The sequence below is a fragment of the Cebus imitator genome, unplaced genomic scaffold (genome assembly GCF_001604975.1).
Source record: "Cebus imitator isolate Cc_AM_T3 unplaced genomic scaffold, Cebus_imitator-1.0 Scaffold99, whole genome shotgun sequence".
NCBI classification, from domain to species: Eukaryota; Metazoa; Chordata; class Mammalia; order Primates; family Cebidae; genus Cebus; species Cebus imitator.
In genome coordinates, this window is record NW_016107414.1 from 1,337,791 (window position 1) to 1,407,848 (window position 70,058).

At 52.8% G+C, this 70,058-nt stretch overlaps 2 protein-coding genes across 4 annotated transcripts in view; both read right to left on the reverse strand.

Moving 5' to 3' along the window:
* Positions 1–13,543: 13,543 nt before the first annotated feature.
* Positions 13,544–30,112, reverse strand: RBM38 (RNA binding motif protein 38). 3 transcript variants are annotated; one of them, XM_017536570.2, is made up of 4 exons: positions 29,679–30,112; positions 28,727–28,850; positions 28,177–28,231; positions 13,544–15,297 (listed from the first exon to the last, which is right to left on the reverse strand). In XM_017536570.2, the coding sequence occupies exons 1-4, from the start codon at positions 29,913–29,915 to the stop codon at positions 14,994–14,996; spliced, it is 720 nt and encodes a 239-aa protein (XP_017392059.1). In that variant the 5' UTR covers positions 29,916–30,112; the 3' UTR covers positions 13,544–14,993. The 3 variants fall into 3 exon arrangements, with proteins under 3 accessions (XP_017392059.1, XP_017392058.1, XP_017392060.1); XM_017536569.2 differs by having other exon boundaries at positions 28,727–28,880; positions 29,679–30,093; XM_017536571.1 differs by lacking the exon at positions 28,177–28,231 and having other exon boundaries at positions 29,679–30,101.
* Positions 30,113–48,983: 18,871 nt separating this feature from the next.
* The window catches only part of RAE1 (ribonucleic acid export 1), a 22,297-nt gene continuing 1,222 nt past the window's right edge, over positions 48,984–70,058 (reverse strand). Inside the window, exons 2-12 of the mRNA XM_017536572.2 lie at positions 67,916–68,012; positions 67,253–67,357; positions 65,352–65,444; positions 61,393–61,479; positions 59,933–60,019; positions 59,748–59,819; positions 58,386–58,493; positions 53,595–53,701; positions 53,433–53,508; positions 52,664–52,858; positions 48,984–49,433 (exon numbers count right to left, since the gene is read on the reverse strand). Coding sequence (XP_017392061.1) covers positions 49,347–49,433; positions 52,664–52,858; positions 53,433–53,508; positions 53,595–53,701; positions 58,386–58,493; positions 59,748–59,819; positions 59,933–60,019; positions 61,393–61,479; positions 65,352–65,444; positions 67,253–67,357; positions 67,916–68,012 — 1,114 coding nt within the window. The 3' untranslated portion in view covers positions 48,984–49,346. The remainder of the gene's footprint in view (positions 49,434–52,663; positions 52,859–53,432; positions 53,509–53,594; positions 53,702–58,385; positions 58,494–59,747; positions 59,820–59,932; positions 60,020–61,392; positions 61,480–65,351; positions 65,445–67,252; positions 67,358–67,915; positions 68,013–70,058) is intronic.

Below are 70,058 nucleotides of genomic sequence, written 5' to 3' on the forward strand. Positions count from 1 at the left end.
GAGAAACGCCCTTGCCTCCTGAGTTCACATTCGGGGAGGAGGCAGATGTTAAAATGAACAAACAAATAAATGCACACTGAGCCACACAAACCCTGAGAAGCCCGGGAGGAGGCGGGTGGTGTCGGAGGGTGGGTGGAGGAGGGGGCGCCACGTCCATGCCCGCAGGGAGGCGCTCCGGGTGGTGGAAACAGCCTGTGCAGAGGCCCCGCGGTGGGAAGGTTTCAGCAGGGCACATGTGCACCCAGGACTCCGCAGGCAGCATTCCTTCCACAGACATTTATTGAGTGCCGAGTGCACGCCAGGCAGGATGCCGGGCACTGGGGCGAGTGGTGAGCAGAGCCCGGCCCGGCCCCGTGCCCCTGGAGCTCGCAGTCTAGCAGGGCAGACAGACCCCAATCACATGCCCTGGAACCTCTTCCATTTCTGGTGAGCACTGGCTGGAAAAGCGCTGGACACAGCCTCTGGCAGTTTCCCTGGCCTCTCCATGGCTCCTCTCTCTCCAAGGAGCTGGCCCCACCTGGAAGGCCAAGCTTCAAGGTGAGGTTAGGGGCTGCATGCATCCCGGGCCACCTCCCACAGGGTGCAACCTGGCTGGGTCAGCAGTCTGCAGGGAGCCGGGCCCCTGTTTCCACCCCTCCGGAGCCTGGCACAGGGTGGGTCCCAGCCAGGGATCACCCTCCCTTCTCCTCCACCTGCACTCATTTCATAGGTGGTCTCTGCCTGCTGAGGGTGGTGGCAGCCTCTGTCTGCTGATGCCGGGGTGGTCTCTGGGGGCCCTGTCTACCCTTGGCACACAGGAAGACTGTGCCTCCTGCCCATCGGAGGTGAGGTGTGGCTGTATGACTGGCTCTGGAAAGACGTGGGCCAAGTGACATGAGCACTTTGCTCCTGGGCAGATGCATGAAGGGCACTGCGTGCTTTCCCTCCATCACGTGACCACATTGGTCCCTTCAGCCCCAGCTCTGCCTGTCCAGGGTCCTGCTCCACGGGCCACAGTGACACGGAATGGCCTCCAGCATCCACAGACATGTCCCAGAGGAGAACGAGCTTGTGTGCTTTCAGCCACTGGGCCCCACGGGTTGGCTCATGGCAGCATTACCCATCCATCCCACCCAATGCAGCGCCCAAGGCCCCTGAAGCCTGCACCCTCCCGGAGCCCGGCTCATGTGCCAGGCACCTCCCGCTGCCCACCGGCCCATGTCATCATGGCACAACGGGACTCCCGGTTTCCCGCCCCCAACATCCTGCTCCTCTCCCGAGTCACACGAGCAGCACACGCATCCTTCCCACTGCTTAGGCCAGAAAACAGAGCCTCCATGTCTCTCTCTCTGCCCCCAGCCCCACATCCATTCCGCCAGCCAAGCCTGTCAGCTTTCCCTGCAAAATAAACCCCAGATTCAACCGCCTCTCACCCCCTGGCCTTTCCACCAAGGAGGGGGAGCGTGCCCCTGGCCTGGACTTGGTGGGGGCCTCAGCCTGTCTGGTGTGATCCACACAGCAGACACCAGGTGCTTTCCATACCCAGCACACTTGCCCTCGCTCCTCTGCTCAAAATCCCCGTGGCTCCTCCTTTTGTGCAAGAATGAAAACCTATGCAGCTTCCCCTGACCACAAGGCCTTGTGTGATCTGCCCCAGCTTCCCCTCTGGCCTCTCTGACCACTCTCGCCTCTAGCCACAGTGGCCTCCTTCGTGTTCCTCCAATAGGCGGAGCAGGCCCCTGCCCAAGGGCCTTTGCACATGCCACGCCCGCCGACCACAGGCTTTCACCCGAACACCTCCATCGTGCACTGCTTCACCCGCTTCTGACCTTCACCCCAGTGTCTCCACCCCAGGGAGGCGATCTCTGCCCCACCCACTCTGCCTTCCTTCCCAGCTCTTAATCACCATCTGACATACAATCTTGAGTTTTTAGTCCAAGAGTAGAGTATGTTCCCTGAGGGCAGGAACGGTGTCTGTTTTGTCCTGGTTTCTTTCACCCCTAGCCCCTAACTGGTATTGGCACATTGGGTGCACTCAGTTGACATCAGTTGTTTCTTTTTCTATTTTTGTTCATGACCCTTTTTTAGAATGGTGGCTCCTCTGGCACACCTCTGGGTGACTGCTGGGTGGAAGTCCCGGAGCTGACCAGGACATCATTGACACTCATCATGGTCAGTGGTTAAAAAAGGAGCCACTGCTACACTGGCCTTGTCCTCTGCTCTCACGCCCACTGTCCCCTGGGCGAACTCTGGAGGTGTGAGGTGAAAGTGACACTACCATCCCAAGGATAACCCTGCAAACTGCATCTGCAGAATGGAGACCCAAACCGCCTGTTCCTTTGAGACCCCAACCAAAGTGGGCGACTCGTCCAAAAATTGCTCTCTGTTCACCAACTGCATGCTGAGTATGTCAGGGGCTGGAGGTTCCCAAGGGAGCCCAACACTCAGGCAGCAGCAGATGGCAAAAGGTCACAGAGATGGAGTCCCAGGGGATAGAGAAATTAATTCTGAAAACAAAACTTAGAAAACGCTTTCTGGAAATGGTGCATTTGAGCAGGGTCCTAAATGAATTTTTAAGACATTTTATGACCTTTGTGTATTGTTCGCTCAATCTAGAAGCTTCTTTCCTATCTCTCTCTGCCATCAGTTTCAGTTATCTATTGCTGTATAGCAGACAACTTGATGGCTTAAAACAACCAGCATTTTATTATTGTGCATGAGTCTATGGGTTGACTGGGCTCAGCAGGGCGGTTCTTCTCCTCATGTTGTTGGCAGTTGTCTGGGGGCTCACCTGGGCTGGAGCATCTGAAATGATGCATTTCCAGGACTGGTGCCTTGGCAAGGATAAAGGAAAAGGTGAGTCCTTCCCTTGTGCCAGGTAGTCTCAGGGACTATTCCCTCTCCACATAGCTTCCTTCCCAGCCCCTGTCTAATCCTTTAATCATGTCTGTTTATTGTTACTTGTGCTTTTGTTCATTGTCTACTTCTCTTAGTAAACTGAAAGCCTGATTTTTTCACTGTCTGTTCCCTGATGTATTCTCAGAGCCTACCACAGAGCCTGTACACAGTAGGCACCAATACATATGAGTTCAGTGAAGGCAGAAGTGACCAGTGAGCGCTAGTTACAAGGGAAAGTGGAAAAGCAAGTTGAAAACAGTGAGGTCCTACTGAAAAATAGTTCTGAACATGTCACCCCAGGACTGGGGGAGGGGACATGAGAGGGAATGGCCCTTTGGACTTCACAAAGTTCTGTAACCTTCCAGCGTTTTACTGTGAGATTGCATTTCTTTTTAATCTTTATTATTTTTATATTTGCAGAAGCAGCACAGATTTGTGACACTATATTCAAACAAAGATGGGTATAAAATACACAGTTGCACCCCTGCCCGCCAGTCCTGAATTTCCATGGCCCCTTCATCAGAGCACCCCCAGGCTCCAGGATGAAGCCTGATGTTTGGGAGAAACGTTTGTCATCAGTCCAGTCACAGCCACGGAGCCAGAGGCAGGGGGTTGGGCAGAGTTGGGGTGGGTGGTGGTGGTGGAGAGCTTGCAGGAGGCTGAGTTATTCCCCAGTTTGGTGAAACTGGAAGTCAAGGCTTCTAGTGTAGCCTGGGGGCAGTACCTGGTGGCTTCCTCCCTGCTGCGGGATGTGCCTGCCCCTGGTCACCTCCAACCCAGGATGTGGAGACTTTGGGGACAAACAGGCAGAAGCATAAGGCACCCCACCCTGCAAACCATCCAAAATAAAAGAGATATTAAACTATACATATGCATAGGGAAGGTCCACAAAATTCTGATTTTTCCCATGGTGACATCAGTTGCTTTTTTGAAATATTCCATGGATTTGCCGATTCTGGACATTTCCTAAGAATGTCCATGCAGGAGGTGGGCTTTGGTGTTTAGCTTCTTTTATTTTGCATCAGATTTTCAAAGTTCATCCATGTTGTGGCGTGTGCTGGTCCTTCATTCCTTTTTGTGGCCAGATAATTTTCCATGGCATAGGTATACCAATTTGTGGATCCATTCTTCAACTGATGAACGTTTAGGTTGTTTTCACTTTTTGGATATTATAAACAGTGCCGTTAGGAACCTTTGTGTCCACGTTTCGGTGTGGAAGCATGCTTTTATTTCTCCTGGGTTTTTCTAGGAGTGGAATCTCTGGGTCACGTGGTAGCTCTCTCTGTTTAATCGTTTGAAGAACCTGCTAGATTGTTTTCTATTTTCCATTTCTATCAGCAGTGGCCGGGGGGGTGGGGGGGTGGGGGGGTCCAATTTCCCCACATCCTCGCCAGCACATGAGTTTCTCTGACTTTCTCATCCCAGCCCTCCTAGTGGGTGCGAGGCGGTAGCTCATCTTTTTCCTTTGATTTGTGTTTAGTGTTATTCTTTTAAACCAGTTTACCTTGTAATAAAAGCCAGCCCCACACTGTACTCTGCAGAGGATTTTGGCGGCCTGAAAAGGAAGAGGAAGGGGCTCCTAACCCCCTACTCTAACCAGCTGTATCCCAAGGGGATTAACAAAAAACGTATTTTACACTGAACCATCAAAATCCAGAAAGGAAAACAAATGTGAATTCTTCATCCAACTACAGATAGCGGAGTCTGCTTTCACTGCCAAAGAAACTAAAGAGGAAAGCAAAGGAAAAATAGAAACATTTAAAAAAGAAAGGAAACTAAACACAGAGGTTCTTTTATTCTAAGGCCAGGCTTCACCTTAGTATCAGTCAGAGGTGCTTCAAAAAAATACCCATGCCAGCCCCTTCTCCCGAAGACTGGGTTCTGGGCGGGGCCCAGGCAGCATTGCTCTCAGCAGCTCCTGGAGCTTGGTTCTCAGGGGCAGCCAGGTCTGGGAGCCCTGATAACAGGGATTGTTCTGGGGTGGGGCTGCCAGAACGCTTCTCACTCTCATGGTCACGAAGATGCGGCTGTGGCTTTGGTGGGGTCTGAGAGTCCAGGTGAGGTTGGAGCCTGTGAGCGAGGGGATGCCATTGGTATTGACACAAGTCCAGCGAGATCCCAAGATCCTCAGAGCTGGGGGTGGGGAGGCGGGGGACCTGTCGAGTATCCCCAGAAATTAACCGGCTCAACGTAAAGGGCCCGGAAGCAGGAGAGGGCACTTTCTCAAGGCAGGGGTGACAGGACCATAGCGGCAGCCTGATCCTAATAAAGCCTGGCCCACCTTCAGCTTCTCCCTCAAACCTGGCCCTCAGTGCTTTTTCTACTTCGAGTTCTAGGAGGCACTACAAGGTATTATTATTTCCTTTCTATTAATGAGGAAACAGGATCAGAGAAGGTGAGTGACTTACCCAAGGTCACACAGCTTGTCAGGAAAGAAACTCAGATTCACATTGAGGTCTGTCTGATTCCAAACACTTGAATTATTAACTCTTGCACTAAACCATCCCCCGAGGCAAAGCTAACTCTGCTGGAGTAGGGACCAAGGTTGAAGATATCTCTATCCTTCCATTCATCCCTCCATCCATCCCTTCCTTTACCCATCTTTCCTCCCTCCCTCCATTTCCCCATTCATCTTCCATCAATCCTCCCATTCACCCTCCCTCCCTCCATCCATTCCCCCATCCATTTCTCCATTCATCTGTCCATCAATCACCCCATTAACCTTCCTTCATCCATCCATTTCCCATCCATTTCTCCATTCACCTGTCCATCTATCTCCCATCCACCCTCCATCCATCCATCCATTTATGCATCTCCCTATCCATTCCTCCACCCATCCTTTTTCCCTTTCATCAGTCCCTCTTTCCCTCCCTCCCTCCCTCCCTCTGTCACCTAATTGCATAACTGTTCTCTAGAAAGATGTCGAGGGGGATAAAACACGTATTATCTGACACGGTTGCTGCTTCCTTCCCTACATGACTCTCCCATGACTCCTAACCAACAAATTAAAATGCCTGCCAGGCCTCAGTGAGAGGCACAGTAAGGATTGGTGAGGACTGTGGCAGGCTGGAGAGCACGGGTGTGACTGCCGCCGTGAGGACTCTGAGCCCAGCACTGTTAGAGAAGCTGCTATTCATGGTGCCTTTCTTCTTTCCACCATACTCCGTGACCATCCCTCCATGTTGGTAGATAGACTTCCACAGCATCATTCTTCGTGGCTCCATGGTCTTTCTCCTTGTGGCCACACCATAATCCAGGTCACTCTCTGCTCCCATGGAGACCATAGCTGCAGGTTAGAAGGGCAGCTTTGGCATCGGATCCCCTGGGGTTTGGACCCCAGCTCTGCCAGCTGCTTACTCTGTGACCCTGGGCAATCTCCCTCCCACTGGCCTGAGCCTCAGTGTCTGCATCTGTAAAGTGGATTATTGTGTGGATTCGACGAGCCCATGTGGGTGGATGGTGGGCTCAGGGCCAGGCACATGCCTGGTGTGGACAAGTGCAGGCCTTTCTGCCCTGCCCACTCTGAGGATGAGGACCACAGCTCCCCACACCCCTGACTACCTTGCAGGCCTTTGCTAAACCTCAGCTTGAGACGCAGGACTGTGGCCTTCACGGGCCACGCCCTCCACCTAGGCCTGCGGGAGCCAAGCAGCCTTTGGTGACATTCTGCTCTCCCGTGGCTCAGGAGGGCTGTGCTTGCCGGCTGAGCAGAGGCTGTCCACACTGCACAGGGCGAGCCATCCCAGGGCACACTGGCCACGGGGAGCAGGGTGCTGCCGCTGCGTGGGACAGCAGGAAGCCCGGGCTCAGCTCATCCTCCAGGAACGAGGCTGTCAGGCCCAGGGAGGAGGACGAGGCAGCCCAGGCTCCTGCCTAGGACGCTCTGAGGCCAGGCCCTTATCCAGAGACAGTTGCTTAGAAAGAAAAAAAAAATGAGAGAACAAGCATGGGATAGAGGTGACAGCTAACACAGGAGGCCCCGAAGGCGGCTTCAAGGGCCACGCTGAGTTATTTGAGTCGGGATAAAGGAACAAGGAGAGAGTGCCTCTCCCTCTCTCTCTCCCTCTCTCCCTCTCTACCCCCATCTCTCTCCCTCCCTCTCTGTCTCTCTCTCTCTCTCTCTCTCTGTCCCTCTGGATCAGACAGGTGGCAGGGCCAGTTCGCCCTGGCCATACAGGTTACAGCAAGGACGTGGGATTTAGTGGCGAGCCACAGAGAGCTGGCACTGTGTGACTGTGCACGTGCCGGGAAACTGTGTTCTGAGTCACACGGTTAAAGATGGAGTGGGTTCCCCCAGACAAGCGCCGGGACCCCAGCCCTCCCCTGCCGAAGGCTCAGGCCCCGCAGAGAAACCAGAAAGTCGGCAGAAGAGAGGAGCACAGACGCCGCTCACCAGGACCCACCTGGAGCGTGCACACACAGATCAACAACAAGAGACCAAACACCCAGCCCCGTTCGCTAGCTGTTCTTCCTCAGCTGCGAGAAACAGAGAGCCGTGTCAAGAAAAAATAAAAGCCTCCTGTCCTACGACCGTTCACACCTGGTCTCCTTCCTTCCGCTTCTGTTTATATGCCTATGTAGATTATCTTAATAAATTAAATAGTCACATTCCCCCCGCCCCCAATAGCGTTAATTTTATAATTTAGAAAAAAATATCTTTATTTTAATTTCTCTAAAACGCCCCCATCCCTGGGGCAGGGAACCAACCAGCAGGAGGCACCCGGGAACCCTCTGAGTTGTTTCTGCTGCACCAGGCTCAGCCGGGCTGCGGGTGGAGGGCGGGTCACTCCACCATGATCTCTAGGCCACCGTGCACCCCGATGTGTACACCAGGGCTTGAGGCGGGGGCAGGCAGGGCAACGGGGCTGATAAGCAGAGCCGGGCACTTATCGGCCCCTGCGGGAGGCCCAGGAGGTATCTGGAAAGCCAGGTGCCCACCCTAGGCTGTGCCCTGCGCAACACCCAGCCTCAGGGCATGCTGGGCAGCTGCCCCTGTTATTCGGCAGCATCTGAAGGCCTCCCATCCTCCTGCCCAGGGGACTCCTGGTTGGGTGTTTATGTCTCTGGGGAACAAACACAAGTGTGACTCAGCAGCCAGGGCAGGGATGGGGAGGACGCCCGGCTGGCTTTGGGTGAGGAAGGTGGAGGATGGGTGTGGTGGCCAGAACTCAGTCCTTGGGGTACAGTGGCGTGTAGCTCCAGGTTCGGGATGCACGGGTCCAACCCCGGGCTCTGCCACTGCTCAGCTCTCTGGCTGTGGACAGGCAGCTAAATCTTCTCAGCCTTGGCTTTCCCATCTGTGAGCTGGGCACAGTCAACTTCCCACAGGCTGCTGGGAGGGTTTAGGGAAATGACAGGTGTAAGCCATGGCAGGTCTCCTATAAATGCCAGTTTTTATGCGTCCCAGGCCTTGAGGACAGTTCCAGAAATGGGAGACTGAGCCAGGAGGGGTTGTCTCGTTGGACTGGTAGCACGTGTTCGTCATCCTCAGGCAGCATCCCGAAAACCAGCAGGCGGCCCCCCAGGAATCAGGGGTCTTCTTGCACCCACCCTCCACGCTCGGCTTCCCCTGCGGGCAGGGGGGCTGAGGGCTCCACACCGGGGCTGCAAGGGGCACCTTACCTAACTCATCCCCTGCAATCCTGGCCACAGCCCTGGGAGGCTGGACCTTGGTTATTAACCCATTTCTAAGTGACGTAACGGTGGCTCAGTCCATCCCCTGAGGTGGCCTGAGCATCCAGCCCCTCCCACCGCACCTTGTTGGCTCTGCCCGCAGCCGGCCCAGGCTGGGGGTCTACAGCCCAAAGGAGGCATGGGTGGGGCTTAGGGGACAGGACTGAGCCCAAGTCAGGGTGTTCCACTGAAGCTCCAGAGGCCACATAGCCAAAGCCAACAACACAGGCCTCGGAGGCAGACCGGCCCAGGCCCGAAGCGTGATGGGTCAGCTACTCCTCACCAGGCCACCTCCCCGCTCTGAGCCCGGGTCTTCCCCTCTGCAAAATGGAACCATGACTCCACTCCCTGTGGGAGGATGCTAAGGAGAAGGAACAGGGCCAGCATGCTGGAGCACATCAGAGGGCACCTCTTGGTGGCCCCAGCCCTAGCTCCCCGCTCAAGGACCACGGATGCGAAGGCACTGTGGGCCTCCGGTCCTGCAGGAACGTGAGCAGCCGTGTCTAATGAGAGCTGTACGCCAAACTCCCAACACTCACTGAGGCAGAAGCTCGAGCTGTCCTCCTGGAGCTGCCCCTAAGGAACAGGCAACCTCGGCCATGTTCAGTGCGCACTCTGAGCCTCAATTTCCCCCTGGGTGGAAAGAGCATAAGGATAGGCCTGGCTCACCCCACTGGTGTGAAGGTAAAGACAGGCGTGGTCAATTCCAGTCTCCCTAAAGTGCCTTGTGAATGGGACATTACTCTCATGGACTCAGAGCCTTACTACTGGAAGGACCTGAGGCAGAAACTGCACATTGTCTGCACAAAGACATTCCTGCGTCTTCCTCCTTAGCAGAAGGCTTTCTGTGTTCCAAGTAGCTATGTGACCAGCTAAACACCGACATTCCCCACCCACCCTTGTGGTTAAGTGTGGCCATGTGACTAAGCCTGGCCAATGAAATGGAAGAGGAATGTTGCATACAACTTCTGGGAAGGCTCCTGGAGAAGTCTCAACTTGAGATACTCCAGCCTTCCCCTTCCTTTCTTCTGCTGCCTGGACTTGAACATGATGGCTGGCACTCCAGCAGCCATCTTGGTCCCTAAGATGGTCTTAAGAAAGGAAGCCATGCTTTGAAATGTTTCACTAGGATGATGGAAGAGGCCTAAGCCCCTGATGACTGTGGAGCTGTGATCCAAGCCCTGGACTGCCTGCTTCAGACTTCCTTTACGTGAGAAAAATAAATAAATGACAGGTAGCTAAGAACCGCCCTAATTTTAGATTTTCTATTGCATGTCACTGAACCTAGTTCTAAGTAATGCCAGTCCTTTGAGGTTGTATATGCCAAGAGTCTTGGTTGCAAAGGAAAAAAAAATCAAATCAAATAGGCTTAAATAAAAGGGGGAATGTATTAGCTCTCAAATAAAAAAAGTCCAGGGTCTAGCTTCAGGCATAGCTGGATCAAGGGGCCCCAAAAATGTCCCCAAGACCCAATCTCTTCTCCTGTCTCCTTCCTTGGCTCTCCTTTCTCCTGGGCTGGCTTCCTTCTCAGGCAGTCTCTCCATAAGCACAAACTCCTCTCTGCTCCAGGCTTGTCTGCTCCCAGCTTGGCTTCCTCAACAGAGAGACAGCTTTCCTGCCCTAGGAGTTCCAGTGGACTCCCATGGACCCACACAGGGTCACACACCTATCCCTGAACCATTCACGGGGTCCAGGGGAGTAGAATATGCTGACTGAGCTGCGGAGTGAGGGGTGAGGGTGGCTCCTTTGAACTACCCAGCCTGAGGATGGTGCAGGGGCAGCTTCTCAAGGAAACCCAGGTGCTGTCCCAGGAAAGGAGTGGATGCTGGGCAGGCAGGACTGGTGGGGCTACCCAGGGGTCAGCTCAATGCATGCAGGAGAGGAAGTGAGGTTCAGAGAGGGTGGCACCCAGGCAAGCCCCCCATCGGGCAGAGTGGGCAGAGCAGAGCAAACCGGGGCTGACATGGAGGTGACCTCACCATGGTGTGGCTTCTTCCTGTGGGCCGCAGTGGCTGTGGCTCTCACAGCTTGTCCTAGTCCAGTCCCTCTGCGATTACACCCTCAGAAGGGAGTGACAGCCCAATGGTCTCGGAGAGGCCTTTTTTCCTCTCTGGGCCTCAGTTTGCTCAACTGGAAAGTGGGGTGAAAATGGGGCTCTGATCACTAAGGGAAGCACCTCTCACCCCCCACTGCCCCTCCCCAGCAAGAAGTCTGCAAACCAATGCCATGGGACGGGGTGGGGTCTCAGGACCCTCTGGATCCTGCCTGCCTCTCCCGGCCCCCAGCTGGCTCACAGCAGCCACGTGCCCCAGAAGTCTCGCTCTGCCACTGCCGCCCGGGCCTGGTCCTGCCCGCTTGGAAGGTAACAGCTTGGAGGTGGTCTGACCTGTGGGCAAAGCCGGCTGGTGAGGTGACCCCGGTCGCACTGCTGAGGCTCTCTGGGCCTTGTCATCTCCTTGAAGAGGGGAAAGCAGGAGCTTATCCAGGCCTCACAGGACTTGGGCACCCAACTCCTGGGGGCAGTGAGTGCCCGGCCCATGCTGCTGTCATTGGGCCGTCCCAGCTTGGTGTGCAAACCCCAAAGGCAGCAGCTTCAGGTGACCCCAGGAGGCACAGCAGGGGATGGAGGATGAGTGAAGAGAAGGGGAAGCCACGGACTCAGGGCACCCCAGAGTGACCGCCGAGGGTGGCGAGGGAGGGGCGTCTATCCCCTAACTCCCTGGCAGCCTGCTGAGGGCTGCCCGAGGGTGTCAGCTCCCTGGCCTTCCTGCTCGCCTGTGCACTGGCAGAGCCCAGGCCGATGTCCAGACAGAAAACCCTCTTGGGCTGGAGGGCTGGCAGTGAGAAGCCTTCCCTTGCGCTGAAGGACGCTGGCAGCCAGCATCTGCCACCCAGCCAGGTGAGTGGCCAGGCCTGGCACCTCCCTCACCTCCCATCCCTTCTCCCTCCGAGCCCTCGGGCCGGGACCTGCTCCACCTCCCTCTCCCGCAAGTCACTGAACCCTCAAAGCGATAGCTGCTGCCCCGAGCCAAACAATGGGGGTGGGTCCTGTACTGTCACTCAACATGCACGTGCGTGTGTCTGGGTGCACATGTATGTTATCTGTGTCGGTACATGGGGGTGTGCAGGTGTCTGTCTCCACATGTATGTGCGTGCACGTCTGTGTGTGCCTTGGAAGGGTAGCTATGTGTGCAAGCGTTTCCGTGTGCATATGTGCATGTGCTGTGTGAGCCAGGGTGCGTACATGTGTAAGTGTGATGGTGTGTCTGAGAATGTCCGAGTGTGTGTTTCTCTGTGTGCGTGTATCCCTCAATACCACGGGAGTCTGTGTATGGCACATACATGTTTGTGTTTGTGTATCTGTGGATGCGTGTCTGTGTGTAGATGTGTATGCAGTTATGCCTGTAACGGTGTGTGTCTATGAGTGTGTATGGGGGCAGAGATGTGTGTTAACATGTACATATACACAAACATACCTGTGCATGCGTGTGTGCATATCTGGCCCTCTGGGCACCAGAGGAACACAGCGGGTAGGACAGAAGGTCCCTGCCTTGGGAGGACATGCATGACCCTCTTGCACAATAAGGCTCAAGGCCGGGGCCGGTCTGGCTGGGCTGAGCCTGCCACCTCCATCAGGCACACCCCGCCACCTCCATCAGGCCCGCACCCTTCAGCTCCAGGCAGGCCTCTCTCACCACATTTCCTGGCCGCCCAGGAAAGTGGGCTCCAGCCCTAAGCATGTTGGTCCACCGGTGTGGGATACCTGGAGGGTAACTGACCATCCATGAAAGCACGTGGCACAGCATGTGGCGCAGAGTCAGTGGCCACAGGGGTAGCGCTGGGGTTAGTAAGACCCTCACGGCTGGGGCTGGTGGCCACGCCCTGCATTGCAGCTGCCCTTAGCCAGCCCGCTTCCCACTCAGCTCAGGCGACAGAATTTCTCTCTCCTGGCTTCATCACCATCCAGTCTTCAATCCTGGGATCCAGGAGATGTTTTCAAGGCCTTGAGGCCTTCCCGAAGGCCTGTCCCCAAAGCTGCCAGCAGCTGATAGCGACAGGAAGCAAGCAGGCCGCCAGTGGCCTTTGCGATAACTCTGGCAGTACCCGCAGCCCCCCTCGGCCCCCCAAGTTCTTATCAGCTGCAGCAAGTCTCCTCCTCTGGGCTGGAAGCCCCATGCTGACCTCCCTGAACCCTCATGAGTGTTTGCAAACTGAGACAGCCGGAGGGAGGGGCCTGGGAAGAAGCGTAGCCCCTACAGGATCTCCATCTCCCCTCCCCGGAAACCTGTCAGTCTCCACCCCGTGACACTGTGGTGTCTCCCCCAGCAGATGATAAACCCCAAAGGGCAGCCCTGTCTGCTCTATCCCCAGCGCTCTGCGTGTGACCCAGCACACATTTCCTGGGATGACTCGATGAGTGAGCAATTGAAGGAAGGAGTTAATATCCTCACTAGCCCCAACACCTCCTCGATGAAGGGGTGTGATTTCCCCAGGGCTGAGTTCTAGATGCTGGGCCTCTCCAGCCCCAGAGTGAGGCTTCCCTCCCTTCCTAACTCTGCCCTAAGGGCAGCCGTCCTCGACAGCTGCCATCGGCCCCTCAGGAGCCCACACTCAGGGTCCTCTGGTGGCAACTCCCCGTCTCTTGGGGAACTGTCCTATTCCACCGGGATCTATGTGGTGGGGCTGCCAATCAATCCCATATCCAGGCCCCTCCCCAGCCACAGCTCCAAGTAACCCAAGCGCAGTCCTCTCCAGGTCTGAGGCTGACGGTGGACGATGCGCGGTGGATGGGGTGCCAGGCCTCCCCTGCATTAGCGGGTGGGAAGAGGGGCTGCGTCTGTTCTGCTTCGGAGGCTCAGCGGCTGGTGCAGGCCAGGCACTCTGGCACGGCTGCCCATGAAATTCTGGGCTCCTGAGCCAGGAGGCGGAGCATGGGTGATACCCACAGGCACCAGGGGAGCTCTGTGTTTCGAGAGAAAAATTACAGACTGACTTTTTCTTTAAAGAAAACAAGTTTTATTTTTATCATCAGAACATTCTAATAAAAATATTATTATGAGATTAGCTACCTTTATTCTCTGGGCCTTGACTCTGTCCCAGGCCTGCCCTGGAGCGCCGGCACGCTCAGCTCCCTGAGGTAGGTCCGGAGGGAGACCCCCCCCGCGCTGCCCCCCGCCCTTGGCCAGGATACCTCTCACCTTGCACCCCTCCTTGGACCCCCACAGCCCTGGATGCCCCATAGCAGCCCTGCCATGGCTGGCAGAACAGCCTTCTCCCTTCACTAACCCAAAGACGGCAGGAACGGTCTTGGGCTGGCACACAGCAGGTGGTACAGGGGGAGAGGGAAGAGGTGCCTCCTCCTGCATTCAACCACCCAGCAGGCAGAGCTCAGGGCCCCAACAAAGCTGGCACCACCGTGGTCTAGACCCTGAGTGGACTGAACCTGTGGGTCACTCCCTTGCCCTTCCACAGTGGTTAGAGAGCTGGGGGGGAGGAGCATCAGTGTCACAGTGAGGGGGTCCTGAGACAACTCACTGTGCCCAAGCAGGTGGAATCAGACTGGCGCGGGCGGGCCCGCGGGGCCTGCTGTCTGCAGTGCCTGCCCCACTGAGAGGCTCCTGGCCCGCAAGCTGGCAGACACTTTATTACACAGAAACACTGTCGTCGTCCCCGTGGGCGGAACCAACAAAAGCAAGTCTCTCCAAGTCAAAAATAGGTTTTGGATTCTTGGTGGCGGCAGTATCCGCTGAAAAAATAGACTGAACTTCTGAAATTATCTAAGTAGCAAAACAATTACAAGAAAAAAGTTGCGACTTCAGTGCTTTGACTGAAAGGGGCCTTTGGCTGGCAGCCCGACACCAGCGGCCCCTGCACGCCTGGGAGCTCCTCCGGCTTGAGGAAGCCACCCACGCGCCCTGATGGAGAAAATGGGACTCCAGCAGGAGGCTGTGTCCCCACCTGGGACCGCACTCACAGTTTGCGAGGGTCAACTTACAATCAAGTCCATTCACTTCTTGCTCTCAGGTTCCCTGGAGTCAGGCATCTCTGCAGGGTCCAGGGCGGCCAGGGGCTGCAGAGGGTCCGTGACACCCCAGCCAGGTACCGCGGTGGACACAAGCCTGAGGGCACCTGGAGTGTGGAGAGGCAGGAGAAGGTGCAAGGAGAGGCTGCCGTGGTGTGCAAGGAACGTGGGGTTGCATCTTTAAATAGCTCTCAGTCATTCTTCAAGTCCTCCCTCAAGACACCATGGGACCTAGATTTAAAGAGAAGCTGTCTCTCCATGGTCCCAGGGCGCAGGCAGAGTGCCCGGGCGGTCTTCGGAGGCACGGGTGCTGGTGGCACCTCACTGAAGCTCAGCCAGGCTGCCGCCAGCCCACTGTGACCTGGCAGCTCTGTCTGCTGTGAAGGTGACAATGCCACAGTTCTCGGGGCAGGAATGCCCCTCACTGCATCCTGTCAGGCTGCAGCTGTGGCGCCTGGTACTGCACGAAGGTGGTGCCTGCGGGGGCTGCAGCCGAGAGGGCCTGGGGCACAGCGGCCGGGTAGCTGTAGCCCATGAAGCTGGCAGCCGTAGCTGGCGAGGCAGCATATGGGTACTGGTCGTAGGCAGCCGGTGGGTACTGGGCATAGGCCGGGCTGGCAGGCGTGTACTCAATGTAGGGCGAGGACAGCGACGGGACGGGGGCAGCCGGGATCACCACGCTGGGCTGCACGATGGCTGGCGGGTAGATGTAGTGCGGGGTCAGCCTGTAGGGCCAAGCATTGCAGGTCAGGGCCGGGAATGGGGTCGGGTGTACAGCTGGGCGGGTGGTGGGGTCCACGATGCGTGCCGCCCCTACCCTGAGCCTTGATTTTCATCATTTCTGGGCTGACGGCTGCAGGCTCAGGACCTTTGTGCTGGCTGTTCCCGCCACCCACCAGGCTCCCTCCTCCCCTCTACTGCTCCTCTTCAGCGAGGCCCTTCCTAGAGTGCACTCCCCACCCCAGCCCTACACCCCACACCCCCAGGGCTGATGCAGAAACAAAAACGTTGGATGGTTGTTTTCAAATGATCTGAGGATTTGAAGACATGACAGCGGAGCATGAGATCAAATGTGGGCCCTGTGCGAAGGCCCAGGGTACACGTCTGGGAGTCCAGCCCTGATCATCTCCCCGACACCCAACACCCACCAAGTGACACTGCATGCTCTACTCCTGTACACACCTTCACCCCCGCCAACACTCGCTCTCATGGGGCTTCCTTCTGTCTCTGCCAGCAGACTGTGGCCTGCCACAGAGCTCTGTGAGGATGTGAGACTGACTGCGTGAATGCTGGAGCAAAGGAGCGCAATGGCAGTGACCATGGAGATGATGGTGCCATTAGCAGCCCTCGGAAACGTCACACTCTGTACGGTGACTGAGCATATCACCCATCGGCTTGCTCTTCCCATCGTGAGGCCCATTTCACACACGGGGCCAGGTGACTTGGCCAAGGTCCCATAGCTGATGAGGTGGAGGGGCCAGGAGTCGGCCGGCCTCAGAGCTGTGCTTTTAACCCTACCCAGGCAGGCCACCGTGGAAACGCGTCGAGACCACCACTTCCTGCCTGCTGTAGGCTAGCCAGGCACACAGCATGTCCAGCCCTCAGCACGGGGAAAACAGAAGCTAAAGGAGGCAGCTCTCCTGGCCTGGGCCTGCTCTGCCAACCAGCTGCTAGGTGGCCCGGGGCAAGCAGCTGAGCCTCAGTTTCCCATCTGAAACAGAACACCCACCTCAGCGGCATAAGAAGCTGCTGCAGAGCCCAAGGCATGGAGGGGCCCTGCCAGGGCACGGCACTGCACGCCCGGCAGCAGTATCTCCCCTGCCTTGCACGCCTGAGTGATGTAGGCCAAGCCCGCAGGGAGCGACCTGGAACCTCAGCTTCCTTCTGCACCTGTAAGCGGGGGGCCCCCACTCAAGGGAAGAGGCTCCGGGGAAAGTACATCTGTCCCTGCATTTTCCTGCACTTGGCAGGGACGGAACTGGGCAGCTTTCTGGAGCGCATTTTGGCAACACGTAGGCCACTGCAAACACAGGCTCCCTCCCCAGAGCCAGGGTCCCCTCAGGGTCAGAGAGGAGCCCTGGCTTCTAGCACAAAGGCACGTGCGCTCAGTGGATCCTGTAGCCCCTACAGAACAGTGGGAACCAGGAAAACCCAGATGACAGGGGTGCGGGGGCCCTGCTCTTCCCACACAATGGGTGGCAAACACCTAAGGGACACCTGGCCTGTGCCTGAGGGCCCCCAGGGTCCCTTGCTGCCCCACCCCGTCTGGGAAGTGTCTGGGAAGTCCCTCCACGGCGCCACCCTCTCCACTGCTGTTCACTTTCCCAGGTGGGGCCACTGCAGTGGCTGCTGTAGCCACACCTGCAGCCCACACGGCCCGCCCTCCGCAGCACCTGTCCAGACGCCCTGGAGCGGCGCCTCCTCTCTTTTTCCCAGGTTTGAAGCCTCTGCCGTCCACCCTGCATCCTTCATGGGAACAAGAACCTTGCAAGGAGCTAGGCCTGGGTTCAAATCCTGACTCTCGAGCTGTGATGCCCTTCTTATCTGTCTGCCAGGATGCAGCAGGGATCTGACCACACAGCCCCTGCTCTCGAGGGGCTTAGCTTCTAGGATGGGGAGAGGCACCAAAACGCACCAACTCATAAACCAGAGTTGGGGGGACTCCAGGGAAGTCAAGGCAGCAGAGGGCTATGATGTGTGGACAGCAGATGAGGGAAGAGGCCAGGTGGCTTCCTGAAGGAGTGCATGCCTGCAGAGACCTAATGATGAGACAGAGCTGGCCGCGGGGGAATGGCACTGTGGCTCGACAGTGGAGGCAAGGGCCAGTCCGAGCGTCTGAGGAGTGGACGAGGGAGCCGGCACCCTCTCTGCACAACCCTCCAGCGGCAGCCCCACCACAGGGCGGCTGGCCCGCTGACCCCTGGCTTCCACCGCACACTCAGCTCCACACTGGCGCCAGCCCACACCCCGCAGCACCTCAATCCCTCGAATCCTCCTCACCTGGGCGCCCGGGATCTGCCAACGCCTCTGCCTGGAGCCCTTGTCCTGGTGAGGCTCCTGGACCCCACATGGAGGCCAGCCTGCGACCTCCCTGTGCTGCCCGACCCCCCACTGGACAGCGTGCTCTGTCAGAGGGAGGGCTCTGTCTCATCACCCAGCTTCCTGCCAGGGCCAGGCCTGTGGGAGGCACTGGGCACACGGTGCTGACGGAACAAAGGCCCGGTGAGCGGCACAGACCCCACTGAGAAAGAAAGGAGCTCTGGCCAGCGGAGGAGGGGGGCCCCAGCTGGGTCTCAGAGGCCTCCCTCGAGAAAAGGGCGAGTGGAGACACAGCAAGGACTGTCTTGGGGCTGTGCCCAACAGGCCGTCCCTGGCATCACCAGTGTCCCCTCAGCCAGCTCTCAGAACCTCAAAAATTCCTTAGTTGGAGGCCATGGAAGCTTTGAACCCACTTCTCCAAACATGGGCAGTGGTGCCCCTGCCTCAGACACCTTCCCCCAAGTATTTGCTAAAAAATGTGTATCCCATGCAAACTGCAAAGGCCAATGCAGCCCAGGCACCAGCATGAACAGGCCCCAGGGCCCCGATCCACAGCTGCCTTCAAGAACTGCTGCCCAGGCCAGGAACGCAGAACATAGGGCATAGGGCCGTGGGGCAGCTGGGTTCCGGCCACACTCAGCTCCAGGGCTGCTGTCACTTCTATCGGGTCCCCGATGCCCCACATCATCGGGGCCACAGCTCTGCCTTGGCCACCAGGGAGCTGCCCCACTCAGGGACACTCAAACACAAGCGTGGAAGGGCAATTTCTAGGCTGGGGAGGAAGAGAGCTCTCCGGTTTCCTGACCCTTGGGGACACTGCACGTCCGTACCTTTTCATCTTTCTGTACGTAAAGGGCCTGGGATAACTTACAAAGCATTTTCAAGGCCACAAAAAAGATGTTAGTGTTAGCCCATTTCCCAGAGAGGAAATCTGAGGCTCAGAGAAGCTGCGAGCAATTTGCCTCATCACAGAGCAAGGGAGTGACACAGCAAGGTCTGCTGTTGGTAGCTATGCCTTCGAGAACTGTCTAGGGCCCCAGGTTCGGCTCAAAATAAAAGGCAGGCATGGCAGGGGCCACACCTCCAGGTCCCAAGCAGGAGGGAGAACACGGGGGAAGTCAAGGTGGAAGGAGCCACGAAGCCCCCCAGGCAGGAGCTGTGCTCCAGTAGCTTCTCTCCCTCCTTGGGCTGCGCCTCACCCTGCACTTGTCTGAGTTATCAAACAGGTTTCAAAACCTCCAAGGCCCAGTTTCCTCATCTGCAAGTTGGTCCCACAGAGGCTGACCTCCAGAGCTCACTGTGCGGCCCTAGAAGCACCACTAGAACAGCAATTCCCAACCTGGACAACTGTGCCCCAGGGCTTGCTGGACACTGCCTAGCGACAGACCCCGCTGTCACAACAGACAGCCAGGAAAACGGGTGAGGGTGCTGCCGACATTCGGGGTGGAGGCCCGGGGTGCTGACTGCTTCCTACAATGCCCAGGGCGCCCCCACAACAAAGCGAAGCCACGCTAAAGGTCCGTAGTGCCAAGGATGAGATGCCCGACTTCGGAGCATCAGAAACCACGAGGGAGGGGTGAAGACAAGGAATCCTCGCTGCTGCTCTGACCCCAAGTGCCCATGCCGGGGGGCCTGCAAAGGAGGCAGGTGGGGACTAAGAGAGGCAGAGGGGCACACACACCCGCGAAGCCACGCACGCAAGGGGGAACCTGCTGAGTGGTCAGGTAAGAAAGAAAAATGTAGCCAAACCACCAGCCCGCGCCGTCCAAGGGCAGTCCTGCCCCAGCCGCAGGCCCAAGACTCCATTTCCTGGCAATGCAGAGTGGGTGCGTGCACCAGGCAGGTTCCTCAGCATCCCCACCCACTCCAGGCTCAGAAAGGTCAGGTGCCCCAGCCTCTGCATGCAAAGGCACGGCCTGGTAGCCCCACGCCGCCCCATCCACCAAGCCTCGGCAACACCGTGTCCCCGGCAGAGGCTCACCTGCCAGGGCACATGCCAGTCTGGCCCTGGTGGGACTCGCCTGCCCTCTCCACCTCAGTGAAGAGCCCACCAGGCCACCCAGCACTGCCCTGCCCACTCAACCCTGCTGCAGCCCCTGCCCACACCATCTGACAGGGAGCACCCCTGCTTCCATCCCTCAATTCTCCGATCCTCTTCCTCCATTACCAACCCTCCAGGCCCAGCCTCCCTCCACCACCACCACGGCAGGGCCATGCCACGGCACCCGCCTCCCATCCCTGAATCCTTCACCCAGCGGCGGCCAGAGCTGTCTTAAAAACATCAAGCCCCGTCACCCCAGGACCAGAAACCTCCAGCTGCCTCCCAGAAGAAAACACAAACTGCTCCCTCATGGCTTCCTGCGTGATCACCTACCTCTTCTAACTCATCTCTGCCCACACTGTGCCCACCCTGGCCACACTCCCGCTGTCCTGGGCTCCTTCTGTTCCCAGATTCAACTCCTTCGCACCACAGGGCCTTCCCACCTGCTGCTCTTGCTTCTTGCCACAGCTCAAAGCTCACCCCTGGGGGCCCCACCTGAGCCGAGGCTTGATTTCCTTGTGATCGGAAGCCCCCAGGTCATCCACCTCGAACAATGTCTTCCCCGCAAGGGCAGGGTCTCCGCCGCATCCCCAGCGCCCCTGCACGGCATGCAGCCAGCGCTGAGCGCCTGAGGCACGCCCGGGCTGTGCAGGCAGCTGCAAAGAGCCCCCTCGGAGTGGCTGCTGCTTCCCAGTCCAAGTCCCTACCCCAAGAAGGCAGAGAAAGCAGCTCAGCCTTGAGCAGCCAGGGCTCAGCAAGCTGGAGGGACAGGTGGGCATGGCTCCACCCAGCAAGTCACAGCTAGATAGGCACAGTCTGCCAGCCTCTGCTCCCACCAGGTGCCTGGTGCCCAGGGTGTCCTCATGGTGCCTCTGGGGAACCACAGGCCCCAGGGGGCTGCTGTGAGGATGTAATGCTCTGTGCGCCCAGGAACCTCAGCAGCATCGGTGCCCCGTGGGCCTGAGGAACAGGGCCTCCCTCTCCTAGGATGTTCGGCCCTAGATCGGGGGGCTGCAGCCAACCACCCTTGGTGAGCAAAACACACCAGCGACCAGGGCGGTCAGGCAGGAATCTGAAGATCGGGGACCCAGCGCCCTTCAGGGCCCCTCCTGTCTGGCCAAGGCCCACCGGCCTCTGCAGGGACACAGCACTAGAAGCCACTCTGGAATCAGCCTCTGTAGGGCCACCGCTAGAGGCCCCTCCATACGCCACTGTCCGGCTGTTCCCTCACAGCAGAGGCAGGAGCCTCCCTTCCTTCCAGTTTTCCTACAGCTTCCGGCCCCAGAGTGACCAGGCGCCTGTGCCTCCTCATCCTCTGCAGAAAACTTCTGTCTTCCTGCCAAGACCCCCGAGAAGGAAGGGCCTTGCACCAGTCAAAGGCGGATCTGATCCAGAGAATGAATCCCACCACTTGTGAAAAGTCCAGGCAGAGCGAAGGAAGAACCCACAGGAAGTGGTGGGACAGACCCCCCAACATGCCACCCAAGCCCCTTCGCGAGGCTGGACACTGGGTGCAGGCACTTAGCTGGGGTCAGGGGTGTTTGCAGAAAGACAACTCGGGTTCTCTGCTTCCCTCCAGTGACAGAGCCTGGGCAATACTAAACCCCCAAATCATGGAGCCACTGAAACAAGCCACCATTAGGGCTGGAAAGGCCAGGTGATCCCAGGAGGGCTGGGCACGCAGGAGCTGGCTCTGCCACAGCCCAGAAGAGGACAGGGGGACCCAGCACCTGGTCCAGACTGGAAATCTGAGGTGCCTGCCTCCCTTCCATTCACACGTGGCCCAGGCAGCATCTGCACCCTGACACACCCAGGGTCTGCACGCAGCCAAGAGCACCCCCACGGACTCAGTCCACCGAGACTCAGGGGCCCAAGGGCAGAAAGAACCCAAAGTCCAGATCCTGGCCCCGCCTGTCCAAGGTGCATGGTCACTCAGCCTCTCCGGCCTGTTTTGCCCTCTGTAAACTAAGGGTGCTGCAGAGCCCAACAGCCTGCCTGTGTGACAGAGGGCTTGGGCCTCACGCACAGAGTCTGAGAAGCTCCTGGCCAGCTGGGTGAGGGGCGTGCAGATGGAGCCTGGGAGGCACCTGCTGCCCCACACGCAAAGCAGAACTCTCAGTGAAAATAACTGACCACGGCCCAGGAGGACTCATTTTCTGAACATAAAGTCACCTCTGAAAATAAAAACGAAAAAGGCAAATGAGCCCATTTCACTTTCCCTGCTCCCCGGGGGCCTTGCCCCACCACAGCAAAGACGGACTGCAGCTCTTTGGGCTCTGACTCCTGCCTGGCTGAGTGTGGAAAGGCCCCAAGGCACCAGGCAGGCAGGAAGCCAGGCCACGGCCCTGCCCCCGGGGAATCCCCAGTGACTTGCTCGGGGGAGGGCCAGGAGGTCTGGGGACATTCAGGGTCTCTGGGGCACTGTGTGGGGCACCAGCACAGAATGCAGGTCAAATGCCCTCTCTGTGGGGCAATGCCAGGCCAGGGCAGCATCTCCACCTGAACCTGTCCAATCTCCAACTTCTGATCTACTCCCCAAAACTGGACTCCACAGCAGCCTCCACCCCAGCCAGGGCCAAGCCCACCTCCCGTTTCCTAGGCCCAAAGCTCCAGAATCTCTTGGACTCCTTTTTCTTTCCCAGGTTCTCTAAAGTATGTACCCAGAATCTCCCAGGGCCGCACCCTCATCTCATGCCTGGATTACTGGGCATCCCCTAAGGGCCTCCACCCACCATCCAAGCCCTAAGCAGTCTAGGCTCAACCCAGCAGCCAGAAACAAAAACTCTGAAAACAAAAATGCAAAGTGACCCATCCCTCCTCTGCTGTGAGTCTGCGTGGCCCAGTGTCACTTGGGGAAAGGTCACAGTGCCTCCCTGCGTCACCAGGGTACTCAAGGAGTTGAAGCCACCCTGCTGGGCCCTGAGCCTCCCCATCTGCTCCCTTCCCCTTCCTAGCTCCTGTCGCCTTCTGAGGCATGCTGACCTCCTGTCTCTGGCCCCCTCTCACCACCTCGGTGGAGGAGACACTGTGGTTAAGAGCTGGAACCAGGTCTCCCCTCACCCTCCTCGGCAGGCGTCCCCAGTTCCCTGCTCCACCCACACGCGGTCAGCAGGAAGCCCCTGATGCCCCCAGCACACTGCACAGCTCTCAGCCTGTCCACCCTGGACACAAGGGGAAACTGAGGCTAAACGAGGACAGCTCAAGCTCAGGCCTCCACCTCAGTCTGTGATCAGGCCTCTGCCCCGAAACAAAGCTGTGGCCCCTTGGCCCAAGCCTTCCAGAAGAGGCTCCCCAGGTGAGCAGGGAGCCGGGGTAAGAACTCATGCTCGGAGAGGAGCCCCTGCCGCCTAAAGGCTGCTTTCTGTTCCAGCAGACAGGACAAACAACAGGTGCGGCACGGGTGCCCGCCCTGGAGGGCCACGGCGCAGCCCACGCCTGGCTCCAGATGAGCTGCCAAACAGGAAGCCTCGGTGGGGGCGGCAGGGCCACCGCGAGACACCCTCAGAGTGAAAACGTGACGCCACAATGGGGGGGGGCAGTCACTTCCTCCCAGCCCCCATGCCGCCTGGCTCTGACCGCAGCTGCTGCCCCAGCCCCGTGGCTCTCACCCCGTGCCCGCCACGGCGACCTAAGGCTCACCTGTTGCCCTAAGCCTGGGCTGCTCACTCTGCCCCGGGTGCCAATAGGGTGCACTTCCCCACTCGCCTCATCCTCAGGGGGCCTTCCCCAGCACATGTGTGCACACGCGCACGTGCCCACACACGCGCACGCGCGCGCCCTCATCTGCAAACCCTTCCTCTGGCTTTGTTTCACTCTGTATTATAAAACACTCCCAAGAAGTTGCAAAAACAGTACAGAGAGGTCCTCTGTACCCTGCCTCCTCCATCCCCCAAGGGCACATCCAAGTAACTAAGGACATTGGCAAAACCAGGAAACTACCATGGGCACAGTCTAGGAACTGGACTGCAGGCCTGCGTCACCCTGCACCGTTCTCTGCATGCACTAACTTCCGTTATGTCACGTGTAGTTACACACCAAGTGTGAAGCTGTATCACACACAGACACAACTCCCCACCGCTGTACTCAAGACCTCGGACTGTTCAGTCCCCACACAGGCACTCCCTCCGCCAGCTTCCTGTTTGACTCCATGCATCCCCATGCGGGCCCATGAGTGCACAGACAGAGCGTGAGCACCCTGAGATCGGGAGCTGGGTCTTTCTTATTCAAAGGATCCCTGGCACCAGGCCCGGTATACAGCAGGAACTCAATAAACACCTGATGAATCAATGATGCTGGGAGCAGCTGTTTACATTCTCCCCAGCTTGTACGTTCCAGCCTCTGGGAGACACGCATCTTCCCATCACTGCCTCCCCTGTCCCTCCTCTTGCCCTGGAGACCCAGGTGCTCTGCCCAGGCCCCGTGATGGCAAGGGCAGCCATAAACCACCCGGTCAATGTGGGCACCGGAGACCTTCACACGAAGGATGCAGGGGTCCCTGAAACTACACATGCAGTGGGGCAGGCACAGGCCTGGGAGAGGGTCTCCCGACCACTGTCAATCTCGGGGCCTTGTGCTCTGATTCATCCAAGAGCTGCCACCTAGCCAGAGGGAGGCGCTGAGTCTTATAGGAGGGACAAGAGCCTCGCAGCCCTGGCTCAGGTCCCACAGTCTGGGGATGTGTGAACCCAGCAAGTCTCTCAATTGCTCTGAGCCTCGGTTTTGCACAGACCCTAGAGCAGGGCCGGCAAGAGACGTGTCACTGACAAACTGTGATGGCCAGGCCCTCATCTACAGGAGCTACACACACAGTCAAGTTAGTCCTGTAGGAGAGGGAGTGTTACCGTTCCCACTCACAGATGGGGAGTAGCCCGCAGAGACCGGCTGGGCCTGGCCTCGAGCCCAGGCAGATCCCAGGGCCCTCGCTCCTAGACATGGCCTGTACTTGACACCCCCGAGTCCCAGGAGCCGGTCTTGTCTTGAATCCCCTGGTGGCCATGTCCTGTCACCCAGTTGTGGCCAGTGAGATTTAAATGGAAACGTGTTGAGGCCTGTGAAAGCCTCCACTTTTCTGCTAAAAGAGACAGAGGCAGTTCATACTGTCCCTTATTGTTCTTTCTGCCCTGAACATGGGTGGGATGTCTGGAGCTGTGGCAGTCATCTTGTGACCATGAGGCAAGGTCCAAGAGACTCACAGACACACTGGTCCTCAGACCACTAAACCCAGGGGACATTTGGCAATGTCTGGAGACATTTTTGGTAGTCATTACTTGGGGGAAGGAATGCTACTGGCTTCTAGGGGGTGGAAGCTAGGCATGCTCCATTCCCTTCAGACGTTCCATAGGTCCTCAGGGAACAGGCGTCAAGGCCACAGCAGGGACCGTAAATAGGCAGGAAGACCTGAACCCAAGGAAGCAGCTGGCCCTTCAAAAATAACCCAAGGAGAGGCTCTGGGTGCAGCCAGGCCCAGGACAAACCTTGGTTGCCGGTGCCCTCAGCCCAGGAGTAAACAGACACCCCTTGACATCAGGGGGCTCTTCTGGACCAGACCAAACTGACTGGACACAGACCCTCTCCAGACCACTGCACACCACCCCCTACAACTGGCAGGTGACAGACATGCTCGGCTGGCAGACACCCTCAGCAGGCCACGGCCACCGGCTCCTGCTGTGACTGTCATGTACTTGCCACCGCCGAGGAAGGCTCCTCCAACCCCGGACCCACAGTTAGGTCAGAAAAGCACAGGTGAGTTAGGTCTCACGAGAGCCTGTTCAACTGAAAAAGGAGGAAACAGAGGCAAGGAAACCCAGGCACATAGCAGAAAGTGTAAAAACTCCCTGGCAAATCTTTCTAAACTAACATTTGAGGCCCAGCCAGGAGAAGATTCCGCAGGGTCTTGCCTGAAAGCAGAGCTGTGGGATCTTCAGAGTTGCCCAGCGCAAGGTATAAAAGGTGGGGCCAGAAAGTCAAGGGAGAGTTCAGCCAGGCACAGAAGGGGTTAACGGGTAGACAACCCTCAGCTGCCTGGGCTCCTGGCTCCCACCTCCCTCCATGCCCTCAGCCAACAGCAGGGCAGGCCTCGATGCCAGCCCAAGGCCAACAAAACTGGCCGCTGAGTCAGGCCGGCTGTGCTCCCGGGGCCTGATTGTTCACAAAGACAAAAGGGACGCTGACGGCCTAGCTCTCCAGCTTGGCTGGCAAGCGGGGGCCGGGGGCAGACAGCTGACCCAGGCAGCCTGGCCCGCTACCTCCCTGGAGCTGCACCCGAGGCTCCCACCACCCACCTCAGCAAGGCCCCGGTAGGGGCCGGGGGCAGTGAGACTCTGAGGCTTGAGTTCAGCACTCCCAAGAAACCAAGCGCAGATGGTCCCTCTCACACCGTCCCTGTTTGGGTCTCCACCCCTTGGCAACCAACAAATAGAGTCTGTGGCCTCTTCATCGTCATAGGTATTAAATGGCCAGCCAGCAGATACAGTTACAAAACACTGTCGTCTGAAGTTGAGTGCACACAGCGACAGAATCTGTGACCCATCCCGACTGCTTCTGGACCGGTGGTGTTCACAGGACTCCGGAACAGCAAGGGAGAGGTTGGCCAGGGCCCTTCCGGCTCTCCCCTGCAAGAAAGCCTTTGTTCAGGCACACATCGCCTGTGTTCCGATCTCCTCCCAGACACCTATTACCTCGCCTCCTGGACAGGTGGTTAGCCTTTCTCTGCCTCAGTTCCCCATCTATAAAGTGAGAATAGTTTCAGTCCCATCCTCAGAGGCCCACTGTGAGGACAGGAGCAGACTTGGTGGGGAGGCCAGATCACCCAGCCCGCCTGCCCGCACACTGTTCTAAGTGGTTTAATGTTCCTGCCTTCTGGATGAGGAGGACGCCACCTGCCAAGACAAACCCAGGTGGTAAGGCGCAAAGTCAGGATTTGAACCCATGTCTGCAGGCCCCAGAGGCCAAGCACTGACAGTGATGGAGTCCCAGAGACAGCTGCGTGGACCAGAGCGAGCGGAGACGCAGGTGGGAAGGCCTGGTCCCACGGTAGCAGAGAACCGCCGGCGCTGGAAGTGCATCGTCACCTCTGGGCAGCAGCTCTTGTCCAGCCCGTGCCCTCAGGTGCCTGCAGTGGGCCTGGGGAACGGAGCCAAGGGTCCGGAAAACAAGGAACACCCTCCTCATGTGGGCTGAACCCCAGAGGAAGAAGCTTAGTGAAGGCATGAAGCCTGGCGTGCTCCCAAACACCTTCTAAGATGGCTCTAGACATCCACAAAACAGACGCCAGCACGAGCAGCACCGGGCTGCCTGCTCCCACCACCCCACACGCTCCCTTCTCAGGAGGACAGAAGCACCCCAGTGGGAAGCTGAGCTGCCCGGCCACTCCAGCACCCTCTGGCCAGCGGCTCCTCCCACTGCTACACTCACACAAACCCACCAATGCACAGGGAAGCCGGTGGGGAGCCCCCGAGGCACCCCTCAGGGCAAGCATCTCCAAAAAGTAGGCACAGCAACTTCTGCTGAGGCCTCTGACCCACTCGCCTAGGAGCTGGGCCCTGCCTGTTTCCACAGGAGCCTTGTCCACACTGCCCCAGAGAGACAGGGCCCTCCTCAAGTTGTGCACCTCTCCATGGAATCCGCATGGTGTGGGTGTACACACGTATGTACACACACACACGATCAACTGGCATTAGGGATCTGGATTCAGAAAGCTCATGAAGTGCCAGTGGCCTAAAAGCGGTGGTGGTCTCTGAGCTGCCTTCCCCTCCAACTCCAACCGCACCCCATCAACATGCTGTGCTGGAGCAGAGAGCTCACATGTTGGGGCTGGGGAAGCAGGCCGCACGGCAGGCCCTGTTGTATCCCGAGCGTGTGTGTCCTTCCCCAAGCAGCTGCTAGGCCTTATTAGATGTTTTTAAAAGGGCAGGGAGGTGGGAGGCGTTTTAGGATGGGGGAGAGTGGGATGTGCTGCTTCTAAATGAGTCAGACTAGGATCCCACAGACCAGGCCGCTCAGGCAGGCGGCCTCCGCCCCAACCCTGAACACATCCTATCTGTAGCAGCGTTCACAAACATCAGACCTCGATGGCAATGACCTATTGCCACCATCTGCCCCAGCACAGAGCAGGTGAGAGAGTGCCTGGGGAAGAGCCCAGCCTGCCAGTCCCTAAGAATCATCAGCAAACACTACCAGAGGGCGTCACCCGCACCAGGCCCACCCTTAGGCCCTCCATTCAGACACCTCAGACATGCTGTGACCACCCCCATTTCACAGGTGAGGAAAGTGAGGCCACACACCTATCGAGGGAAGCTGGGGTGCGCACCGAGGCAGGCAGGCTCCAAGGCTCACAGTCCCCTGGGCAGTGCGGCCCCTGCCCAGGACAGAGAAACGCAATCTGCCTTCTCTCCACTCCCTTGGCATCAACGCAATCACATGTCTGAAAACTGTCATTTCACCAGGCTTCCAGACCAGGAAGCCCAAGGCCCTCTCCACCTCATCTCAACAGCCTGCCCACCCCAAGCCAACCACATCCACTCACCCGTAAGTCCGCTGGATCAGTGCAGGGTGCAGCTGCTGCACCCCAATGGCAAAGCCTGAAACGAGAGAACAGTCAGGGGCTTGGTCTTACCGCAGGGGCGATGTCTTGGGGCTGCCCACAGGGTGGCAGAACCCCACAAGCCATCCACCTCTTGTCAAAAGGGATAATCAGCTTCCTCTCCCCTCCCAGGCCCCCCCTCGGGAGCCCCAAAGCACCCTGAGGAAGTGTGGCAGCGAGTGACGCAGGTGCCAGCAGCCACTGGTGTGGGCACTCCAACCTCCAGGCCCCATGGTCACTTCCTCCCTCCCGAGAGGACAGCTGGCAACTGGGGAGCAGCACCCTCCCTGCCCCCTGGCCCCTGCCGTGGGCCACATGGTGTGAGAAGGGGTCTAGATCCTTGAGGGGGGGGATGGCTGCCCTGGGTTGGCTCTGCAGGCACATGATAGCTGACTGCCACCGCTGGGGCAGGGGGGGCCTCTTTCCACCCGGCAGATACGGACACCCAATATAGAAACCGAGAAGAGCCAGGCAGGAAAACACAAGCTCTCACCCGTCTGGAGGCTCCGCGGCTTGGCGCCCAGATACGCCAGGTTCACGTTGGCCTTGCGGCCGTCGATGATGGGGTTGGGGTCTTTGCAAGCCCTCTCAGCTGCCGCCCGGTCGGCCATGGTCACCTGGAGGAGCACGGACACCTCAGGGGCTGCCTTGAGGGAAACCAGGGGCGAAAGGGGCAGAGGGCTCTGCTCTGGCACCGGATGCTGTCACCCCCCTCCTTCCCTTCCACTAAGGGTGCTGTAGCCCAGGGTCCTTGGGCCAAGGCCCCTCTGACCCCTACCTGGGGCCCTCCCACAAAGATGCCTCCTGGATTTCAGCACCTCCCTTCAAAGTTCAAGTCCTAGGAAATGTGGGCTTCAAGGACAAAAACCCCTGAGGGGACAGGGCAAAAATGAACCCTGAAGGGAGGGGGGGCCGCCTGCAGTGCCCACCAGCGCCGGCTGAGAATTTCCTCTGGGAAGGAGTTTGGACGCTGGGCTTGGAAGGGAAGTAGGAAACATGTCTTCAAGTCGTTTTTACTTAAGTTGATGTTTATTTGGGGCCGCTGAGGGGTCTGTTGAAAATAGAGGAAGGCCGAAGGGCTCCAAACATCCCAGGGAGGAGCCGTGGCTCCTCACCTGCCGCTGCTCCAGGAAATCCCGAGTGCCCATGTGGCTCCAAAACCTCCCACCAACTTAGGAGTCCTAATTGAACACAGCAGCTCTTCCTCTTAAACCGGGGGTGGGGGTGGAAGTGGAGGTGGGGGTGGGGGTGAGAGCCGGGGCCCCGGCCCGCGGTGACGGGGGTGGGAGCGCGCCCAGGAGAGGCGGCAGGTGCGAGAGCGGCGGGAGGCGTCCGAGGCGGGGGCGGCCGCGGGCGGGCTGGGCGTGTGCCCCCGAGTGGACTCGGCGCCCGGGACGTGATAAGGTGTGTGGCGGGGTGCGGGCCCGGGCGCAGGGGCCACTTACGAAGCCGTAGCCGCGGGACTTGCCCGTCTGGCGGTCGGTGATGACCACGGCCTCCTCGATGTCGCCAAAGCCCTCGAAGTACTTCCTGAGCGAGGCGTCTGTGGTGTGGTACGGCAGGCCGCCCACGAAGATCTTGGTGAACGTGGTGTCCTTCTGGGAGCCGTGCATGGCGCCGGGGGCGGCCGGGGGCCGCGGGAAGCCCGCGCTTGGGGCGCACGGCGCGGGCTGCAGCAGCATGGGGGGCGCCCCGCCACCTACGGACCCGGGCCGTGCGGCGCTGCGCTCATGGGGGGCGGCGGGGAGCGCGCGGGGCGGCCAGAGGCGCCCGTCCAGCCGCCAGGCCCGACCACTCGCGCGCCGCTCCCGCTCAGCGCGCCGAGCTGCGCCTCGCTACGCTCCCGACCGGCGCTGCGGGAACTCTGCGCCCCGGCACCGCCCCCGGGCTTTGTAGCCGGCCCCGCCCCCAGCCACCTTGGCCCCGCCCCCACCGGCCCCGCCCGCCCCGGGCGCGCGGGGACCGCCGGGAAGCGTAGTCCCAGCCCCGCCCAGCCGCGCGGGGATAGTGGGGAAGACGGGGAAAAGGGGAGGGACGCGCACGCGGGCCGGGGGCGGATCCGGATCTGGGGGCGCTAGGCGCGCCTTTCTCTCCTGGCAGCCACCGCCGGCCCGCTGGGTTACAGGCACTAACCACAGACCTGAATCTGGGAGGCCAGGCCCTTGCCCTCGTGGAGTGCACCGTCTGTCTGGAGAATTAAATGTAAAAGCTTTTTAGCATCCTGTTTATTGAGTCGGTATTTAACCCAGGGCGACTTAGGGAACAGCCACGTGTCATATTAAAAAAGTGGAATGATTTCTGTTTTATATATAAGATGAGTTCCTCCGACCTACCAGGGAGCCCCATGCGTCATTCCGGGCGCGAGGCTGCAGCGGAGCACAGATCACACTCCCTGGCCCCATGGAGCGTCTAGGACTGAGAAACAGTTCGGCCAGTAAGCATACAGAGAACGACCCCCGAGGGAGCTACACCAGGGCGCAGCGGTAGAAGTGGGTCCTGGAGGCCCCGCGGGAGAGGAGGTGCGCAGAGGAAGCAGCTGTGGGCTCTTTCCAGCTCCACCCCATTCTGGGCTGGTGTAGGGATCCTTGGGGCAAGCAGAGAGCAGCCCCCGGCGCCTCCTCCCGGCCCCCAGCCATAGATAGGCGGCCCCAGCTGCGGCTCCTGTGAGCGTCACACCAGGCAGGGCCAGCCACAGAATTTTCGGGGCCCAGTGCAAAATGCAGACGCGGGCCCCTGATTCAAAAGCCAGGAATTTCAACCTGGCAGCGGTGGAGCATGAAACCCAGCCCCGCGCTGTTCTGAGCGAAGGGAAGGGCCGTGTGACTGCACAGGCCCTGAGCCCGGACCTGCGGGTTACACTCTCCACCTCTGAAGCCGGGACTGGGGGACTCAAACCCGCCTCATCTACGGACCCCGCGGTTGGGACCGGTGCCGCTGGGAAACCGCAGCTCTAAGCGGGGTCACTCCCTGCCCCAGCACAGGGCCTCCTCTCAGCACAGGGCGACGCTGGTGGGGTCTGTGGGGACTGGGGGTGGCACCCTGTGGGCTGCGGGGGAGAGCAGGGCCGGCGAGGGGTTCCCCGCGCTTCCTCCAGCACCCCCTGCCCTGACTGCGGGCGGAGTTTTCCCGGCCCTCCCCCACTCCCTGGCCCACGCTCCCTCGGCAGCCTTGACCTCTGACCTCTCCCTCCCCCAGGCTCCGCGCTATCCCGCTACACAGTGGGGATAGGACCCGGACTCTTCCAGAAGCCTCGGCCTCCTTTCTTCCCTTCCCCCTTCGTTCCCCGTTCCTGGCGCTCCTGCCCCGCCCGCGGCCCCCCTTGCCCTTCACCCCGCGTGGTTTCCTCTCCTCCTTTCGCGGGGCTTCCCATCTCGCCTGCCTGGAGTCCCCCCCCAATTTGGGCGCCGTGAGAACAGGAACCTGGCATGTTTCGCCCAAGCTGGAGGGCCTGGCAAGCAGCGGGCCCTGTGACATGTTTGCTGAGTGAATCCACGATGGAACAAGGTGGGGTGCGGAAAGCTCCCGACCAGCCGGCGGCCCTTCGAAGCGCCTTTGAAAACTTTGATTAAAGTGTGACCTTCACTTGCCCCCGCGAGGCCGGGGGAGGCGGCCACTGCCCGGCCGCGTGCTCTTGGGCCAGCTGGGTCCCTTCACCAGGCCTCAGTTTCCCCTTCAGTTTCTCCGAGGCTGTCCCCAGCCGTCGCGTCGCCTGGGCGAGCTGGAGCCGGGTCGGCGGCGCGGCCACGCGCTTCAGCCCCGAGGCGCTTGGGCTCCCGGCCTACAAGTCCCAGCGCCGCCCGGGCCCGCCCCGCCCGCTCCCCTCCCGGCGCGACAGCGCTGCCGCCGGGGCTGGGCCCAGGGGAAAGCGCCGGCCAGGGCGGCGGGGGAGCCCGGGGTCTTCTACCGGCCCGGAAGCGGGCGGGACAGGGGCGTGGAGGCTGGAGACGGGGCTCCCCAGGCGCAGGTCCCGCCGCACTCCTTTCTGGCCCCCTTGGGTTTCTGGGTCACCAATCTCTCCGCCCCTCCGGAGGCCCGTGTCCCCACGTGTCACCAACTCCTGCCGGACAGTCATTCACCCAAACCCCTCCCCCCCGCTTTTTTTTGAGACAAGGTCTCGCTCTGTTGCCCAGCCTGGAGTGCAGTGATCATAGTTCATTGCAGCCTCGACCTCTCGGGCTCCAAGCCATCCTCCTGCCTCAGCCTCCCGAATAACTGGTACTACCGGTGCCCACCACCATGCAGGGATAATTTTATATTTTGTGTAGAGCGTGGTCTCCAACTCGTGGGCTTAGGCAATCCTCCTGCCTTGGCCTCCCGAATTGCTGGTATTACAGGCTGAGCCACCGCACCCAGCCTCCAATACACATTTATGAATGACCCCAAACACTTAGGAATTGCCCATCACATGCCACGCCCAGGTTCTAGGCCCCAGGGACACAGCAAATAGGAGACAAACATCCCTCTGGAGCTTACATTTTAGGAGGGGTTGAGAGACCATCATGAATGAAAACGTTTAGTATCAGCTTTCTAGGGAAGATATCCTAGGCAAGTGCTGAGTAGAGCACAAGAGGAGGGGCGGGGGGCTGGGGGGGGGCAGGAGGGCGGATGTCCCCAGGGAAGGCCTCTGGGAGCTATAAGAGAGACAGCCATTTGCACAGGGGAACAGTGGAGAGAACAAAGAATGCAAAGGCTCAGAAGTGGGGAGTACAGCTCCTGCCTTTAACGAGGACTTTCTGAGTACTGGGTGGTTAATTCCTCACAAATCACTAATAGCGATCAAGGCCAGTTGCCTTGGAATGCCTGTTTTAGGCTAGTCCTGGACTGGGTGTCTTACATACATTAATAATCTGGAAATAGCCTTTGTCATACGTAGGCGCTCTTGCCCAGTTTTAAGAGGGAGAGGACTGAGGCTCAGCATGGCTTCTCTAATGCCACCAAGGGTAATTCATGGCAAGCTGGGTTCCTGATCTCATTTTGTTCCCCGCCCCCCAAACCCGCATTCAGAAGAAGACCTAGTCTCCCTGCTTTGAGGGCAGAGCAGGTGAACCCTCAGAGAGGTTAAGCCAAGTGCCCAAGACCACACAGCCAAGTGGGGCAAGGTCAAGTCAGGATTAGAACTTCAGTCAGGAAATGACTCCGTTCACCCCAGCTGTCACCTGAGCTGGAATAGGGTGTTGGCAGTTCTAGCCTCACTGGTCGGATTCATGAACCAATAAGGGCAGTTAGTCCAAACCCCTGTTTCCATAGATGGGCAAGCTCAGGACAGAGCAGGGTCAAGGGTGGACCAGCCTCAGGCTCTCTGAGCCTGTGCTGCCTGCAGCCTTGACCAAGGGAGCAAGAGCCATTGATCAGACAACCCTCAGAGCCACAGCCCACCGGCACTGATGTGGTCCTGGGTGGTGTGGCCACGAACAGGCTGCCCCAAGGCTGGACAGAGGAGATGAGGAGGAGCAGGGCGGGAGCCAGGGGGCCTAGGCTGCCGGCCCCACCCTCACTAGCAGTGTGGCCCTGGGCACCATCCTTAACAAGCCTTCTGTAGACGGGGATAATTATAGCGCTTGTCGCATGGCTGGTGGGAGGATCCTGTGATTCCATGGGCAGAGCACAGGGCCTGGCACCGGTCACCGGATCTGGTCACCCCGAAGTGCTGCCACCGGGACACTGGCTCAGGTTTCCATCCCTGGAAAGGCTAGCCAAGGCTTCCCTAACTCCTCAGTCTGCAGGAAATCCTGTCCCAGGAACCCGGGCAAGGCTGGGAAAGTGTTTGTGAATGAATGAGCAAGGGGAGAAGTGAAGAGGTCATTGAAACCACGGAGGAAGACGGAGGCAGCCCTGAGATGTGGACATGGAATTTCCAGACAAATCAGATTTGAAAAGGCATTCCCAGGTCCAAGAAGTCACCGATTTTTAAAACCTTCAGCTCAGCCCCAGTAAAGTGACACAGCCTGGACGTTCAATACTGGTGGAAACAAGTGCCCTTGGATAAAAGTCCCAGGATGGTAGTGGGCACTGTGGGCAGCCACTCCCACCCTCTTCTTCCTCGCCCATTACGGCTAAACAGGTTGGAAAAAGAAATCGTTGTTTTTTCAGCCTCCCTTGCAGCAGAGGGTGGCCATGTCATGTCACCCAGTTGTAGCCAGTGAGACCTAAGTGAAAGCCTGTTGAGGCCTCTGTGAAAGCTTCCACTTTTCTGCTACGAGACAGAGGCAGTTGGTACCTTTGTTCTTTCTGCCCTGAACGTGGGTGGGATGTCTGGAGCTGTGGCAGTCATATTGTGACCATGTGTCCAAGAGACTCACAGACACTGTTCTTCATACCGCTAAACCCAGAGGACATTTGGCAATGTCTGCAAACATTTTTGATAGTCATGACTTGGAGGAGAGAACACTACTAGCTTCTAGGCAGGGGAGGCCAGGGATGCTGTTAAACGTTCAAATGCACAGGACAGCCCCCACAACAAAGACTAATCTAGCTTAAAATGTCCGCAGTAAGATAGAGGAATCCTGTGCTAACCAGAGCCGACAGACTCCTGGTTAATAAGAAAAATCAGTCCTGAAGTGTTTCAGTTACTGTTCATTGGGTTTTCCCTGGTGACAACCAAAAGCATTTCCAAATGATGGAGATGCCATTTGGTGACTGCCACTGCCGGGCCAGCGTGGCCTGGAAATGGGCCTTCTCCCCCGCTGCCCTCAGTCCCTGTGGCTCAGCGGGTTGGGGGTCAGCCTAGAGTGTGACCTTGGCTCCATGGGTTTGTGAACGTGAGCTGGTGTAGCTCCCTCTAAAGCTTCAGCCCCTTCATCGGCAGGACACAGCAGCACGCCGTCATCCCTGGGGTTGGGAGGCAGCTGTGAAGGCACACAGGGGTGGTGGCCTGGCTGGGCCTGCAGGGTACGCACCCTCCACCCCCACTGCCCCCTCCACCCCCGTTGCCCCCTCCACCCCCGCTGCTCACTCGAGCCCCGCTGCCTGCCTCGCGTCCCCTGAGGACAGATTCCCAGGCTCACTGCTCTGGATGTGGCAAACAAAAACGGCAACGCATGGTTCCCGTGGATTCAAAGGAGCCAGGCTGCAGGGGGGGAGTGTGCAGGCCACCTGCACCAAGCTCAGCCCAAAGCTGAGTCTCCGAAGGGCCTAGAAATAAACACCAACACAACAAACAGAAAGAGGAAGCCCAGGAGCTCCGGCCTGAAGACTCCAACCAGAGCCCCACCTGGACGCGCCGTCCTGTTTCAGATAGCAGCGGCTGCCTGGCCTCACGTCTCTGCTCATCCTTCTCGGGGTAAACTCGCTCTCCCTCCCCTGCAGGGCAGCTAGAGCCACGGCTGGGAGCAGAGAGCAGGCCCAGGCCAGATAGTTCTGCGTTTGTGGCCTGCACACATCACACATTTGCAAGGGAGGCAGGAGAGGACCTCTCTGACCTCTCTCAGTTTTCTCAGCTATATAATGGGCATAATCATAGTAATCTCTTCCCAGGGCTTTTGTGGATGAACTAAGATAACACACAGAAGGTGCTGGGCTCGTCCTCACACTGAGCAGGAACTCTGTGTTTCAAGCTCCTGCGATTTCCATTTTCTTACCCAGAACACACAGTGGCCAGTCCTCCCTCCCGCTCCCCAGTGAGGACTAAGGGACCCAAGTCGCCTCTGCCCAGCCTGGCTCCCAGCCCAGTCCCACGAAACCATGTTCCCCTGCCGGGGCCCTTTGTGGGCCATGGAGCCCTTGGCAGTCAGCTGATACCTAAGGTGATAGTTTTAAACACTTAAAAATAAAATGCTTACCAGCCAGGTGCAGCAGCTCACACCTGTAATCCCAGTGCTTTGGGAGGTGGAGGTGGGAGGATGGCTTGAGGTCGGGCTGGACAACAAAGGGAGACCTCGACTCTACAAAAAATAAAGAAATGAGCTGGGTGCATGCCTGTGGTTCCAGCTGCTCGGGAGGCTGAGGCTGGAAGATCGCTTGAGCCCAGGAGGCTGAGGCTGGAGGATCGCTTGAGCCCAGGAGGCTGAGGCTGGAGGATCGCTTGAGCCCAGGAAGCTGAGGCTGGAGGATCGCTTGAGCCCAGGAGGCTGAGGCTACAGGGAGCTGCTATGATCACACCACTCCGCTTAAGCCTGGACAACAGAGCAAGACCCTGTCTTTATTAAAAAAAATAGTAATAGCAAATAAAATAAAATGTTTAGATTAGCAAAGGAAAACAATCACATTCAAATATAGGCTGGGTGTGGTGGCGTGCACCTGAAGTCCCAGCTACTCAGGAGGCTGAGGCCAGAGGATCAGTTGAGGCCAGGAGTTCTGGATCAGCCTGGACAACATAGAGAGACCCCCATCTCTAACTACAACAAACAAAACGGCTATGAAAATATTTAAAAAATAAATGTGTGAGGCAGCAATGTAGACAAGCAATGTCTTCCTCATCCATGCCTTCCACAGGGTTGAGCAGTGGCGCTGATGAGACGGCAGTTTTGAAGGATTGATGAGCAAATCCGCAATTTCAAGACGTCAGCAACAACTGTGTACGTGAGGGTGCGGGACCTCTGTGACTTCTTTACTTTTTTCTTTTGAGACAGAGTCTCGCTGTGTTGCCCAGGCTGGAATACAGTGGCGGGATCTCCGCTCGCTGCAACCTCTACCTCCTGGGTTCAAGTGATTCTCGTGCCTCCTGAGTAGCTGAGATTACAGGCACGCGCCACCACGCCTGGCTAATGTTTGTTTTTTTTTAGTAGAGACAGGGTTTAGCCATGTTGGCCAGGCCAGTCTCGAACTACCTCGGCCTCCCCAAGTGCTGGGATTACAGGTGTGAACCACCTCCTTCAGCCCGTGTGACTTCTTGTGGCTTCAGAGCGGCAGGAGCTGCTGACAGTGCCGGAGGCTGGCTGCAGCCTGTGCTCACAGGGGCCTCACTTCAGTCGAGCTGTGCTTGATGAAGAGGAAGATCTTTGCTCTGCATCAGGCTCACAAACCCTGAATTCTAGCCCTAGGCACTATAGGGTCTGTGGACCCCAGGTCAGCACACCTATGTATTGGTTTCCTGAGTTTCCTATGACAAATTTCTACACGTTTAGCAGCTTCAAACACTACACAAATTTCTCCTCTTCTAGTTCCAGAGGTCAGAGTGTGAAATGGGTCTCACTGGGCTGAAATCAAGGTGTTGGCAGGGCTGAGTCTCTTCTGGTGGTTCTACAGGAGAATCCCTGTAGATTTCCTGGCCTTTTCCAGTGTAGACACCACCCACATTCCTTGGCTGGTGGCCTCATCCTCTGTCTCCAAAGCCAGCGGTGACGGTGACGGGTGGAGTCCTCCTCGGTCTGCCCCGCTCTTCCACTTTCAACAACCCTGTGATTCCACGGGGCCCACCAGAGAATGCCTGGACCGTCGTCCCACCTCGAGGTCCCCAACCTCAACCACACCTGCATAGCCTTTGATCACGGAAGGTCGCATACCCCTGGGTGGCCATCCCTGGGGGGATTCTTCAGCTCGCTTCATTCTTCTTTCTCCACTTGTCTCTTTCCTGCACTTTTGGGGTGGTTTTCACTCCCTGGGCTTGACAGTGTGTCAGAGTCACAAGTGAGCTGAAATTATTTTCTATTTATCAACTTATCAAAAGAGCTTTTTTTATAACAGAATTAAAATGGCTGAGATCGGGACCTCTGGTCGCTCGTACAATCCAAGCTGAAGGCAAAGCCTGCCTCTCTCCAGCTCCCCCAGCCAGGCAGGGCCGTGGAGGTCTGGCTGCACCCACCTCCCCAGCAGAGCCCACCTGCCTTTGCCCATTGCTCTCCTCCGAGCTCCTGTCTCTCCATGGGGGTCCAGTCCCCACCCCTCACCGCTGCCAACCCCTGCCCCCACCAACTACCTGATAACATTCCTTGGCAAAGACCGTCACCCCATCTCCAAGGCTGAGATAGTCCTTCCCTCCGGGGCACCGCAGCGTCTGTGGTGATCTGTCCGCTTTTTCCCGGGGACTCTAGGCCGGCTCTGATTCCAACAGGAGCCGCTTCTGGGGACGCTTTTGGCTGTTTCCACCATTTCGTACTTCTCAACCTTGGGGAAAAGAGTGAAACCTCTCAAGAGCTGCTGGCACACCTGAATCTGGGGCTCCGGCAGCCTCCCAGCCCAGCTTGGCAGCCTTGTACACTGGATGCAAGAGCAGGAAAATAGCAGGTCCCAGAGAAAGGCTCCCAGATGAGACCAGGCAGTCCTTCACGGCTCTGCGGGCCAAGACCTGGCCCAGCGCGCACCTGCGCGGAGGGCAGCAGAGAGGCAGCGCTTCATCCAGGAGTGCCGCTCGGTTCAGGGCTCTGAGCAGAGTGTCCGTGACGCCCACACACCTTCCCTGCACTGCCCTTAAGGTTCCCCATATTGGCCGGGCATGGTGGCTCACGCCTGTAATCCCAGCGCTTTAGGAGGCTGAGGCAGGTGGATCACCTGAGGTCAGGAGTCCGAGACTAGCCTGGCCAACATAGTGAAACCCCATCTCTACTAAAAATGCAAAATTATCTGAGTGTGGTGGTACGCGCCTGTAATCCCAGTTACTTGGGAGGCTGAGGCAGGAGAATCACTTGAACCCTGGAGGCGGATGTTACAGTGAGCCTAGATCACGCCACTGCACTCTAGCCTGGGCAACAGAGCGAGACTCCATCTCAAAAAAAAAAAAAAAAAAAGAAGTTTCCCCATACTACTGGGAACAGAGGCCAAAATGCACCAGCAGGCAATGGTACTGGGGGAGGAAAGGCTCAGCCCCTCTCCAGGGGACACTGACAGGCTCAGTCTATGCTGTCACAGGCCCCCAGCAGCATCGGTGGACAGCTCCTGGAGCAGCAGGGTACACACACCTCAGTCTCAGCTGCAAAGACAGAAAGACACTAGCCCGTGTGCACGGCTGAATCCTGGCCTCCACATCCTAATCCCTGGAACCTGTAACATGGCACCTTACCTAGGGACAGGGACTCTGCAGATGTGACTAAGGTAAGGATCTAGAGGTGAGAAGAGTCTCCAGGGTCATCGAGATGAATCCATCAAAATCACAGGAGTCTCCATCTGAGGACAGCTCCAAGAGATTCGACTAAGGAACAGGAATAGGAATTGTGAGCCTGGAAGCAGAAGGCTGGAGTGATGCGGCCACAAGCCAAGGGTTGCTGGCAGCCACCAAAGGCCAAGAAAAGCAAGAAATGAGTCCTCCCTGCCAAGCATGGTGGCTCACACCTATAATCCCAGCACTTTGGAAGGCTGAGGCGGGCGGATCACCAGGTCAAGAGATCGAGACCATCCTGGCCAACATGATGAAACCTTGCCTCTACTAAAAATACAAAAATTAGCTGGGCATGGTGGTGCATACCTGTAGTCCCAGCTACTTGGGAGGCTGAGGCAGAAGAATCTCTTGAACCTGGGAGGCAGAGGTTGCAGTGAGCCGAGATCCAGCCTGGCGACAGAGAGAGACTCCGTATTACAAAAAAAAAAAAAAAGAAAAGAAATAGGCCCTCCCTTCAGGCCTCCAGAGGGAAGCAGCAGCCTTGTCACCACCTTGTTAGTCCACCAATGGTCATTTTGGACATCAGGCTTCTAGAACTCTAAGAGGATTTACTGCTGTGGCTCTGAGCTGCTAAGTGTGTGGCCATTGGTTACTGCAGCCTCAGGAAACTAACACAGCTCACATGGAAAGCTGTGCTCTCATCCCCTAGGCTGCAGTCCAAGTGGTAAATTGGGGGTGCAGCAGAATGTGAAAGTGGGGAAGAGCCTGCTACTCCCTGTCAATAACCAAATGACCGGATTGGTCTCCTGTGCCAGGATCTTTCCTATGAAGAGGGTGGTGACCTTGCTATGCAGCATGGACGGGTATGTCTATGAGGGCAGGGGCTGCATAGGGGCCCACGCAGGTATTGATGCCAGTTTGCATGATGGCATTTGCCCCTGGGCTCAGTGTCCCCTCATCCTTTGGCTTCAAGATGGTGATGAGAGGCTGGGTGCTGGTGGTAATCCAGCACTTTGGGAAGCTGAGGTGGGCGGATCACTTGCGGTCAGGATTTCAAGACCAGCCTGGCCCCCATCTCTACCGAAAATACAAAAATTAGCCGGATGTGGTGGCAGGTGCCTGTAATCCCAGCTACTCAGGAGGCTGAGGCAGGAGAATTGCTTGAACCTGGGGGGTGGAGGTTGCAGTGAGCCAAGATCACACCACTGAGATCACAAGATCATGCCACTGCACTTCAGCCTGAGTGACACAGGGAGACTCCATCACAAAAAAAAAAAATCTGGGCGCGGTGGCTCACACCTGCAATCCCAGCACTTTGGGAGGCCGAGGCAAGCGGAGCACGAGGTCAGGAGATCGAGACCATCCTGGCTAACATGGTGAAACCCCGTCCCTAGTAAAAATACGTAAATTAGCTGAGTGTGGTGGTGCCCGCCCTCAATCCAGGTGTTCAGGAGGCTGAGGCAAGAGAAATAGCTTGAACCTGGGAGGCAGAGATTGCAGCGAGCCGAGATTGCGCCACTGCACTCCAGCCTGGAGACAGAGCCAGACTCTGTCTCAAAAAAAAAAAAAAAAAGTTGGTGACGAAAGCTCTAGGAAAAGGAAGCACCGTGAAGAACAAGGATTCTCTTGAGCTGAGCTGGGTCGCCGAGAAGTTCGGTAAGACGCTGGACAGCCGCAGGCAGCCCCTTGGTCAAGCCGAGGAATGCAGCCCCTGCTGGCAGGAAACGTGGGGCACATACACCACGAGTTTCGGGGATGCTACTCGCTTCCGGCTGTCTGGCACCTTGCGGGTTAGCAGGCTAAGGGATGCCTGCAGCGAATCCCCGAGCTGTGAGCTGCACGTGGCGCTGGGGAAGGCTGGGTTTGTTTCTGCAGTGGCTGCGAGGGTCGTGCAGGCCTGCCCCTGCCAGCGCTGCTGCAGGACGCTCAGCACTGCCTGCCCTGGGAGGCCGCGTGCTGTGGCCGGCGCTGTGGATCTTGCAGACACCAGGTCACGCAGCCCAAATGCAAGTGGCCGCTGTGGTCACCTCGAGCTGCTGTGACAAACTACAGACCGGGTGGCCGAGCGACACTGGTTTATTCTCTTATAGTTCTGAAGACACAAGTCTGAGATCCGGGTGTCTGCAGGGTTGGCCCCCTGCGATGTGTCTCTCCCTGTGTCTTCATGTGGCCCTTCCTCTGTCCTTGTCTGTGTCCAGATTTCCTGGTCTAGGATATCAGACCTACTGGATTAGGGCTCAGCCTAGTGACCTCGTTTTATCGGAATTCCCTGTTTAAAGACCATGTTTCCAAAATACAATCATAATCTAAGGTACTGGGAGTTAGGACTTCCACATAAGAATCTGGGGGGTGACAGCTCAGCCTGTAGCAAATATTAGCACGGATTTGGCTTTTGTAGGCAGCCGTCAGGTGCTAAGCAGAACCGTGCCTGGGCTTTCCCTGGCAGTCAGTGTGCCCTCACAGCAAAGCCCCACTGAAGGGGCCCGCAGGGTGGACTCAAGGTACATGAAGTCCCAAGACATGACTTGAATTTCCAGATGGAAGCCCTGGGCTCCCCAGAACCAGAGGGAGACCTGCCCCCTCGACAAAGACAGCGGCAAGTCTCACGCTTCAAGTAACGCAAGGAGCAGCCTCCTTCGTACCTGCTTTAGACGCCAGCCCTGGGGGCAAAAAAGATTTACCAGGGAGCTGAAAAGCTGGCAAATACAGGACACAGGGAGATGCCCAAAGTCGGGGGCGGGGTGGCAGGGCTCAATCTGGAAATTCAGTCTCCTCGGCTGAGGAATGTAGTGACTCCTGGCCAGGACACCGGCGCAGCCCCGCCTTGTCCCCCGCTCACCTCGTGAAAGCTGATGAGTGACCAATGCCTGCAGGTGGGGCTGGAGTAACAGCGGCACGGAATTAAGGGGCGATCAGGCTGCATCTTGATACTGGAATTCGTAAGTGGAGGAAGAAACCCACCCTGCTGACGGGTAGAGAAGAAGAGAAATGAAAGACACAGGAGAAGGCCAGGCGCGGTGGCTCACACCTGTAATCCCAGCTACCCGGGAGGCTGAGATGGGAGAATCGCTTAAACCCGGGAGGTAGAGCGTGCAGTGAATGGAGATCACGCCACTGAACTGCAGCCTGGGCAATAGAGCGACACTCTGTCTCAAAAAAATAAGTAAATAAATAAGACAGCAGAGAGCGCCGTGGCCAGAGGGTGTGCTGATGGAATCTGCAGTGTGGATTCGGCCTGCGAGACGCTGGGGACTGTCAGTGCCTTCTTTGAGCTTCGTCTCCTCCCGCACCGCCTCCCCTGCCCCACACTCAGGAGGGAAAAAGAGTAAAAAAATAAGAATGCAGGTCAGTTACCTTTTGGGAGCTGATTTACATTTTAGGCACGTATGCAACAGGTGTTTCTTACCTGCTTTGGAACCAACCCTCACCTTAAAGAATATTTCTCGATAGATTGATGCAGAATTCACAACAGACTCTTAGATTGTGGTGATGGTTTCATGGGTGTGTATTTATGTCCAGATTCTTCAAGTTGTATACATTAAATAAGTAGAACCTTTTGTACGTCAGCCACACCTCAGTAAAGGGACGTAAAAACTCAGTCGGCTACGAAACCATTTCCACTGCCCATACTTGCCTTACAGTGACCTAACGCCTGTCATAATAAAACCCTCAAAGTGGCAGCCACAGCGTCTCCTGACTTCTCCCATCGGCATGCGATAAACGTGAGCCGTGAAATACGGGAACCGCAGTCAGCAGGAAGAGCTCGCAGAGCTGCGAAACTTGCCAGCCTCTGATGATCAAGCCAGTACCTTGCAAAGAATACAATGCTATGTTGACACTGCCTGTTTCCCGAACACCATGGCCAGGCCCTGCTGTCTGGGGCTTACACAGCTTTTCAAGCATGCACAAAAATGTTGAGGAGGAGAGAGGTAGAAAGAGATAGAGAAAGAGAGAATTGGCTTTAAGATATTTAAAAACAACCAACCCAGGCTGGGTGCTGATATTACAGGCCGAGGCCTGAGCCTAGGAGTTTGAGACCAGCCTGGGCACACATGGCAAAACGCTGTCTCTACCAAAAACACAACAACAACAACAAAAATTAGCCTGGTGTGGTGGCGTGCACTTATAGTCTCAGCTACTCAGGAGGCTGCGGAGTGAGGATCGCTTGTGCCTGGGAGATGGAGGTTGCAGTGAGCCGAGATTGCACCACTGCCTCCAGCCCGGGTGACAGAGCAACATGCTGTCTGAAGAAAACTCCCAAAACGAACAAGAAAAGTCTCCAAATTAAACAGCTTAATTAAAGGCCGACAAAGGTAAGACTGGAGACCTCATGAACTGTTCAGTGTTCCAACATCCAGCATGTCTGAAAACTTCGTAACTTCGCAGGAAGCACTGCACTTTGTGAGACATTCCCAAGTATTCGAGGTGATGATTAAGAAATCAGCATGGAGTATACATTCACTTACTGCCAAATCATTTCAGAAGTAAAATACACATTTTTTTCAAAGAATTTGTCTTTACAACAATGTGTAGTTAAAGCAGGATGTGGGTGTATTTTAACAATTTGCTGTGGAGCAGTGGGTGATGCCTCCACAAGTCAGAGGACCCAGTGCAGTGATGTCCCTGAGAAAGCTTAATACCAAATAAGCCACGAACGTAACTTACAATTTTCGAGTAGCCACATTTTAACAAACATAAGCAGGGGAAAGTTAAGTTCATTATCCAAAACAGCATCATTTGAATGTGTCACTGGTATAAAAATTAACGATATTTACATTAATTATATTATTTATAGTAATTCATTGATTCATTTCAAGAGCATGTGTTTAGTTAATTTGTTGGTTCTAAGCCTTTGAAATCTGCTGTTTTACGCTTTATTTTGTTTTTTCTGTTTTTTGAGTTTTTTGTGTTTTTTTGAAACAGAGCCTTGCTCTGTCGCCCAAGGCTAGAGTGCAGTGGCACAATCTCGGCTCACTGCAACCTCTGCTTCCCAGGTTCAAGCGATTCTCCTGCATCAGCCTCCCAGGTAGCTGGTATTACAGGCACCCACCACCATGCCCGGGTTTTTGTTTTTGTTTTTGTATTTTTAGTAGAGACGGGTTTTCACCATCTTGGCCAGGCTGGTCTTGAACTCCCGACCTTATGATCCACCCGCCTGGGCTTCCCAAAGTGCTGGGATTACAGGCATGAGCCACTGCGCCCAGCCTGTTTTATGTTTACATCTCAATTCCAGCGGGCCACAGAGCCTTCAAAGTTACTAACACGAGTCTTAAAGTGACCTGTTTGCCACCACCCGGGATTCGTGTTTCCCAATCTTTCCTTCCCAAATCAGGGCAGGGATGATACTGTGGGGCAAGGGAGTGCTCAGAGGTCTCTATGCCACAGGTGCCAAGGCTTTGGTGTTCCACGAGGAAAAATCATGGAGGACATTAAGTTTGAAACAGAAAAATCAGGGTCTGACCTCTGACAAATTATCTCCTTTAGCGTTTTCCAAGGAGGCCTTCAATCTTCCTACAAAGTGTTTCTCTCTCTCTCTCTCTTTCTTTCTCTTTTTTGGATGGAATCTGGCTCTTGCTGCCCAGCCTAGAGTGCAATGACACGATCTCAGCTCACCGCAATCTCCACTCCCCGGTTCAAGTGATTCCCCTGCATCCGCCTCCCAAGGAACTAGGATTACAGGCATGCGCCACCACAACCAGCTAATTTTGTATTTTCAGTAGAGACAGGGTCAGGCTGAGACATTTAATCTCAGGTGATCTGCCTGCCTCGGCCTCCCAAAATGCTGGGATTACAGGCATGAGTGTGTTATTTTTAAGATGTGTTTTTAAGACGATTATTCTAACAGCATAAGCAATGTTTTGATTCTACTTCCCAAATATCTTAAAAGCTTAGTAACAACAGCAAATGGAGCAGGGTGGCCAACACTTCTCCTTTTTTTTTTTTTTTTTAATTGTACTTTAGGTTCTGGGGTACATGTGCAGATCATGCTGAATTGTTGCATCGGTACATACATGACAACGTGGTTTGCTGCCTCCCTCCACCCGTCACCTATATCTGGCATTTCTCCCCATGTTACCCCTCCTCAAGCTACCCAACTCCCGCTGTCCCTCCCCTAGCCCGGAACTCAAGTCTGTGAAATTGAACACAGAACAAACATGGTCCAATGTTGGCACTGGGACCATTCGCGCCATCTGCTGGCCGAACGTAAGCACAACACCCGCCCCCCGGGGAAAGAACCTTAGCGATAAGCAAGATCTCCAGTCATCTTGGTCTCCGGACCTTTTCGTCCGGCCTGAATACCGACAGCACAGCCCCATTGAGCAGGAGACTTCTCATGGACGCCATCCTCACTGGCACTTATGGTAGCAGCTACATTTAAACTCTTCATCACAGGACAGCGGTGGGGGCTCTTTTATGCTTTAACTCTTTGATTCTTCACACAGCCATTCTGATAGCTGCTTTTAATGTCTCCCGTTTTACAGATGAGGTCCCTGAGGCTTAAAGGTTTAAATTACAGACTTAAACAAATGTTAAGTCATACATGTTTGCAAAGTTGGTGACAGAGCTGGAATTGAAGGTGGGCAGTCCAATTCCAAGCACTTTTTTTTTTTCTTTTTTTGAGACAGGGTCTCACTCTCGCCATCTGGGCTCACTGCAACCTCCGCCTCCCGGGCTCAAGCAATTCTCATGCCTCAGCCTCCCCAGTAGCTGGGATTACAGGCATGTGTCACCATGCGCAGTGAATTTTTGCATTTTTAGTAGAGATGGAGTTTTGTCTTGTTGGCTAGGCTGGTCTGGAACTCCCAGCCTCAAGTGGTCCACCTGCCTCAGCCTCCCAAAGTGCTGGGATTACAGGCATGAGCCACTGTGCTCAGCCCCACGTTATTAATTGCAATGTTATATGGTTATTTCAAATATAATTAATATAATCACCCCTCCCATTTTGGGGAGACCTCAAGTGCAGTTATGGCTAGTTCCTGAGGTCACTGCAGCTAAGAGCTCATCCTAAACCATATAGAAAGTGACGGGAACAGAGAAAAATCCCACCCCAGGAGATTAAAATGTCATACATACATATATTCTGTAATTTTGTGTCTCCACTAAAAGAAATGCTTATTGCAACAACTACATTCATTTCACAACCTGTGGATGGGTCATGAGTTAATCTGGAGAAGGCTGGTGTTCAAGAGCATGTGTTTAGTTCATGTTTTACAGAGCCCCTCCTTCAAAAAACTAACATTTTGGTTGACTAAGAAAAAATAATTTTCCGACATGACTCAAGAGATATAGGTGATGGGGAGGAAGGCAGCAAATCACACTGCCATGTGTGTACCTATGCAACAGTCTTGCATGTTCTTCACATGTACCCCAAAACCTAAAATGCAATAAAAAATAAATTAATAAAATAAAAATTAATTTATTGAAAACAATTTTTTTTTGAGACAGAGTCTTTCTTTGTTGCCCAGGCTGGGCTGAACTCTTGGCCTCAAGTGATCCTGCCACCTTGGCCTCCCAAAGTGCTGGGATTCCAGGCGTGAGCCACCATGCCTGGCCCTTGCTGTTTACCATCTCTTGGTGGTGGTTTTCTGGTGAAAGCCAGTGAGCTCACTGCCAGCAAACTGGGCACTTGCCGCACCACCTTCTTCCTCCACCAGAGGATCCTCTGGTGTGAAGCTAACCTGAAAATGGGGTGAGGCAGGCGGGTTCAGTTGGCCCTTTGCCTGAGAGGGTTTTCACGGGCAGGCTCACACGCACACATGCACACACAAGCACAGGCTCGCAGACAGGTGCCCCACACAAACCCATAGCATCTCCACGCTGCTTCCATTATCCTGTCCTCAGGTTCGCAGGGGCAGAACAAATATGACAGCAACAGAGTGCACCTTCCTGCACACACCCCGAAATCCTGGCCGCCTTGGTTCCACAGCATCTTTACACCAGGTTCTTCCCACCAGGCCCTGTTCCCACAGTGAGTAACCAAGGAAGTGATGTTACAACAGACTGGGAAGAAAGAGCGTGGCAAAACCAAGCAGAAAATCAAGGGCAAGGTCAGTGTTCGCGGTGGCATCCTGGTGGTAGGCAGATGGCAGGTGTATTTTCACTGCAAAAACCCTTTCCATTTCTTTGTACGTTTTTTATTTTCATAATATATTGAAAAAAATTAAGTGAAAGAACACAATTCGTCTTCTCCATGCTTTATATACTTTACTTTCAACGAAAGCAGCTGTTTCTAACAGGGTATGCAGTACATCTTTAATGGCGGAATGACATTATTAAAACAAAGAGCCAACATTACACTAGTATCTTTTTGAACTAGAAGATGCCATCAAACTTATGAATACTTAATGAGCATCTACTGCATGCAACTTATGGGTGTCTGTGGAGATGAAGTTTAAGAGTTCCTCTAAAACTTCATACACATTTTAGGGAACATGAAAATAAATATTTTAAGAAGCTTCATGATTTCAGTGAATGTTCCCTGGATCCGCATTAGCACACATACAGTCTTGGGCAGCAGAGAAAGGAGCCCCGGCCTCATATAGGATTCACATCCTGGTGACAGCAAGACCTCCCCAACTCCCGGGTTCTGACAGCCCAAGTCCAACCTTGGATTTATGCACATGTTTTAAATTTGACAATTACAATAACTATCCCCTTGGGGAAGTGGCAAGGTCCCATTCTGGGAAAGCCCGCTATAAAAGGCCTGCAATTTAGACTTATTTCCAGCCTGGCCCATCACTAGGGCTGGTAAAAATAATGAAACTGGGGCTAAGCTAAAGCTGACAAGCCTATTCCCCCTCATATGAAAGTTGGCTACTGAGATAATCACGCTGGAATCTCCCCTCACAGCAATCTTCTGCTTGCTAGATCTTCCCCACGTTAAGACCACGTCTGATTCACAAAGAGAAGAGAAAAATGAGCTGGAAATGGTTAACCTGAAAATTCAGATATTTTTTCTAGTGCACGTGTCTTTTTATCTCTAAAAAATAAGCTTTCAGGCTAAAAAACAGGGCTGGAGAGTGAGTGGGTCTGAATTCACTTGTGGCCTACAAAAGAACTGAAACCAGAGGGCAGGCGGTCTATTCCAGTAGAAAATTTTATTTTCACTGTCTTTTGTGAGTAGGCAAACACATCTTACAACACTATCAATACTAGAATTTTACACTCAGCAAGTCAGATTTCACACATTAGTCCCAAACAGTAAGACCCAAAAAGCATTTGAGATTACAGGTGAAAAATACAGTGACACTCAAAAGTCAAACAGTAAGTGGAATTTCATTTTGAATACTTACCCATCAGGAATTTTAAATTACACAAAATAAAAAAGCAACAGCCGAACAACCACTACTGAGGGCATGAGTTCAGAGCAATTCCCATGCAGGGGACCTGCGTTCTAACTTGAATGTCACACAAGTGTCACCTACTTGGGCCTTAAGAAGCTAGCTCACAAATGGCCTGTCACCCAGCACAAGCAGCAGTCCCCATTTGAGTCACTCAGAAATCTGAGCAGCAGAGCCAGAAAGCACTGAGGATTCTGAAGATGAGAATGAAGGAAGCAAGGAAAAACACATTCAAACTCTGCCCACCAGGGCTCGCAGAGGCTGCCGTTCCTCATGGCAGAAGTGGGCACAGCTTGGGATTCCCTTTCCCCTAAGGTTTCTGTGTTCCCTAAAGGGTGTCTGAAATCTCAACTCAAAGCCCCACGCTGATGCTGAGCAGGATTCACGTTCCTGAGGTTACAGGGTGGGCAAGGGGAGAGAAGGACAAAGGAAACTCGGAGAGCAATCTGCAAAAGACTTTATTACAAAATATAGCACAGGGCTCACAGACAGTTTTCCAATATTCTCTAACACATACACTGCTGAATGGAGCACTGCAAAATACCTGGCAGTGCCCACAACCTAACGTCTATAATAATTTCAACCCCCTTAGAGTTACAGAAAACTCTGCACGCGGCAGTGGAGCGGAGACGGCAAGGCGCCGCCGGGCAGCTGGGCTCTCGGTGCCGAACAATGACAGCCTTTTCTCCAGGGGTTCAAATCCATGTCCGTGGCTGACAACCCAACAAGGCTGGGACCCAAACTGGTACAGAGGTGAGGCAGAGCGGACAGAAACAACTCTGGCTGAGCCAGAGTCTCGGCCACTACTTCTTATTCCGGGGCTTTAGCTCTTCAGCTGCATTACGCAGGAAAATGTAATTTTTCTTCTGGGGATTATAAAATTCATGTCCCTAAAAAGAACAAAAAACACCAATGATCTTATTATTCAAAGGAAAGTTAGCAGTTTGTGCTTCTTCTATGTGAAGTCCTGTGCTACAATTCTGGAAGCATCATCTCTTAGAGAAAGAAAACAAAGTCAAATGTTAAGCAGAAGTTCAGTCCTCAGCGAGAGGGCTAAGGGCGTGTTGGTACCAGCCTGTCATCAGTGTCCTGCTGAGAGTCTTCACAGGTTTGTGTTGTCAACACTGAGCTCCCTTTTAACACCCCAGGACTATAGCCAAGGTAACTGCTTTGGGCCCCTTTGTCAGAATTAGCTCTGACCCGAGGTTTCACAGAAGGGAGGACAATCTGACCTGCGAGGTATCTTGGGGATGAAGGAGACGCCCCACTCCACATGGAAGGAGCCACAGACATGGAGCGCCAGAGAGGCACGCATGGTGGTGAGCAAGCCAGAGGCAGGTACAGAGGCGCGCGCATCTCCCCAGGCCCACACTGGAGGGGATGCAGGGCTACATGGCATCGAGAAACCCCCAAAATCAGGATAAGGCCAGACTACAGGGCAGTGAACGGCAGACAGGGGCCTTTGAACGTTATTCCCCAGGGAAAAGGAAGCTGCAGGCAGGTCAGTGACGTGATCAGATTTGAGTTTTAGGAAGAGACACGAGTGGGGTGGGCAAAGCAGACAATCCAGGAGAGACAGCAAGCAGGAGCCGCAGGTGGGCCAAAGACCTGGAGGAGGGAGGTGGGGCATGGTACCGGGTACACTGTCACCTATACTGTGATGACAGGTTTTTATTCTCTTCCAAACAGGCATGCCAAGAAAGCTCTAGAAGTTTTGATCAACAGTGACCACTAATTCTCATAATATACAAAATGTAGCTTTTTTGAACAGTTTCTCAAGCAGCAAGCTAGTAACATCAATCACACGCGATCATGACTTTGTACTGGAGAAAACTGTCCTTGAACTAAGAACTATGAAAAACCCCTGAAGCAAATTTTTCTTTTAAACTAAAAAGATTCTGACTTATGTAACCCCCAATATAAGTTGATGTCATTGCTTGGATGAATCAGATTACTTCAATTTTTAAACAGCACTCAAAGAAATTAGCTTTCTCACTGTTCTCAATTTACTACTACGTTTTTTAATGCTTATAATACACAGAGTCCCTCGTGCCATTTAAGTTAAAATGCAGAATTCTGATGCGGCTGCCAGGAGGAGTATGCAAAGAGGAAATTCGGTGAAGAGCCCGATGGGGGAGCTGAGGCCTCGGGCTCCACACAGGCCACAGCCTGTCCAATCTCAGCCAGGAAGAACCAAAAAAATACACTCTTGTCACAAAACTGAGTGCATAGCTTACACAGGTGAATGGATAAATAAATGGCACACCCTACCAGGTAATACTACGCAGCACTGAAAAGGAATGGACGAGTGATTCACTCAATAGCATGGGTGAATTTCAAAATCCTTATGCTGAGGGGAAGAAGCCAGGGTGTGGGGAAAATGCAGCATAGGACAATGTTTATATAAAATTCTAGAAATGCAGACTAGTCCACAGTGCCAGAAAACAGATCCACGGTTTTGTGTGTGCCCGTGGGAAGATCACAGTAATACACACAAAAACCTTTCAGGGAGATGACTGTGGTGATGGTTTCATGGATATTTACAGATGTTGAAATTGAACACACTACACTTTAAACATATGGACTGCATTTAAATTGCACCTCAATAAAGTTGCTTTTAAAAAAAAGAACAAAGCTGCATGGCTCACACAGTAAACCCTCAAAGAGGGAAACACAGAAGCAGTAGCAGGCCTGTAGGGTTAGAAGGCTAGGAGGGAATCAGCTGGACTTCTGCATCTAAGTTCAGGGCCTCCGGAAGACTCAGGTGCAGCCACGCTCCTGAGACTGGGAAATACCAAAGGCCAGAATCAAGGGATGTCTCCAGTCACTGGCTTGTGTGGCAGCAGGTGTCTTGGGAAGGCAAAGCGCCTGTCAGAGCCCTGTGGTGGCCCCCAAGGCTGAGACGGCGGGAGGCCAAAAAGGCAAGAGAGTCCCAAAGACAGGAGCTGGCAGGAGGACAGGAGCCGCAGCTCGAAACAGAATAAGCCAGGACACGGCTAAGCAGCAGGGAGGAGAGCTGTGTGGAAGACGAAGAGATGGGTGCGTGCCCGGCACAGAAAGAAAGGAAGCTTCTGGACTGGATGAGGAGGACATGGCCACAGGGATTCTGAGTACAGCTCCAGGAGGCCAGAAAGTACATGGCAGTGGACCGAGGAGGGGACAGAGCACAGGGAACCAAGAGGGCAGGTGCTGACACCACTCTCTGGACAGTCTTAACACACAGGGAAATGGGCTCCTTGAGGCTTCTGTGCTTAGACAGAGGGGAGGAACTGGTGGACGGGGACAGAAGACAGCAGGAGAAGGCCCAGTAAAGAGCCGTGAGCGTAGAAGGAGGCGGGGTCAGCAAAGACAGAGAGAGGGCTAAGGGCGTGGTTGGTACCAGTCTGTCGTCAGTGTCCTGCTGATATCAGGTGAGTGGGAAAGACACGGTGGGCAACCGGAAGCCCCTCCTATGTGAAGCGGGCAGCTTCCCCATCAGAAGCCAGGGCAGGGTAGGGAAAAGTCTAGAAGACTGCTGTGGAGCAAAGGGCAGAGGGGGGTGGAAGAGAATGATGAAAACCACAAACACAATGATGACACCCTTTCCAGAAGAGCTGAGCAGTGGAGAAACACGCAGGCTGGTTGAAAGCCAACACACTTACCACGGGGTTGGGCACCAAGTACCTGAGTCTACACATTTCACCATCATTCCCAAATGCCTCAAAAATGCAGCCACACTCCTGCCAGCTCCTAATGCCTCCTACCCAAACCATCCAGCCAACCAGGCAACCAATACCTCCCAGGCGAAAGCTCCACGGCCTGCCCTGCCACCCCCTCCCCTCTATTTCCTTCACAAAGTACAGCCCCCAGCTTGCCTGTGCTTCTGTACCCAGCAACACAGCAGCCCGTAATGGCCACTGGCCAAGTCCTTCCTGTGTCCTGGGTTCTGGCCAAAGGCTGTACTGAATCCCCAGAACCACTGGAGGAAGCCCTGCAATTTCCCAACACAGGCAGCGAACGGTGACCTGCCCAAGGACACTTGTGCGCCTTGAGAAGAGTCACAACTCAGGCCTAGGCCTTCTGAACCCACAGCCCGGCTCTGCCGCCCTGGGGCACACAGAGCAGGCCCAGGAGTTCTCACCTTTGACCAGTCGTAGCTGGAAGCGTACGCAAATATGTTTCCATTGTGATTGAAGCAGCAAGCTGAGATGGGCTGATCTAACTGTTCAGAAGTTTTTAGTTTTGTTCTGGCATCTTTGTCCCAGAAGCTGAATCTACCATCAGATCCCACAGTCGCAAGGGTGCCATGAACAGGATGGAACGCGATTCCGTTTACCTGCAAGGATTGACACACACAATGAGAACCCGACAGAGGGGGCGGAGAAGGTTCCACCCATGCACACTTCCTGCTAGAGTTAGGAAACCAAGCGCACAGGCACATTTCATTCCAGCTGCTGCCTGCTGATCACAGGAGAAGCTACCCAGGCTTCCTCCATAAATGCCAGCCGAACCTAATCTTGCCTCCTGTGAGGCCTGCACGCCAGTGGAGTGAGCGTGTGGGCAGCAAGCAAAAAGGAGCAGACCTCAGGAAAATGCCATTTTTTTTTTTTTTTTTAGCAAACAGAGTTAGTCTGAGCTGTGTGTGTGAGCTGTCTACCAGCACCCATAAGGGAGGGAGAAGACTCTCCGCAAAACATCGTAAGCTTGCCTTCAGAAACAAACACACAACGCTGCTAGTCAGGAGTAGGTTAACCCCGAAAACTGAAGCCCACGGCACAAGCCACTTATCTCAGGACAAGAACACACACAGGCTCTTCAACGATGAGTCTTTTCTGATCCCACAATTACTCAACCACCTCCAAGTCTAGTTTCCAGATGTGTTGCTAAGTTTCAAGTGTCTAAAAACGTACCGCGTAGATGTCTTGAGGAGCTGAAGTATTGGTTCCATTAGATCGATGACATTTAAAGGTAAAATTATCTTTGGCACTGAAAAACAAAGGTTCATGTAAGTCTTCCTTGATTAAAAAAAGAGTCTCAAGTGAAATCTGCAAGCTGACAAGAGTCACACTTACGGGTTCGGGGGGTTGATATAGTGAATAGCAACTCTCCCCTCGATACTTCCCAGGGCAAAACCAGTAGGCTTGTTCTGTTTGTCTTTAAAAATAGCCACACACCGATGCTACAGTTAAAATAAAACAGAAACATAATCGCAGTGTAACCTAAGATTTCATGACTAACATGAAGATAAATCATTTACCCCATGTTTAAGTTTTAGAAGAACCAGAAAACCACTTGAATATGACACAACAAGGATTCTCATTTCCCTGTGTGGTAAGCACTGCTTTTTAACTCCTTAACAGCTCCGTCTAAGCAATGAGTTTATGACTGCACAGCCCGTGCTCCTCCCCCTACAGCTGCTCACTCTCCCTCTGCCACCTGGCAAGGCTACATTCACTCCAGCAGAGCCCCATGGGCTGCGATGCAGGCACTGGCCTGGCCTAAGGGGAACGGGAGGCGTCCTTAGCTAGGCAGGTGCCCCTCGGGAGGTCATCTGATGTTTCTGCACCTCTGCCTCCAAAGCTGGAGGGAAGCAGGCTCTGCCATACCCATCTCACAGGGTGAAAGGGACAGTGGATGCAGTCAGTGGCCATGCTCCACACAAGTGAGACGCTGCACTTCACCCAATGTTGAGCTTGAGGGCCCAAGGGCGGGTCTCCACTCTACAGAACAACCCATAGAGATTCCACTACCCGGCCTTCTGGGCAGAGGAGCTGACCACTCAGAGGAGAAGCCAACTTCAGAGTTATCACTTCTTTCTTCCAGTAGTGGCAACCTGGCCAAAGCCTGGAGGGCCACCCCACCCCCCGACCTGAGGTGGCCATCTTAGCTTCTGTGTGAGTTCCTACCCTGCCTGAGTTGGCCATCTTAGCTTCTGTTTGAGTTTAGGGGGAACCCAGCAGGACCCAGGCAGGGGCTAGGCAAGACAGAAGGAGAAGCAGCCCCTGGCACTGTAGCAGATGCCAGAGATGCACATTTCCTAAGTATGAAGGAAAATGGCCTGCTCTTATTCCTGTGCTGCTTGCTCTCCCACCTTTTTAAAAATAGCCAGACCATTACTTTCGTGAGTACAAAGAAAAAAGGTAGAGCAGAGAGACAAACATCTGTAAGTTCTTGGACGACAGAAAAGGCCATGGCTAGTCCTCAGCACAGGGTCTACTACATGGCACACACACCAGGAACTGCACAACACCAGGGGTGTCACTCACACTAAGAGCCACACGCAGTAGCCCTGTGTAAAGGCCAATGACAATGAGTTCTAAACAACAGAGAGGCCAGGGCGCTAGCACCGGGTGGCAGGAAGTTCATGAAGTCAGATGAGACCAGGTTTTTTGGGGATTCATCCAAAAGGAAATGGAGAGGCAGGGAAGGGCTTAGACCAGGGTCTGGCAAGGCCAGTGGTGCCACTTACAAGAAAGAGCCCCTGCCTCGCCTCCAGAGGATGCCTTAAATGAGGGCCAAGGTCTAAGTGCTTATTTTGTTGTATTGTGGTAAGAACATTTAATATGAGATCCCCCCGCTTCACACATTTCTAAGTCGACATCATTGCCGACTCTAGGTACCATTGTGCATAGCATATCCCTAGAGCGTTCACACCCCACTTCGCAACACTTCACCCCACTGATTCAGTAGCTCCCCATTTCCCTCTCCCCCAGGCCCCTGACGACCACCATTCCACCTTTACTTCTGAGTCTGACTGTGCTGGATGTCGCATTTCAGTGGAGCCATGCAAGTTTCTTTTTGTGTCTGGCTTATTTCACTTTGCATAATCTCCTTCACGGTCACCCACACTGTCACGGGCGACAGGATTTTCCTCCCTAAGGCTGCACAGCATCCTGCTGCACGTATACACCTCATTATCTGCTCACGTGGCTGCTGTGAATGGTGCTGGAAGGAACACAGGAGTACAAGTCTCTCTTCAAAATCTCCATTTCAATTCTTTTGAATCAAGACACGTAAGTGGAACTGCTGGATCATACAGTGACTGTTTTTCATGTTTTGAGGCCTCCAGTTTTCTGTAACAGCTGCGGCATTTTGCAACCCCCCAGCAGTGCGTGAGGGTTCCAGGTTCCCCACACCCCTCCAGCACTTGTTCTCTTCAGGCTTTCTGATTAACAGTGGTCCTGGCAGATTGGAGATGGCATCTCATTGTGGTTTTTACACACCTGCTGGATATTTGTATGTCTTCTTTGGAAACATATCTATTCAAGTCTTTAGTCCATTTTTCATATCACCAGTTTTCTTGCTATTGAGTTGTGGGGGTTCCTTATGTATTCTGGAATTAATCCCGTGTCAGAAATAGTCTCCAAATATTTTCTCCCATTCCACAGGCTGCCTCTTCACTCTCGTGGCTCCCGCTGCTGTGCAGGAGCTGTCGGTTTAACACAGGCCCACTGGGCCAGTTTTGCTTTTGATGCCTGTGGTTTTGGTGTCATAGCCAAGGATTTACTGCTAAGACCAATGTCATAGAGTTTTGATCTAAGTGCTTTCCAAGATTTGAATTAGATGTGGCAGGAGAGAGGAAGAAAAATAAACAGATTCCAAAATAATTTCAGGGTGGAGGGAAGCAGACTGAGGATGAATGAGGCAGGAGAGGGAGAGGTGAATCAGGGGTGACTTCAAGATTTCTGGCTATCACAAAGAAGACGGAGGTCCCATTGAATGGGCTGTGATGCACAGCAGGAGGAACAGGCCAGAGGTGGCTGGGAGGGGCAGGTTCAGATCAAATGTTCACTCTACAAACATTTACAGAGCGCTTTCTACATATGAGATCCTGCTCCAAGTGCTGGGAAGTAGCAACAAATATAAACCAAAATCTCTGCTCTCAAGAAGTTCACATTCTAGTAGGCAAAACAAGGGAAATATTTGGTATGTATATGATATCCACACATACGTATAAAATAGATGGTACTGGGGAAAGTGGCCGGGAGGATCCTGAGGCAAGAGTTTGAATAAAGAGCGGCAGAATGTAGTCTTGGGTTTGGCGTGGGATACTGCAGGCTTAGATGCCTGGGAGACACATCGAGGAGCTGTCCAACTGGGTGTCCACGTTAGGAGCACAAAAGTGAGGTCTTCTGGGGATCCAAGTCTCCACCCACAGGGCGTGACTTGGGAGATCAGGTTGTGCTTGGGTGGAGGAGGCAGAGGCTTAGGGAGATGTCTGAGGAACGTTCACTTCAGCTAAGAGTCAGCAAGGACGCAGTAGCAGCCACAGAGGTTGTGGGTAAGAGGCTGCAGGACAGCAGCCAGGGGAAATGTTTCGTGTAAGAACAGTGAATGGGGCTCTGTTCCAGCAAGAGGATGGTTGTCCAGTGTCCCCTGGAATTACCAATGAGGATGCCATTGGTGGTCATGCCAAGAGCAGTTCTGGTGGAACAACGGGGGCAAGGGTCTCACAGAGCAGAGTGAGAAATGAGTGGGAGGTAAGGGAACAAAGACATTTCATGCAAGATGCCCCACTTGCATGAAGAGGAGGGAAAAGGGACCCAGGCAGTACTGGAGGAGGATGTGGAGGTCAAGGGAGACATGTTTTCTAGGATCAACTAGACTTGAGCAAGTTTCAGTGCTAATGGAGAGGTACTAAGAGGCAAGAGACTGGAGAGACTGGGGTATGGGAAAAGGATGATACTTTGCATACAGTTCCTAAGAAGGCTGGAGGGCATGGGGTCCCACTACAAAACTGGCCTTGGAGGATGGTTTCCACCTCATGGGGGAAAAGGCAGGGGAGGAGGCACGTATAGGCAGATTTCTAGGTCTGGCAGGAGGAAGAGGAGGAAGTTCCCACCATTAGCTTCTTTTTTCTCTGAGCAAGAGCTGATCTGATTGGTGGAGACAAAGACTAAAGGAAGGAGAAGCTGACAAGAGTGCACGCCCAGCAGCTCTGTGGCAAGTGGGGGACTGAGCTCTGCAGAAAAACCCAGCAACCGTCTAAGCGTGATGCAGGCAGCGGTGATGTCAGAAGCTAGGAATTTACAATGGAAGCAATCTATCCAGATGTGTAACTTTATTCTCAAGGAAACCAAAATATTTTGCCCCTAAATAGACTTCTCTGACATGTTTCAAGATGGCTATTCAGAAGGGCTGGATATAATAGCTAAAAAGCTAACTTTTGGGGGGAGATTTGCATCTGCAGAGAAAATCGGCATTGATGCAGCCAGGCTTTCTCCAAGACCCTTCCCTTATCCTGATTTAGGGAAGATTCACAGGAGTCTGATGCTCTGAAAGGTCTCAATTCTCTCTGAGGGTGCTACCTGCGGGGTTTCCTCCACATTAACAAGACCACCTTTGCTACGCATACCTCTTCTCTCCCTCCCATAACCTGTCTTACCAAGAGAACCTGATTTACCATGAGAACCTGTTTTGGGCTATGCTCTGAGACCTCTTCTTTCCATGACCGTAAGATGGTATGGAAGCATCAACCATATTGCCTTTCTTTTAAGATACTTGTAAGACACTGTGCACGTCAATAAATCTGTATGCCATTTCTTCTATTAATCTGCCTTGTTTCCTCTGGTTTTCAGTGACCCCTCTTCAGAGGGCAAAGGAGCAACTTTCCCTTGGCCCCTACAATTCAGGAGCACTCAGCCATCCAGGGGTGTGTCTGAAGACACAGGTTCAGTTCATCTGGGATACCTCAGTATTACTTAGTATTTACCCACTAAGTATTTGTGTTTATATCCTGAAATTTACCCTCCTTTGAAAATACTTATAAAGTTTTTCAAAGTACACTTGTGTTCCAGATGTGAACACAATCTTGCATACAACAGGTGCTAAATACGTGCTTCCTGGTTCGACTTACGACACACCTGATGTTTCAGTGGAGATTCTATCCTCCTGAATTCAGAAGGCTGATTCTCTAGTTGATAAACAATCAGGCCCCTCTCTGCAGTTGCCACCACAGCCATGGGGTATATCTAGGGAATAAAGGAAAACAGACATGCACTTCAGGTGAAGGAGGGCACTGTTTTTACACTAATGTATTTCATCAATTAAGTCTGAGTTTTAATAATCCTGTGATTAATGTTTCACTAAAACTTAGAGAAACAGTATTTGAAAGTAGACCATTCATATATTTTTAAAAGTCTCATGTTTTAAAACTATACTCAGGAACCAAGAATAAATAAAAATCCCCTATACCACCCCTTCAGTCGGCTGTCATTATAGAATACTTTACTCCAGTCTTTGTTCTCAGCATTATACTTGGTACGTAGCATATTTCTGTACAATTCATATCCTTTACTCAAAACATGTTTCATAAGGCCCATGTCACACACTTTTTTAAGTACCAGCACTGGCTAACATCCCCTCAAATGAACCCACCACAAGGTTCATTTATCTTTGTCTTGGTGGTCCCTTAGGCCACTTCCAATGTTTCACCGTATTACATAAAACAAAGACCATTTGTATCTTTGATTATTTTCCTGTGATAAATTCCTAAAAGTGGAATTATGGGACTGTTGTTACAAACCTTAAGATGTGACTAAACAGATAAAGAAAGTTCAATTTTTTTTTTTTCGAGACAGTCTCACTCCGTCACCAAGCCTGAAGTGTAATGGTGCAATCTCAGCTCACTGCAACCTCCACCTCCAGGGTTCAAGCAATTCTCGTGCCTCAGCCTCCCGAATAGGTGGGATTACAGATGCACGCCACCATGCCTGGCTAATTTTTGTATTTTTAGTAGAGACAGGGTTTTACCACGTTGACCAGACTGGTCTTGAACTCCTGACCTCAGGCAATCTGCCCTCCTCGGCCTCCCAAAGTGCTGGGATTACTGGCATAAGCCACAGTGTCTGAGAAAGTTCAATTTCTATCCCACTCAGAGACAGTCCCCAAAAAGCTGGTACCACCCCACAAAGTTACTCCAAGTTTTTGTACTGCATGAAGAGGATATGATAGGTATCACACTAGAGATGGCATGTAGCTAACTGCATATGTTCAAACGAGTGGCAGGAAAATTTGACATCTAGCATTTAGTACTTTTAGAAGAAACGCAGCACAAAAGTTTCCTGACTGAAGACAACTGAAACAATATGAACTCTATCCTTTATATCTATTATTAAAGTTGGCAGGATTTTCATATTACCTGCTAACTGCAAAATGCCACAAGGTGAGAAATACCTATTTTGTTTTTTTTAGAAGCGAAATCATATTAAATTGAAATCCCTTACCACGTCAGCACAGTAGCACCTTTCGGGGAGTTGCAAAACCATCATAGGATTTGATGATCGAGTATCCCAAAACTAAAAGCAAAAAGAGAAGCCAGTATGTGACCATTCAGAGCGGAAGTTCAAATGGTGCAAGAATAAATGTGAATCCTGACGGGGCCAAACAATGCCTCCATCGCACGTTATACCTTTAACGTCTTATCCCAGCTCCCAGTCATCACACAGCTGTAGTTTGGAGCTTTGATCCAATGGATGGTTTTAACAGGAGCATCATGCTTTCAACAAGACAAAAACAAAACAGATCAAGGTAAATGTAACAATGTGCTGAACAATTTTAGTTGTAGCAATTCGAAGGGAAGGAACTAATTTAAATACTGAGGTCATACCAAACATAAATCAAAAGGTATTTAGCATTTTACCAGTGCTTCCTCACTGACAGTTTGCAAGGGTCTCTTGCCAAATCCCATGTTGAGATGTAATCCCCAGTGCGGAAGGTGGGGCCTGGGGGGAGATGTTTGGGTCATGGGGGCTGATCCCTACTTAGTACAGTCCTGACAATAGTGAGTGAGCTCTCGCGAGATCTGGTTGTTGCAAAGTGTGGCACCTCCTCTCTCCCACAGCTCTCCCTCCTGCTTTTGCCATGTTATGTGTCTGCTCCTGCTTCACCTTCCACCGTGAGTAAAAGCTCCCTTGGGAGTCCCTAGAAGCCGAGCAGATGCCGGCGCCATGCTCATACAGCCTGCAGAACATGAGCAAACTACATCTCTTTTCTCTATAAATTACCCAGTCTCAGGTATTTCTTTATAGCAATGCAGGAAGGGACTAATACATCCATGATCAAAATAGTCAATTTAACACAAGGTATCTACGTTTCATTCTAGCAAACTTTAATTTTTTTTTACCCATAATTAAGACATATGTGTGAGTGAAGGTAAGCTCCTCCTTAGGGAGATACTCAGAAATAGCAAGTAGGGGATTCCACCACAGCTTTACCCACTAAGGTAACACGAATTAAGAGATCAAGATGTTTCTAGTACACAGTACTGTGATCTGAGTATGCAGTGCCTTCCTGAAAATGTTTTAGTATTGTGCTCTTCCTAAAGCCCCCTTAGCAGGCTGGACCCTCTGGTTCTAGGTTCTTTTATCTTCATTGCTTCTGCCCTTGGCATTCTTCACACAGTTCCTGCCAGCGGTCCCTAAGTAATGATAAAAGCTCCCCAAGTGTGGGGAAGTGTCCCTTTTACTCGCTGCTGTATTACTAGCTCCTAGACAGAGCACCTGCTGAATGAATGAGTGACCAAACGCAGTTAGTAGAAGGCCAGCCATGCACAAGTATCAAAATGTCAAACCTGTGAATGTAAAGGACCACTGATGATGACCTGTCTCTCACAGATTTTAATGTCACCAACTCCTTATGACTCCATCCATACATATATGAAGCCCCATGACAAAATAATCTGGACACTAGTTAAGAATGAGAATGGTTATAAAATTGTTTCTGTGCTCAGGAAGTTTCTGCTATATTGTCTAATTGATCTGAGAGTCTAACTGCATGTTTTATTACAATCATCATAATTATTTCACTTAAAGAGACATCCCAATCCTGGGTACCAGCTGTGCCCGGTCTTTCTGCAGAGGCTTCTGTTACCTGTGCGATCTGTATTGCTTGGTTACTGCTGAGGTCCCACATTTTAGCAGTCTTATCACACGATGCCGTAAATACTTTGCTCCCATCCTAAAATAAAATGGAGAACATTTTGCATTTTAAGAAAAACTAAATCTCTAACTACATATACATTTAGATACTACATTGAACATATTGAGGCAAACTTCAGCAATCTTTATTTTTCCAATAGTTTGGGGACCAGTGTATTGCAAACTACAGTGTCATATAAAAAACTCACATTCAGCTATTTTGTTATTGATTTATTTTTCTAAGAGAGAACATATAAACAGGATTTTAAAAATCAGAAGTCACAAACTAGTGAAAACAAACTCTTTCTCTTGTCCCTGATCTCAGTTCTCCTCTCGGTAGCAACCATGGGCCAACCTAAAATTTTTTCTTATTTTGATAAACTTAAAGCCTTCAGAAAAGTTGCAAAAATAATGCAAAAATATACCCATAAGCACTTCACAGAGATTCACCAATTATAAACATTTTGCCACATGTATCTTTCTCTATATATAAAAAAGGTAAATCTGTAATCTCTAATTACCTTTGTACAGTCCTATCTAATAACACTTCGAAATACATGCAATAAAGCTATGCCAATTTACAACTATCAAGGGTCCTATTTAAACTGTCAAATCGATTTAAAAATTAGTAGTCACTGTGTGATGGTTTTTACAATATTCACACGGAGAACTCAGAGTAGGTCTTCTCTGTCGCTGTAGCTTGAAAGCAGCTAGACATATTACATCAATGAATGAGTGTGGCTGCGTTCCAATAAATCTTTATTTACAAAAATAGACAATGGGTCAGATTTGGATCAGGGGCCATAGTTTGCTGAATCTTGGCCCAGTCTATTTATTACATTTTTGGTTCCAGAGCTCAAAAATTTATCACCATTCTCCTCTAGCAAAAACTTGTTCCACTGAAGTGATTTCATTTGAAAGAAGACATGAAACCTGCTCAACATCTAACTAACTTAAATTCTAACCACTCTACTGAATTCCTAACATCACATTGGATTAATCTATTACTTAATGGAAGCCATAATGTTACTGTAAGTAACATGAAGACATTCTCCACTGCATAAGCTTACATCAGACCGGAGTAACCCACTGACAATTCACAGTCCAATATTAATAAATGATATAATAAACACCCGATTATTTTCACTGTTAACCCAATAAAGGCATGCTCCAAGGAAAGATTACAAAAAGTAAAAAAAAATTCGGCAAATCTTACCTCACCTGTTTACCAAAAACATCACCTCCAGCATGACCAGTATTAGAGGCACTTCCCCCAGTGATAAATGTCCCACGGCCACAGAATCCCGACCGTGCAAAGGCAGCATCATCACTTTTCCCTATATGGGGACTGTATGAATGGCCACATGAAGGTTCACCTGTCTCTTACTTTCAATCAGTGAAATGGGCCTATCCATGAAGAGGCGTCGTATATAAACAAATGAGACAAGAAGACCCTATGGAGCTTTAATTCATGAATGCAATTAAAAACTCAAGCCTACAGGCCCTAGCCTACTATCCCTGCGTTAAAAATTTTGATAGGGGTGACCTCGAAGCATAATTCAACCTCCAAACAACCTAAACCAAGACCATACTAGTCTAATTGAGTTATTACACATTGACCCAATATTTTGATCAACAGAATAAGTTACCCTAGAGACAACAGCACAATCCCATTCTAGAGTCCATATCGACAATAGGGTTTACGACCTCAATGTTGGATTAGGACATCCTTATGATGTAGCTATTAAGGGTTCATTTGTTCTACGATTAAAGTCCTACATCATCTGAGTTCAGACCGGAGTAATCCAGGTCAGTCTCTATCTATTTAACATTTCTCCTAGGACAAAAGGACGAGATAAACAGGGTTCACTTCATAAAGCAACCTCACTCCATACATGATGCTATCTCCATCTAATAAATCATCACACACCCTACCCAAGAACTGGGTTTGTTAAGACAGCAGTGCCTGGCAAATTGCATAAAACTTAAAACTTTATAATCAGAGGTTCAACTCCTCTTTTTAACAACCTGCCTATAATTAACCTTCTCCTGCTCATTATTCCTATTCTTATTGTTATAGCGTTCCTTACACTCATTGAACAAAAAAGTCTTAGGCTATATACAACTAGGCAAAAGGCCCAACATTGTAAGTCCCTATGCACTGCTTCAACAATTTCCTGATGCAATAAAACTTTTCACCAAAGCACCCTTGCAGCCCCTAACATCTACCATTACCCTTTAAATTACTGCTCCAACCCCAGCACTCTCTATCACTCTCCTTTTAGGAACTCCCCTCCCTATACAAAATCCTCTAATTAATTTTAATATAAGCCTCCTATTTATACTAGCCACATCAAGCCTAGCCGTCTACTCTATTCTACGATCAGGATGAGCATGTAATTCAAAATACACATTAATCAGCACATTACGAGCTGTGGTCCAGATAATTTCATATGAAGTCACCCTAGCCATTATCCTGTTATCAGTTCTACTGATAAGTGGCTCATTCAACTTATATGTACTCATCACAACGCAAGAATTCCTCTGACTGCTCCTGCCATCATGGTCCCTAGCCATAATATGATTTATCTTCATACTAGCAGAAACTAACGGACCCCTTTTTGATGTAAGAGGAGAGTCAGAATTAGTCTCAGCCTTCCACATCAAATATGCCACAGGCTCATCTGCACTCTGCTTTATAGCAGAATATATGGATATTATCACAAATGCCCTAACTACTACTATTTTCCTAGGAGCACCACACACTGTACATTCACCAGAACTCTATACCACAAATTTCATTACCAAGACCCTTCTTTAACCACTCTATTCTTATGAATTTGAATGGCATACCCCCGATTCTGATCCGACTAACTCGTACATCTTTTATGAAAACACTTCCTACCACTTACACTAGCATTTTCCATGTATCTCAATGCCTGTCCTAATTTCCAGCATCCCACCCCAAACATAGGAAATATGTCTGACAAAAGAATCACCATACATTAACGCAACATGCTGAGTGCAATGGTTGCACCCTACAGATTTTCATTTAGATGGCTCTTATGAAGGCAAAACTATAGGGACAAAAACCCTATCAGTGGTTTCCAGGGGCTGGGAGCTGGGAAGGATTTGATGACAAAGGGAAGGAGGAGAATCTGGAGGCCGATGGATCTGCTCTGTATCTTGAACACAACTCTATGCATTTCTTAACACTCACAGAACTGTATACCAAAAAGGTTCAATTTTACAGCAGGCAAATCAGTCTCAATAAAGCTGACTAAAGGAACAGGTACAAGGCCTCAGAAGGGGCCTCAAGGCTTAGCTCTTCAGCATTGCAGTGTCTGCCTGTCACCAGGCCCCTTTACATTCTTGCTACTGTTAGGTTCAGCCACCAGCAGCAATGGCAGGAGAAAGGAGGAGAGGCTGGGGTGTTCACCCCTGGCTCCCCACACCAGGCTGAGGCTCCTCTACAGCTGTTCATCCCCCGGCTCCCCTCGCCAGGCCGAGGCTCCTCTAGAGCTGCTCACCCCCTCTGCAGCTGTTCATCCCCTGGTTCCCCTCGACAGGCCGACGCCCCTCTACAGCTGCAGCTCACGCTGTGCTCCAGTAGCCCCACCTACTGCAGCTTGCCACAGGTGTTTCACCTTCCCGCTGGCTTCCTTGTAAATTGTCCCTTCATCATTAACTCTCCTTAACCACACACAAAAAATTTAATACAAGAAAAGCTTTCAGAGATTGGCTAACTAAAGCCAACATTAAGAACATCAATAAATTACTATGTTCATGTTTGGAAACTTACAATTCTTACAATGTGAACACGTACATGCTATTTGTGTTTGGATTATTAAATATTCTAAATTATACTGTACTTTAAGTAAAAGAGAACATTAGAAATGGAATGGAACGTACGTCACTCCAGCAGACATCTAGCACAGGCCCAGTGTGCATCTGCTGGGCTTTTGGAATGGTCTGTCCACTGTCTTGAACTTCCCAGCAGCGAACCTGTAATAATGAGATGATTCAATGCAAACAAAGCAATTCACCATGTATAGCCTGCAGTTAACACCTAATAACTAATGGGTACAACTTAACCATACACAGGCTTCTCATAGCAACCTAATCACTTAACTTCAAGAACAAAGGAATTAAAATATCTATGAAAGTAGCTGTTTTCTTACTCCTAAGCTATTAAATAAATTCTATTGCTTACACATAAAACTGCAAAGAATTTTCTCACTGCCTCTATGAGATATGTCTTCTAAAGTAGGGTATCACTTACCCATTACCATTCAGAGAATCAAGACCAAAGGAGAAACTTACCTCTTTTCTGAATACTTTTTTATGTTATTTCCCCTCAGTTAAAAAAGTAATACATTTTAGAAATTTGTAAATACGGCAAAAAAATAAAAATCACCCTACAGACAACCACAGCTGATGGTTCTGTGTGTTCTGTCCTCTTCCCCATGCACGTATGCTTTCTGGAAGACACTAGATGTCACGGTCTCTTCACGTTTGCAGCTACACCTTTCCTCACCTGCATCGCCAGCCTGCTCATCTTTAAACATTATAATATTTTTTTAAAGCAGCAAATCAACTGAAATCTTTCTATAAATTCTATGTAGAAAGCAAGGCTTGCTCAACCTTGACTACCATCTTCCCTCCTGTTCCCCTTAACCCTGATGCCCCTGTGCTGTAGGCCACAGTTCCAAAGCTTTTCCAAAAATTTCAAACGGTATTCCAATGTACAATGTACATTGTATGGTACATACAAATGTACCATAAATTGCCATTACTATTGGATATTACCATTTTCAAAATTTTCACTAGCATTATGGCTTTTTGTGAGGCAGTACCAGGCCTTGGCTAACTAGAAGTGTGGGCCGGAGCCTGATGGTGGGTGTGCAGCCTCTGGCTTTGCCACTCAGATCTGTGACCCCAGGCCAGTTATTCTACTTCCCTAGCCCCAGCATCCTGATCCATAAAATAGAGACCAAGTTCACAATGCTTTGGCTGTTATAAATGTTAATTTAGACAATGCAGACGAAGTACATTATCAGATTTCTTCCTCAAGTTCCAGAAGGGGTATCAATGAGATAAAGCGTATAAGCCTAAGGATTTTTGGTAACTATTGCCAATTATCCTGGGGAAAAGCGCTGCCGACTTACACACCTACCAGCCGCACAGGTAGGGTTTCCGCTTATCCTTGCTGGCGCTATTATTCTCTTAAATTTCTAATTTTGTTAATTTAATAGAAAAAAAAGAGTCTTAGATTTGCATTTATCTGATTACAAGTATGGCGGAATGGTTCAAGTTTATTCTTATTTTTGTGAAGTCCCTTTTTACACTCCCCTTTGCTTATTTTTCTATCAGCATTTTCTTTTAGTAAATTATAATTTTTTGGTATATGATGGGTGAATATTTAGGCAGATCTGTGCTATTATTTAATGTTGAAAAAGTCTCACACATGCCTGAGGAACACTGTCAGCATGCCAAGAAGGGAGTTTGTTGGTGTGTACCACTGAGGATAACATTCACTCTGGAGGAATATTACATTTGATTTGAGAACAAACTTCAAGAGACTAAACTAAAGTAGAAAGTTTCAAGCAACACATGATTGTGCTTTCCTAACAAAAACCAGTGTAAGAACAAATAATGTCTCCCATTCACAAGGGTTTACATCCTCTAAATTATTTGAAAAGGCCATAAATAAGTCTAACTGATTCACTTGCCTGGGAAACAGTGGAGCTAAAGCTAACCTTGCCCAGACAAAGAGAGGTGCTTTATAGAACATCTATTTAAGGAGCACTTACATCATTAGCCCACGATCCTGCAATAAGAAAGTTCCCAGGCAAGGTCGGTGGGCTAAAGGACAGACAACCAATGCTATCATCAGGAGATGATGTCACTTCAATATCCTGGGGGAAAAAAGTCAATGTTAAAATGTATGCATAATCACAACTTAATTCAAAGCTGTTTTCTTTCTCACTAATTACCTTACGGTGGCCTTTTCTTGTGCTCGAGAACTAATTGAATTAGATCTTTCCTTGCTTTGATCAAGAGGAATAAAAAACAAGCTAAAGCAGCAGCACCACCAGGACTAGCAGCAGCTGCTAACGAAATGCCCATGGCCTCGTTTTCTACATGACCAGTCCACTCTGGCCGCACAGTGCGTGATCACAATTCTCACCTGCCCTCCCCTCTCCCCAGCCATGGGAATTCTGAGTCAAGAGTCCCGGGCCCGGCCGTGGGAATCCATGCTGTAACCTGCACCTTGGGTGATTCTGGAGACCCAAGAGGACACTAGGACAGGGGACACATATTTTCTGGGCTCCAGTGTTTGAGAAAGATGAGTTAGACAAAGTTTCAAAGCTTTCGCCCCAAAGGAGGCTCCCAAGTCATCTCGGATTCTGTCCTTGATCCGAGTAACTCTGCCCAAACTCTTCCTACAAACCCTGGGAAGCTTTACGTGGTACCTTCATAGGGTTGTGATTATCTGTGGTTGTGCTGCCAAACATGCTGGTCCCACTGGTTCCAAAACCTGACGTTGTTCCAAACAGACTCATTTTGACCCTAAAAAGTAATGAAAAATGTTAAGGATGGGTTCTTTCTTAAGTAACATCACTGAGAGGCAATGTAAGAGAGTTAAGTCGCAGAAGGGAAACACTCAAAGTGGCCTGAGGCCAGGCCTTACTCTTCAGACAAGATCTATATATGCAACGAGCAGATTGCTTTTAAGAAACAACCTTCTATTTTACAGTAGTTTTAGGTTTTCAGAAATTGTAAAGACAGAATTCCCATAGGCTCCATATCCAGTTCCCCATATTATCTCATATTAGTATGGTCCATCAGTTACCATTAATAAATCAGTATGGACCCACTGCAGATTATCTTGTAGTCATCAGCTACAAAATAAATGCACTCATTTTTTACATACAGACACTGAGCTGCGCACGAGGAATACAACAGTGACCAAGATCGCAGGTCCCCATGCTTTCAGGTTTCTACCTAGTGGGCATTCACTTTCTTCCTCATTTTTGCATTCTGGCTTAGGTCAGTATCTATTTTTTTATTTTTTGAGACAGAGACTTGCACTGTCACCCAGGCTGGAGTGCAGTGGCTTGATCTTGGCTCACTGCTACCTCTGCCTCCCAGGTTCAAGTGATTCTCCTGCCTCAGCCCCGACGGGTAGCTGCGATTACAGGTGCACGCCACTATGCCTGGCTAGTTTTTGTATTTTTAGTAGAGACAAGGTTTCACCATGTTGGTCAGGCTGGTCTCAAACTCCTGACCTCATGATCAGCCCACGTCAGCCTCCCAAAGTGCTGGGATTACAGTGTGAGCCAACACGCCTGGCTAGTTAGGTCAGTATCTGCATGAAATTACCTAGAACAACCAGTCCAGGCAGCAAATCAGCAATTCTTTGTAGAAGTTTTAAAAAGGTCTGGCATTGTGTTTTGGACATTTACCCAGCAAGAACCTCTCCCACCCTGGGTTTTTTCCGGGGTATTATAGTCTAACAGGCCCACGGGGGTTTGGATAGGGCCTCTGCCACTCAGGAGTTGGGACTCTGATCTCACCAGGCTTCATTTTCCTGCTCTGCAAACATAGGGAACATTAAAACCTTCTCCAGGGCTGCTCTGAGGATCAAAGCAGATTACGTAGGAAATAAACGCACAGTGTCTAGTGCATAGTGGGTAAAATAAATGACTTTTCCCTGCTTTCTTCCAACTCCCCGAGGAGTTACATACACTGAAGCTACATTTCATTTCTGTTACCTGTTACACTGAGAAGTCCCCCATACCAGTCCCCTCTCCAAAGGGAGCCAAACGGTTGAGTGACATCCTTGCTAACAAGAAAACACAAAACAGAGAAACTGCAAGGAAATTTGGGAAGGCATTTGAGCTTCCCCAGCTTCAAGAAAAGTAAGTGCAGAACAAAAGGTCAGAGCAACAGCTACAAGCACATGAGTATCTTACTAAATGTGAGAGGATGTGGCACTTGCCAACCACATCTCTGCTCTCAAAACGCAGAGGTACCTGAAACACCAGTTAACTGCGTGAATGAACAAAGGAATGACAAGGCTTCTGCAATCACAGTCCAGGTGCTAGCTACCTGGCTTTGGGCAGGTCAACCTTGATTTTCTCATCTATAAAACAGAGACACTAACATCTACTTCACAGAGTTACAAGAACTAAGCAAAGCCACACACACACACATACAGCTCCTAAAACACCACAGGCTCTTAGTAAATGTTACTTTCACCCTATCCCTTTTCCTCAACCTTCAAGATGGGAGAGAACATTTCTGCCGTTAGGGATGCACTTAAGGAAAAGAACATGGTAGGTGAGAGTCGTTGGTGTTAGTCAGCGTGGACCACGTTATGCTGAGCACTGGGAAGCTTCCAACCTTCAGAAGGCACAGGCACCTGTGGGACCCACCTAATCTCTTCCCGCTCTATCCCTCCTTGCTGCCCTCCAGCCCTCCTGGCCCTCCTGGCTTCCTTTCTCTCCTCAACACAGCAAGCTTATCCCTGCCTTGGGGCAAATCTAGTGCTGCTGTTCCCTCAACCAGGGATGAGTCGCTTCCCTCTCCCTATAGCTGCCTCCGTTTGAATCT

What these genes read in the sequence shown, in the direction of transcription:
- RBM38 (XM_017536569.2), bottom strand. Translation starts at nt 29,915, where the DNA reads ATGCTGCTGCAGCCCGCGCCGTGCGCCCCAAGCGCGGGCTTCCCGCGG. An exon ending in GCCGCGGAGCCTCCAGACGG is followed by an intron (nt 28,232 to 28,726) that starts GTGAGAGCTTGT and finishes CTCTCGTTTCAG; the next exon opens with GCTTTGCCATTGGGGTGCAG. An exon ending in CTGATCCAGCGGACTTACGG is followed by an intron (nt 15,298 to 28,176) that starts GTGAGTGGATGT and finishes TTGGCCCTACAG; the next exon opens with GCTGACCCCGCACTACATCT.